Source organism: Amblyraja radiata, chromosome 4, assembly GCF_010909765.2.
Source record: "Amblyraja radiata isolate CabotCenter1 chromosome 4, sAmbRad1.1.pri, whole genome shotgun sequence".
Lineage (NCBI taxonomy): Eukaryota > Metazoa > Chordata > Chondrichthyes > Rajiformes > Rajidae > Amblyraja > Amblyraja radiata.
The window spans coordinates 69,006,703-69,078,791 of NC_045959.1; the positions used below are offsets into that span (position 1 = coordinate 69,006,703).

Genomic DNA, 72,089 nt, shown 5'->3' on the forward strand with positions numbered 1-72,089 from the left:
CCCTCTTCGACCATAGATGAGGCTCTCACCAGGGTCTCTTCTATATCCCATAGCTCCGCTCTCACTCCCCATCCCCCCACTCGTAACAAGGACAGTGTCCCCCCTGTCTTCATCTTCCACCCTACCAGCCATCAGATACAACAGATAATCCTCTGACATTTTCGCCACCTCCAACGGGATCCCACCACTGGCCACATCTTCCCATCTCCTCCCCTTTCGGCTTTCTGCAGAGACCGCCCTCTCCGTAACTCCCTGGTCAATTCGACGCTTCCCACCCAAACCACCCCTCCCCTGGTATTTTTCCTTGCAACCGCAGGAAATGCTACACTTGTTGCTTTACCTCCCCCCTTGACTCCATTCAAGGACCCAAACAGTCTTTCCAGGTGACGCAGAGGTTCACCTGCACCTCCTCCAACCTCATCTATTGCATCCGCTGCTCTAGGTGTCAACTGCTCTACATGGGTGAGACCAAGCGCAGGCTTGGCGACAGCTTCGCCCAACACCTCCACACAGTCCGCATTAACTAACCCGATCTCCCAGTGGCTCAGCACTTCAACTCCCCCTCCAATTCCATATCCGACCTTTCTGGCCTGGGCCTCCTCCATGGACAGAGTGAGTCCCACCACAAATTGGAGGAGCAGCACCTCATATTTCGCCTGGGCAGTTTACACCAAAGATTATAGAGATAATCTTTGGTTTACACCCTAGCAGTATGAACATTGACCTCCAATTTCAGGTAATAATAATAATAATAATAAATTTTATTTAATGGGCGCCTTTCATACATCTCAAGGACACCTTACATAGTAATCGGAATAAAAACATATAATCGGAGTAAAACAAGTAATTAAAGACATCACAATGACACAAATTAAAAACAGAATTCAATCCAAAAACAGAAAATCAAAAACACAGTGTGAAGAGAGAGCAGCGGCAACCAAATCGTGCCAGCGTCCACTCTCTCTTCACGGCAGCCATCTTGGACACAGTCCTTGCTTCCTCCCCTATTCCTTTGCTCCATAGATGCTGCCTCATCTGCTGTGTTTCTCCAGCATTTTTATCTACCAGCACTTTTTGTCATATTTTAAGGAAAACAGAAAGGCAATTTATTTTGGTTAGAGGTTAATTAGCATTCAACAGTTTAACAATATCTTCAGAGAAAGGAGACAAATAGTTATGTGTAAAGGACAATTTAGTTGCAGTGAAAAATTGAAATGCAGACCAATAACTTTTAAGGTTAAATTGAACAAATGCATGGAGAGGAAGATATGTGCCTGTCACAAAAGAGCAAAGCAGTCGGGTTCACTGTTAATGGTATAGCAGGCATGTGGTGCAATTCTTTCTCTTTTTGCCTTAAATTTCCGTGTTTTGAAATATAGTTCAGTAAGATTTGGCCCACGGATAACAGGAAGAAATTTCTAGGTATATAGATGGAGAGGTTCAAGGGTATTCCAAATATATTTGAAATAAATTAAATATTCCATTGAATATTTCCTATTCTCTGGTCTATGAGTCCTTAAAGTAGAGAATGAGCACCTGAAATAGTACTGAGAACTTCAAGTCCACAAGTGGGGAGCACATGGATGTTCATCGCAAATAGTAGAAAAAAGTCCATTACCTCACAACCACCTACCTACCCATCTAGCGACGTTCTTGTTACCCTAACAGAGGAGGAGATTATGTGCCAAATATTGACCCGTCCATTTTGTCAGAACTGAAGTGGAAGCAAGTCATTGAATCTGGGAGTTTGCCTGAGAAGAAAGAAGGAAGATTCTTCTTCATTTTCTTTCCTTTTTTCCATTTAAAATATGGCTTGGGTTTTGCTGCAATTAGTGGTCTCTGATGCCAGATTCAATTGATCACAGATATTCATCAATCTATCAACCAATATGGGATCAGTTTGAGAGTGATTGACAAAAGAACCAGTGGATGAAACATTCCAAGTGAAGAAGTTAATATTTGACAAATGTGTAGTGCAGGCAGTACGGTGGCACAGCGGTAGAGCTGCTGCCTTACAGCGACAGAGACTCAGACACTAACTATAGGTGCTGTCTGTATGGAGTTTATACATTCTCCCTGTGACCACGTAGGTTTTCTCTGGGTGCTCCAGTTTCTTGGCTAAGGTTAAAGTAGGTTAAATGGCTACAGTAAATATTGTAAATTGTCCCCAGTGTGTAGGATAGTGCTAGTGTACGGGGTGATCGCAGGGCGGCACAGACTCAATGTTAACTAAACTTAACTAAACTCTGCAAATTAGGGTGGTGCGTCACGTGCTGTTTGCTAGGATGAGTGAAAGTGAAAGTCAGCTCTAATTGGTCTTGACCTGAAATGTGAAGTGATTTTCCCTCCACAGATGTTGCCTGGCCTGCTGAGTTCTTCCAAAACATTGTTTTTTAGTTCACTTACTGTATTGCTCTGTCTCAATACTTCAGGACCAGCCCACCTACCTGCTGCAGTTCACAGGCCATTATGAATGTTGCAGAATGGATAGTTCAGTTTGTGGGTTTGAGTGGACTTCAGGAACAGTAGCAGCGGGCGGCTCTTAACCTCTCCACAACTGTGTACAAGAAATAAACAATAGACAATAGGTGCAGGAGCAGGCCATTCGGCCCTTCGAGCCAGCACCGCTATTTAATGTGATCATGGCTGATCATCCCCAATCAGTACCCCGTTCCTGCCTTTTCCCCATATCCCCTGACCGCTATTTTTAAAAGCCCTATCTATAGGTATGTTGCAAAGCCTACCTGAAGCGTCGCTGAAAATCTGTCGCTGCGGGTGTGCGCGATTTTGGCGCCGTTTAGAGGGGGGCGGGTTTAAAATGCGATTTTCTCTAGGCTGTTCAAATCGAAGATGTTCAGCCTAGTTAATTATTAACGAAAAATCGCTGGAAGACCCCGTCGCAAAAGCTATTATTTGTTTTAAAGGCCTCGTATAATAGTTATAGTAGTTTAAAAATCAATCTCTAAACCCGCGACCACCGGCAGCTGTCAGGGTCGCATAGAGCAAATAATAGAAGGTAGGCTGCTTATTTTTACATTAAAAAGGGCTTCTTAAGATCCCTTTATACAAAGTTTAATATTGCGAGAAGCTCATTTTGGCCCCATTATATCCCGCAGTATTTTTCTGGGCATTTGAGGGCACAAATCTACCGCAATGTGAACGTTCTAAACCAGCGCGTTCACAGGATCCCACTAGAAAGGATCCCACTAGATTTAAAATGGACTTTAATTTACAGCAATTGAACACTAAATTCCTTCCATTTGGCCTATAAATTAATGTAAATGAGATTTAAAAATCATGTTTTATTGTGAATTATTTATGAATATTATTTGGACACTTAGGCTATTTAAAAATGTTAATCATTTATTAAGAAACGGATAGATGTTTAGATCTAGTAATTGAAGTTTGAAATTAGCTACACTGGGTAACTAACTAATTATATGCTTTAATTTCAGGTCATCCAAGTAAGATTATTTTATATTTGTTTCAGAATGGTTCAATCTACGATAACTGAAAATTTCATTCAGTTCTTTTAATTTTTAAGAAGGTTATGGGCTTTTGACTGCACACGATCACAGCTTTTTTGTTATGTCCATAGAAAATCAATAGGGAACAAGATGCTAATTTCAGAGTATGAAAGTGGCCATAACTTTTTAAATACTTGAGATATGAAAGTGAATTAGGTGTCAAATTAAACTTCTTTTTATGCTTTATCTGATGGGATAAATTACAGACTTGATTTTTTAAATCTCAAAATTTTGTAACATTGCTACTATCTAGCTCTCTCTTGAAAGCATCCAGAGAACCTGCCTCCACCACCCTCTGAGGCAGGGCCGGATTAAGATGAAGAGAGGCCCTAAGCTCTTCCACTTTGAGGCCTCCTCCGCGTTGGTTTTCAGCGCTGGCGGCGAGGCCGCGACTGGACAGCCATGGCGGCCAAATCTCCCACAATTCAAAGCGAGGGAGAAAGTGCCCAGCGCCGACCAGTTGCCGTTGCAGTGCGCATGCGCAGGGCGGCCGATGATGTGCTGGCCGTGGTTGTGCGCATGTGCAGGGGGGAGAACGTGCAGGCCGCAGCAATGCGCATGTGCAAGGCGGCCTGCCGAGCCGGCGGATGAGGAGCGAGCGGAGCCAGGCGGCCCGGACACGGATAGCGGGGGGAGATGGAGAGAGAGAGAGAGAGAGAGAGATAGAGAGGGGGGCCTGCCCAGAGTTGAACGGTAGGTGTCCTGCCTTGGCCGGAGGCCCCCCTAGACCTCGAGGCCCTAAGCTTAAGCTTGTCTAGCTTATAGGGAGGTTTCACGGCAGTCGGGTCACGACCCATGACCCGTACTGTCGCTACGCTACTCCAAATGGATTACACGCGATGAACTGCAGGTAAGCACTTACCATTGTTTTCAGCGTAGTGGGCCCGTTAAAACCCGCTGAAATTGTCAATTTTTGCGCTGTAAATAATTATGGAAATCGGGATAAGCGTGTGAGACATTTAGCATACTTCAGAATTCCAAAAGTGAGGAGAAATGACGGTAGATAAAAAGGAGAGCTGAAGGGACAACAACAGCCAAAGTGCTTGGCGAACATTGGCCGTTGGCTCACTGTATTTCATCACCTATGGCATTATTTGTGTTTTTTCTTGATTCCTTTGGCATCTAAAAAGTTTCAGAAGTGATAAATCTGGCTGTAATTTTTGTAAATCACCCATGGTTCTCGTGGGTTTTTACATACAAAATGAAAACGCGTCTGAAGAAAAATTTACAGACAGATTTATCACTTCTGAGAATTTTTAGATACCAAAGGAATCAAGAAAAAACACAAATAATGTCTTACTTGATGAAATGCAGTGAGCAAACGCGATAATTCCCAATATTTTCAATGTTTACCAAGCACTTTAGCTGCTGTAGTCCCTTCAGTTCTCGCTTCTCTATACCTTCATTTCACTTCACGTTTGGAATTCTAAAGTTGGATACATGTCTCTCACACTTACCCCGACTTCCACAATTTTTTTCAGCGCAAAAATTCAACATTTTGGCGGATTTTAACAGGTAGGAAAGTACGCGTTTCTAGCATTAATAACATATACCGGAAGTGACGGATGTCTTCCAGTTGGATTTAGCGGCTCCGTGCGTCGAGCCCTGTGAGTTGCCCCAGTGACCTTTCGTGCAACCCCCCTATAGGTAAATCCGGCCCTGCTCTGAGGCAGTGAAATAGGAAATAGTACAAGAAATCATTGGGAGCATCTAAATTATCAATTGACTGTGTGAACTGATCAGATCTATCTATCTATTTCTTTGAGCCATAGCTTCTCAGCTGGACCATACTTGCCTTTGTGGAACCTGCTTAAAATGTAAAGCACAATGCTACAAACAGGCAGCATGTCTGATAGAAAGAAGCTGAGAACAGCCACGAGGGCACTAGTGTTGAGATTTACGAGATTTTGAGCAATTAAATAAACCGCTGGAGGAACACAGCAGATCAGACAACATCCATGGAGGAAAATGAACAGTACACATCCCTTGTAGACAAAAATGCTGGAGCAACTCAGCGGGTGAGGCAGCATCTATGGAGCGGAGGAAATAGGCGGCGTTTCGGGTCAAGACTCTTCTTCAGATTGAAGAAGGGTCTCGACCCAAAACGTCGCCTATTTCCTTCGCTCCATAGATGCTGCCTTACCCGCTGAGTTTCTCCAGCATTTTGTCTACCTTCGATTTTCCAGCATCTGCAGTTCCTTCTTAAACAGTACACATCCCTTCCATTGTTTCCTGCGACAGTAAATATAATAAATATTCCAGGAAAGTTTCCTGGAATGATTGAGCAGACTTTGTCTTCATCCACCAGTTGTGAGTCAGTGGTGTGAAGGGCTATTGAAAACACTTATGGTCGCGGTTGCAGGAAACAAAGAAACACTCTTACATCCTCTTTGCTACAGTAAACCCCTGGCAACATCCACACCCCACATCACGCCGCACTATGCCATGCCACACCCAGCTTCAGTCCCAAGAAGTTCTCTCCTTCAATGATAAAAAATCTCCCTTTACACAGTAAACCTACAAACCTGTATGTTTTTGGAGTGTGGAAGGAAACCGGAGCACCTAGTGAAAACCCACACGGTCACAGGCAGAACGTACAAACTCTGTACTGACAGCACCGGTAGTCAGGATCAAACCTGGGTCTCTGGCGTGTATGGCAGCAACTCACTCGCTGCGCCACTGTGCTGACCTATTGAGTTCCTCCAGCCCCTTTGCTCCTGATTCAGCCACCTGTGGTAAATCTCTGTGCCACACAGTGAAAATTCCTTCTTGTGTGGTCAACTTGGAGGACTGAGTTCTGACAAACTACATTGCAGTAAATATATACAATCATTAAAAAGGGTTCAGAGCATTCCTAAATGAATGTCCACAGTGGTACTTATTACCTGTGCAGGGAGGTCAATGTCTGGTGGCTATCAATTTAAGGTAATGGCAGATGGTATCCCACTGGTACTCCACCATGCTGTAGACCATCTGGATAACAGGAACAGAAACATCAGGTTGCTTCTCATCTATACTCACCCTCCTAGAGTGGAAGGAGTCAGACGGTGGGCTGGTAAGCAGACCAGAACTGCCTCGATGATGGAGTGGGCCGCTGGAGGCCCTGCACCAACTGGGGGCTCGGCTGGACCGGGTGTCACTAGAAGAAGCTGAGTGGACCACATGTGGCCTACAGCAGGGGAGCAGTGGCGGAGGACACCACGGCTACACTTACCCAGATCAACCTTTTAGCGCTGCCAGGACAACGAGCCTTCAGGATCAGGCAGAGAACCCTGCACTTACAACAACTGGGACTTGAAAATGGCGCCAAACTGGCGACACTGTGTAATGTCTCAAGGTACTACTGCTATAGTTTAGTTTAGTTTAGTGATACCGTGCGGAAACAGGCCCTTTGGCCCACTGGGAATGCGCGGACCAGCGATCCCTGCATATTAACACTAACCTGCACACAATAGGGACAATTTTTACATTTACCTAGCCAATTAACCTACATACCTGTACGTCTTTGGAGTGTGGGAGGAAACCGAAGATCTCGGAGAAAACCCACGCAAGTCACGGGAGAATGTACAAACTCCGTACAGACAGCACACGTAGTCGGGATTGAACCCAGGTCTCTGGCACTGCATTTGCTTTAAGGCAGCAACTCTACTGCTGCGCCACCATGCTACCCTGTGTACATGTGTACTCGTATAGAGATGCTTATGTAAGATGCGTATGTATAGAAACACAGAAACATAGAAAATATGTGCAGGAGTAGGCCTTTCGGCCCTTCGAGCCAGCACTGCCATTCAACGCGATCATGGTTGATCATCCAAAATAGTAAGATTAAACGAGAACTTACCAGTTTGAAGTTTGATCTTGATTTTATGAGGAGTTACGATGAGCGATTACGTGAAGAAGGCCGTCATCCCACTTGGCGCGTCATACTTCAAAGCAGTGGTGTGGAATCACAGGAACAAGTAGTTGACCATGAACATAGTAAGATTTTGAGAACTGGAATTACCATATGACCTTGATAATATGAGGGTGGGAGCGGTGAGCACATAATCGCTCATCGTAACTCCTCATAAAATCAAGATCAAACTTCAAACTGGTAAGTTCTCGTTTAATCTTACTATTTTACTTCGGAGTCACGTGAGTGACTACGTGAAGATTTCAAAGCTCTGTGATTTCACGCCGGAACCGAATCCATGCGTAACACATTGCTTGAAGTGACCATGGATGAGTGAAAAAAGATTCATGCATTCAGACATGACTTGGTTTGTTATGCTGGTGCTTGATCATCCAATGAAAATAATAGCGACCCCTTTCATCCAGAGGAAACTATTAACAGAGTCAAAAAATGGAGTTGACAAATACCCCCGATTTGGCAACGGGTTGTATTAAAATTTGGTAAAGTATGTTCGTTTGACCATCCTGCTGCTGCTGCTAGGATGTGGTCCAAATTAACGTACATAATCCTATGAGCTGATGTGGTAGCAGACCCGGTGGAGTGCGTGTTAAAATATTAGTATTGACTCCTGCATTCACCAAACTCCCGTTTTACCACATTGTTTCATTTGGGGCCTTAAGGCTCTAAGTGATCTAGACGTGTTGTTGTGAATGTGTGACCACACATTCCCGAAGGTCCATCGGGTATACCATGAAACTGTATGTACCTCACGCCTGGTTAGCTCTGGTTTATTAAATTAAACATAATATATTTTGTTATTAACACATGTAACCACCCTGTCCAGTCGTAATGTATGTCATGACAGGACCCGTTGCTCTGAGGCCAGTGCCATGAGGATTATAACCATTTGAGAGCCGGCTTGAGATAAGGATGTAGCTGGACCCCCTGCTGAAGTAGTGTTAACATTACGTCATGTCCCATACTCCCATGTTCCTGGGCCTGGGAGAACTGTGTTTAAGATATCCTATATAATTCTGGATATCAGAGGGCGAGGTCCGACAGAGTGGGTTCCACTTGTTGCAGCAAATATGGTGATAAGAACGTTAGCACCGTTTAATGGTACTGTAACTGAGTATTGTCAAAAACGCATATGAAATGAACTCTAGGACATCAGTTATTTGTGCTGTATAGCATGTAACATGTGTATTCAGCTAAAACCGTTCCCCATCTGCTGAAGTCGAGATGTCCTACCTCTTTTTTGGTGCTATCCTGCATTCTGCAGTGAGCACTCCACGGATTGTCTGACAACCCACAGCGCAGGAAATCATCTCAAAGTCTTCAAGTCAATGACTTGATGTATCATGCAGACGCTGGTCTCCCGAGTCTTAGGCTGTACCAGCAGGTTTTATGCTTTGTATAACCATATAGGTTCTGTATAATTCCCTATATTAGCGGGAACCATGGCTGCATATGTCAGTCAGGCAGATTGAGGCCTGAAGCGGTGTCTTGCTGGATAAATTGCAACCCCCATAAATATATCGATATTCGATGTTCCATCGAGCCAAAATGACATTAAATACTTGGTAGTCCAACATCCATCCTGTGTTTCATAAATTTCACATGGGATAGTAGTTTCAAATAAGATTAGGTAAATATCACAGGATATTTAAACTTCATAGCACCCATGTGATTAACATATGCCACCCCCAAAGTGTATCAACTTGGAGTTGAGCATGCAGATTGTGCACATTCTTACAATAACCTTTAACGTGTAGAATGCACCGAGTTATAGGTAGTTGATACCAATACTGAAAATTGGTACTTATGCAACCCGTATCCGCCTCCGGAACTGGAGATGGCATACCATACTTCTCATCTTTGAGCACTAGTATCAATTGTAATTCTAAGTATACCCGGCCAAAAATACTGGAGCAATGCTGAATACTGCCACCATAGTGATTTCGGTAGCTTCAGCTGAGAATAGCATAGGTTTATTTGTAATGACCTATATGGTACTAGAGATGTTAATTCTTTGCTTGTTTTAACTTCAGGAAAAGCAAAGCCCAATTTGTACCGTTGATACACAGCTGCTATATTGTCAACTACATCTTGATGAAATATAAAGCTGCTTAATAACCAACGAGGTTGTTGCAGGCTTCTGTTAATTGCATCTCTTGCTCCAGGGTTAGTTGATAGTTAAATGTTAAATGTTAAACTATCCCTTGTTAGTTGATAGTTAAATGTTAATCCCAATAATCAGTGGTTCTGATTGGTATCAACTTAAAATTTAATTAGATGGGTGGGACCCTGATTCTTCAAATATAGTTTGGGCCTATAACAGTTAATTTTAGCAAAACCCAGCATTTAACATCATTCCAGATAAATGATAACTAATGTTCTTGAGCTCTGAGCAGCCCAAGCTCCGTTTGGAAATTTGATAAATAAAACCTGGGAACTGTAGTTAGCCTATTTTGCAATGCTTTAACTGTTATTATAGCCCCATCCAGGTAAATTTCAATATCTCTGGCTATTCCAGTGAATGGGAACTGCATAGCATGCATCTTTAAGCTTGATGCTTGCCATATAGCTCCGATAAAGCAGTTGTTAGACCGTAACAAAATTCACTATAATGAAAGTCTGTACTGCACATATGAGTTAAACCTGGATGAAGTGACATCATCCATCTGTCACCTGTCCTGAAAGGCAATCATTCCCATCATACTGGGCTTGCCTCGAAGCCAACTCCGGTCCCAATTCCAAGTCTGCTTGGAAGCTATGTATGTTGTGCAGTAAAAGTAATCACATGTTGTTATCTGGGTTTTTTTTAAACCAGATCTGAAACTCATGTTGTTTTCCATTGTCATTTTGAACAAAAAACACAAGAGTAAAAATTACCAACATGTAACTGGTCCACAATCCCTTGGTTCGGTAAACCCAGACCCACCTACCTCCATGGCTACCGGTGGTCTTGTGGTAAGCCCAAAGGCCGCTGATGCGGGTTCCTTTTCTCTCCTTGATTGGGGAGTAGGACTGGTAGGGAGTGTGGATTCCATGTTTCTCCTGACCTCTGCTTGGGTCTTGGTCTGAGAACCTCATCATACTGAGCCTGCCTTGTAAGACAATTCTGGCCATAACTCTGAGTCTGCCTTGAAAGACGACTGATCATATTTCCGTGCCCAGCTTTCAAGCTACCACCGGCTTCAGTGAACCGCTTACCCCCTATGGAGGTGTGGGGTGTGTTGTCGCCTACTGATGTAGCTTTGCTTGTCGTTGGTACCTTGATTAGTCCCACAGCTTTTGCTTCCTTCTTCTGGTCTTACCTGAAGAGAGGATCCGGCGGCTGGTTTCTCCAATGTCACCCTGATAGCGCTGTTCCCTTGCCGGCACTTGTAGCGTGAGAACTCTGGCCCCTTCCGGGTATTCTGCCAACGGCTGGAGACCAACTCTTCCTGTAGCAAAACCTTTGTTTGCAAGTACTCTTGAGGCCATATGCATGTGCTTCAGTATGTTCATACTTTGAATTCGAGATCAGTTCCCTACTGATCACTCGCACTACTCTCCACAAAGAGTGAGATTTGTAGGCAGCCCTGAAAACAGGTGCTGCCGCAGGCCCCTGAGGATACCTGTGCTGACATGGCCCCTCCAGCGGACCTATGTCAGGTTCTTGCTTTGGGTCAGACTGAAACTGACCATGGATGCTCCTCTCCTCAGAGCAGGAGACATTTGTGCAGCCCTGAAACAGGTGCCGCTGCCTGCGGGTTCTCCATAATACCCGGGCTGATAACTCCTCCTTTGGAGTATATCATTGTGGAGCTCCTCTCCATCAGGTGCTCCATGTGGGTTCGAACGTTTCATCATGTTACCCATGTAGGAGGTAATCCTCTCCATCCGGAATCCTCCAGGCCCGACTTGTTTGCGGGCTTTCTCCTTGCGTTCCCTTCCTCAGAGCGAGAGATCAAATTGTGGCTAACCCTCCAATTGGGTTTGCCTAGGTACTCCTGGCCCGTTTTGTTTTAATGGATGGCCTCTTCCCTGCTCTCCTCTCTGCAGAGAGGAGATGTAATTTAAATGGCTAACCCTGCAAATGGGTTTGCCTGGGTACTCCTGGCCCGTATGTTTAAATGTATGGGCCTCTTCCCTGCTCTCCCCTCCGCAGAGCGGGAGATACAATTTTCGTGACTAACCTCCAATGGCTGTCTTGGTGCTGTCGGCATCAGTCCGACGCTGCTGGCTCCACTGCCAGCAATTCGAGAGGCGAATTTCGACCGGCACCTGCACTACTGTAGCGGGTGTCGTGGTCTATGCAGTAGGTGCCGTGGTCTCTGGAGCGGGTCCCGCGGTCGTTTCGGGGTATCCCCGAGGTCATGATCGGGATTCCCTATACGTGAATGGGGTTCCCGCGGTCCATACTTTTACCTGCGGCCCGTCCCGACTTCGCCCCCAATTCAGCAGGCAAACTCTGTAATGAGTTTCCTGCAAAACAAAAACCAATTCCAGAGGTAAGTGTAAAAACTTACCTTGTAGGTTAAACTTACCGCTGGACAGCGCGAATGCTGCCGCCAGTCGGCTCGTTTGCGCAAAGCGAGTCAACATAATGACGCGCCAAGTGGGATGACGGCCTTCTTCACGTCACGTGACTACGAAGTAAAATCAGTTACCCGTTCCAGCTTTTTCCCCATATCCCTTGATTCCTTTAGACCTATGAGCTAAATCTAACTCTCTTAAAAACATCCAGTGAATTGGCTTCCACTGCCTTCTGTGGCAGAGAATTTCACAGATTCACAACTTTCTGGGTGAAACAGTTTTTCCTCATCTCAGTCCTAAATGGCCTACCCCTTATTCTTAAACTGTGACCCCTGGTTCTGGACTCCCCCAACATCTGGAACATTTTTCCTGCATCTACTGTATCCAATCCTCTATGAATTTTATATGTTTCTATAAGATCTCCTCTCATCTAAATTCCAACCAATACAAGCCTAGTTGATCCATTCTTTCATCATATGTCAGTCCCGCCACTCGAATTAACCTGGTGAACTCCCATAATAGCAATAATGTCCTTCCTCAAATTAGAAGACAAAAATTGCACGCAATACACCAGGTGCGGTCTCACCAGGGCCTTGCACAACTGCAGTAGGACCTCCTTGCTCCTAAACTCAAATCCTCTCGCAATGAAGGCCAACATGCCATTAGCATTCTTCACTGCCTGCTGTACCTGCATGCTTATTTTCAGTGGCTGATGTACAAGCATACCCAGGTCTCGTTGCACCTCTCCTTCTTCTAATCTAACACCATTCAGATAATAATCTGCCTTCCTCTTTGTCACTGAAGTGGATATCCTCACATTTATCCGCATTATACTGCATCTGCCATGCTTCTGCTCACTCAACCAACCTATCCAAGTAACCCTGCAGCCTCATAGCATCCTCATCGCAGCTCACACTGCCACTCAGCTTTGTGTAATCTGCAAACTTAGAGATGTAACATTTAATTCCCTCATCTAAATCGTTAATAAATATTGTAGACAACTGGGGTCCTAGCACCGTGTCTTGCGGCACCCCACTAGTCAATGCTAGCCATTCTGAGAAGGACCCATTAATTCCTACTCTTTGCTTCCTGTCTGCCAACCAGTTCTCTATCCATGTCAATACCCTACCCATTACCATGTGCTCTAATTTTGCACACTGATCTCTTGTGTGGGACCTTGTCAAAGGCTTTTTGAAAGTCCAGATACACCACATCCACTGGCTCTCCCTTATCCATTCTACTTGTTACATCCTCAAAAAATTCCAGAAGATTAGTGAAGCATGATTTACCTTTCATAAATCTATGCTGACTTTGACCGATCCTATCACTGCTTTCCAAATATGCTGCTCATTATAATAATCGACTCCTGCATCTTCCCCACTACCGATGTAAGGCTAACTGGTCTATAATTCCCCGTTTTTACTCTCCCTCCTTTCTTAAAATGTGGAGTTGGCTACCCTCCAGTCCACAGGAACTGATCCAGATTCGAGAGAACATTAAAAAATGATCACCAATGCATCCACGATTTCTAGGGCCACCTCCTTGAGTACTCTGGAATGCAGACCATCAGGCCCTAGGGATGTATCTATCATCAGTCCCGACAGTTTTACTAATACCATTTTGTGACTAATGAGGATTCCCTTCAGTTCCTCCCTCCCACTAGATCCTCGGTCCCCTAATATTTCTGGAAGATTGTGTGTGTCTTCCTTAGTGAAGACAGATCCAAAGTACTCGTCTATCTGTTCTGCCATTTCCTTTTTTCCTATTATAAATTCACCTGTCTCTGACTGTAAGGGACCTACATTTGTCTTTACCAATCTTTTCGTTTTTACATATCTAAAGAAGCATTTAGAGTCAGTTTTATATTCCCTGCAAGCTTTCTGTCATACTCTTTTTCCCCCCTCTTAATTAACCCCTTCGTCCTCCTCTGTTGAGTTCTAAATTTCTCCCAGTCCTCTGGTTTGCCGCTTCTTCTGGCCAATTTATATGCCTCTTCCTTGGCTTTAACTCTATCTTTGACGTCCCTCGTCAGCCACGGTTCAGCTGCCTTCCCAGTTTTATTTTTTCGCCAGACAGGGATGAACAATTTCTGGAGTTCATCCATGCATGTCTTTAAATCTTCGCTATTGCATCTCCGCTGTCAACCCTTTAAGTATAATTTGCCAGTCTATTCTAGCCAATTCGTCTCATACCTTCAAAGTCTTTATTCAAATTCAGGACCCTTGTATCTGAATTAATCGTGTCACTCTCCATCCTAATGCAGAATTCCTCCATATTATGGTCACTGTTGCCCAAGGGGCCTTGCTCAACTCGATCGCTAAGTACTTGTACTGAGCTGTATACAAAAACAAATTTCACTGTACCTCGGTACGTGACAAATAAAGTACCATACCATACCATTGACTACAGTTTGGCATTCAACACTATTATTCTTTCCAAGCACACCACAAAGTTTCAAGATCTTGGCCACTCTATCTCTCTTTGCAATTGAATCCTTGACTTACCCATTGGCAGACTTCAATCAATATGGATCACGAACAACATCTCCACCTCAGTGACCATTAGCACAGTTGAACCTTAAGTCTGTAGCCCTCTGCTCCACTCTCTCTACATCCAAGACTGTGTGGCTAAGCACAGCCACAGGGACTTCTGTAAATTTGCCAATTATACCACTTTGGTGGACGAATTCACGGGTGATGATGCGTTAGTGTACAGGATATAAACAGAACAGCTGCTTGAGTGATGCTGCAATAACAACCTCTCCCTCAACGTCACCATGAACAAGCAACAGATCGTTGACTTCAAAAAGGGGAAGTAGGGAGACCATGTGCCAGTTTTCATTGGTGGGTCGTTGGTGGGGAAAGTCACAGCTTAAATTTCTTGGCGTTGACATCTTGGATGACCTGTTCTGCGCCTAACAAAAAGATGGAATCAATAATGAACAAGGTGCGCCAGTGCCTGTATCTTCTTTGAAGTCTGAAGAGATTTGGTATATCACCAAATGCATACATAACTGTAGATTGGCTTATGCATGACAACCAATCATAATAGGTTAGCATCACTAACCCCACCTTACTGTGCCATTTATATTAGCACCCACTTCCTACTGCTCAGTTCTGGAAGCAGTCAGGATGCTCTGACAACTAACAATCTACTGTACTGCTATAGTTTACATATCGATTAAAGATGATCTTGGATTACATATGAATATCTTGTTTACATGGTATCAGCCAGTTTGGGTTAACCCACTGCCTCTGTATATTGGGTTTTATTTCCTTTTGTGAGTTTTATTTCCATTTTGTGATGGCTTCATCTTGCCGAAAGCCTGCACAGCTTATCTTCGATTCGGACATCGGTGAGCGTTGGGCTACTTTTGAGATTGATTGGCGCTTCAAAATGGCGGCGCGCACGGTCACAGCGGCTCACGGCTCTCCGTCACGGTGCTCTTTCTTGTTGTTCGTGTACGTTTTATTGTCCGTGTACGTCTTCACTATCGGTTCTGCGAACATCCGCTACACCCGACAGAACCTCATGGACATCAGTGACCAGCATCAGACATCTGTTTCGAATGTCTTTCATCACACGCATAACACTCCACACGACATAGCGAGACCATCGGGCTCCCCGTGGATTGTTGTCGGGTCTAGGAGGCGGCGCAGACGGAGGAGGGAGAGGAAGCAGAAGCGAGGCCGCAGGTCCGGTGTTTTGCTAAGGCTAAGAAAACAACCACATAAGCTACCTCTACCGAGCCTGTATCTCTCCAATGCCAGATCCCTGGTTCATAAAATGGATGACCTGGAATTACAACTCGCTGGAAATCGATATGTTCGTGACTGCTGTATTTTGATTATCACCAAAACCTGGTTTCACCCGGGGATACCTGATGCTAGCATGCAGCTAGCAGGACGCTTTCTGCTCCGCGGGGACAGGACTATGGACTCCGGTAAGAGTAGGGGAGGGGGCCTCTGTATCTACGCGCATGAGAACTGGTGCAACAACGGGACAATCATAGACAAACATTGTTCCCCTGACCTTGAGTACATGTCTGTAAGATACCGGCCTTTTTTTCGACCGAGAGAACTAACAGTAGTGATTGTCACGGCTGGGTATATTCCACCCGACGCCAATGTAAACACGGCGCTCTCTCTCCTGCTGAACACCATTAACGAACAGCAGCGGGCCCACCCCGAAGGTGTTCACATAATTGCAGGGGACTTTAATAAGGCCAACTTGAAGACTGTACTGCCGAAATTTTATCAACATGTCAAGTGTTCTACTAGAGGGGAGAACACGCTGGATCATGTCTACACCAATATCAAGCATGCGTATAGAGCCATTCCCCTCCCCCAACTCGGCCAGTCAGATCATCTCTCCCTCCTGCTCTCCCCAGCCTACACCCCCCTCAGACGCAGTGCCAGGCCCACCATAAAGTCTGTTACAACCTGGCCGGAAAATGCACTCTCCAAACTACAGGACTGCTTCATACAGACAAACTGGGGCATATTCGAACACCAGGATCTGGAAACTTTCAAAGGAACGGTACTGGACTATATCAAGTTCTGCATCGGAAACGTGACTGTGGACAAAAACATTTGGGTTTTCCCAAACCAGAAACCCTGGATGTCCAGCCAGGTCCGCACACACCTCAGAGCCCACGATGCTGCCTTCAGGTCAGGTGACAGAGCTCTGTACAGGGCTGCTCGAGCCGATCTGGAAAGTGGAATTAAAAAAGCCAAGGCGGACCATAAGAGGAGCATAGAGTCCCACCTGTCCAGCAATAGTACACGGGAGGTATGGCGGGGCATACAAGACATCACAAACTACAGAGGCTGTGCCACAACGACAGAAGACCTGAGTGCGCCGCTGGCAGAGAAGCTAAATTGCTTCTTTTCCCGCTTTGAAACATCACAACAGCAGCACTCACCTGCTACAGCCCTGCTCCCACCCTCACCTGGCTCCTGTACTACTCCACTCACTGTAAGGGAGAACGATGTCAGACGGGTGCTCCTGGCAGTGAACCCCAAGAAGGCTGCTGGCCCGGATGGAGTGCCTGGTAGGGTGCTTAAAGCGTGTGCCCACCAGCTCACCGACATCTTCACCAGAATCTTCAACCTCTCCCTGGACCAGGCAGTTATCCCGTCCTGCCTAAAATCAGCCACAATCGTCCCAGTGCCGAAGAAGTCTCCCATCACCAGCCTAAATGATTACCGTCCCGTGGCCCTCACTCCGGTAATCACAAAGTGCTTCGAGAGATTGGTCCTCCAGCACATCAAGGACTATCTCCCTCCAGACTTCGACCCCCACCAATTCGCCTATCGCCCAAACAGATCCACAGAAGACGCCATCACCGTAGCTCTCCACTCTGCTGAGCCACCTGGAGCAGGGGCAGAGCTACGTCCGGATGCTCTTTGTGGATTACAGCTCAGCTTTCAATACTATCATTCCGGACATTCTCATCGCCCCACTTGGCCGCCCCACTCTCACATGTGGCTGGATAAAGGACTTCCTCACCAACCGGCCCCAGATTGTGAGACTCGGCCCCCACCTCTCCTCCACTCGCATGTTGAGTACCGGCTCCCCACAGGGCTGTGTGCTAAGCCCCCTCCTATACTGTCTCTACACCTACGACTGTAGTCCGGCCCACAACAACAACCGCATCGTCAAGTTTGCTGACGACACTACAGTAGTCGGACTCATCTCAAGGGGAGACGAGGCAGCCTATAGAGAGGAAGTCCTGAAGTTGACAGCCTGGTGCTCAGAAAACAACTTGGCTCTGAACAGCAAGAAAACAAAAGAGCTCTTTGTCGACTTCAAGAGGCACAGCACCGACTTAGCCCCCCTATACATCAATGGCGAGTGTATGGAGAGGGTCTACACCTTCCAGTTTCTCGGCGTCCTCATCTCCGCTGACATCTCCTGGACAGACAACATCACAGAGGTCATCAAGAAGGCTCAGCAGCGGCTGCACTTCCTGAGGGTCCTCAGGAAGCACAACCTGGACTCCAACCTGCTGCTGACCTTCTACCGCTCGTCCATTGAGAGCCTGCTGACATACTGCATTACAGCATGGTACGGCAGCTGCACCATGGCAGACAGGGAGAGGCTTCAGAGGGTAGTTAGGGCAGCACAGAAGATCATTGGCTGCCCTCTCCCCTCCCTGATGGACATTTACACTTCCCGCTGCCTCAGCAGGGCGAAGAACATCATCAAGGACAGCTCCCATCCTGCATTTGGCCTGTTCGACCTGCTGCCCTCAGGGAGGCGCTATAGGTGCATCAGAACAAGGACAAATAGACTCAAGAACACTCTCCTCCGACACTCTCCTCTGCTTAGCGGAGTTGGTCCTCACCCTCAACACGGCCACTGACACTCTCCTCCGCTTAGCGGAGTTGGTCCTCACCCTCAACAACTTTACATTTGACTCCTCCCATTTATTCCAAACACAAGGCGTAGCTATGGGCACACGCATGGGCCCCAGCTACGCCTGCCTCTTTGTCGGGTACGTTGAACAATCCTTGTTCGAGACGTACCAGGGCCCCATCCCCGACCTCTACCTCCGTTACATTGACGACTGCTTTGGGGCCACCTCCTGCACCTACACACAACTGACTGACTTCATCCAATTCACCACCAACTTCCATCCGACACTCCAATACACGATTTCCGACACTTCCCTACCATTCCTTGACCTCACCATCTCCATCGCAGGGGACAGACTCCTGACCGACATACATTACAAACCCACTGACTCACATGGCTATCTGGACTACACGTCTTCCCACCCTGCCCCCTGTAAAGACTCCATCCCCTACTCCCAATTCCTCCGCCTACGCCGCATCTGTTCCCAGGATGAGACATTCCATACCAGGGCATCGGAAATGTCCTCGTTCTTCAGGGAACGGGGATTCCCCTCCGCCACCATAGATGAGGCTCACACCAGGGTCTCATCCATACCCCGTAACACTGCTCTCTCTCCCCATCCCCGCACTCGCAACAAGGGCAGAGTCCCTCTGGTCCTCACCTTTCACCCCACCAGCCGGCAAATACAACACATAATCCTCCGCCATTTCCGCCACCTCCAACGTGACCCCACCACTCGCCACATCTTCCCATCTCCCCCCATGTCTGCCTTCCGCAAAGACCGCTCCCTCCGCAACTCCCTCGTCAATTCTTCCCTTCCCTCCCGCACCACCCCCTCCCCGGGCACTTTCCGTTGCAACCGCAAGAAATGCAACACCTGTCCCTTCACCTCCCCCCTCGACTCCATTCAAGGACCCAAGCAGTCGTTCCAGGTGCGACAAAGGTTCACCTGTATCTCCTCCAACCTCATCTACTGCATCCGCTGCTCTAGATGTCAGCTGATTTACATCGGGGAGACCAAGCGTAGGTTGGGCGATCGTTTCGCCGAACACCTCCGCTCAGTCCGCAATAACCTACCTGAACTCCTGGTGGCTCAGCACTTCAACTCCCCCTCCCATTCCCAATCCGACCTCTCTGTCCTGGGTCTCCTCCATTGCCAGAGTGAGCAACAGCGGAAATTGGAAGAACAGCACCTCATATTCCGTCTGGGGACCTTGCGTCCGTATGGCATTAACATTGAATTCTCCCAATTTTGCTAGCCCTTGCTGTCTCCTCCCCTTCCTTGACCCTCTAGCTGTCTCCTCCCACCCTCCCATCCGCCCGCCCTCGGGCTCCTCCTCCCCCTCCCCTTTTCCTTCTTTCTCCCCCCCCCACCCCCCATCAGTCTGAAGAAGGGTTTCGGCCCGAAACGTCGCCTATTTCCTTCGCTCCATAGATGCTGCTGCACCCGCTGAGTTTCCCCAGCAATTTTGTGTACCTTAGACTCAAGAACAGTTCCTTTCCAAAAGCCATAACCTCTCTGAACTCACACATGCACTGACTTCACAGCCTAACCCCCGGACTTCCATCTATCCACCTACTGTAATTTGTACTGTAACTGTAATTTTTTAATATGTGCAATAACCCATACTGTATATAGGAATCCTATTTATTCACTCTATTCACCCATTGTCTTTTTATAGATATGTATATAGCGCCGCAGAGCTGTGCACCTTATCCCCCCCCCCCCCCCCGCCCTTTTGTTTTGTTTTTTGTTTTTTGAACTAATTACAAGTCATCACTGAGTACGAGCTGCTTTTAATCTCATTGTATATGTGTATAGTGACAATAAAATGGCATTCTATTCATTCTATTGCCGAAAGCCTGCACAGCTTATCTTCGATTCGGACATCGGTGAGCGTTGGGCTACTTTTGAGATTGATTATCAACACTACATGAACATTGTGCACCAAAATGATCCAGACACTGTTAAAGCTTCCCTTCTACTTAACCTCGTGGGTCCAGATGCTATGAGGAGAGCCAGGACATTCCGATACGCCCCTGCAGTCCTCGACGTCAACAATCAGGTAGTTACACCAGCAGAATCTGCTAACAATCCCATTGTTTTGCTATGTAAATTTAGTGAGATCTGTGATCTGCCGTCTAATCACATTTTGGAAAGAGCAAGATTCTTTGCTAGGCGACAGCTTCCCGATGAACCAGTTGAGACGTTTATCTCCGATTTGAAATATATGGCCTACTCAACCATGGTTTCCATTGTAAATAGGTCTGCTGAAAGAAGCTCCTATATTTGCTCACAGACACGAGCAATGGTTAGTTCAACCTATCACTGCACGGTTGTATGGAAAAGTTTTGTGAAGAGACACATGTGAGCTACTTTTAAACAGAAGTAGCAGAGGTTTATGGGTTTCTTTCAGTTTGGGTTTATGAGAAGCGACTATGTTATAGCGCAATTAACACTATATTGCTCATAGTGCTTTGTTATCGTATCTAGTACGAGAAGTGGGACAATAAACGATTGCCTCTCACACACTGGTGACAAAGGTTATGGAAGGTGTCTTTAATATGAACCCTCTAAAGCCTAGATACAAAGTAGTGTGGAATGTGAAATCAGTATAATTTTTTAACGCAAATTAACATCAGCTGTATCCCTAACGTTGGAGCAGTTACTCTTAAGTTAGTCATGCTTATGACACTGATTTCAGCACGAAGAGCACAGTCTTTATGCAATCTCCGTCTGGATACGCGGTCATATCTGACAAGAGGGTCGCATTTTATGTGAATGAACTCATAAAGCAGAGCAGGCACGGTTGGGTACAAGTTGGAGTTGACAGCATATCCACCAGATCGGAGATTGTGGGTGTTTATTATGTGAAAAAGTACATTGAGGTTACTAACCATATAACCATATAACAATTACAGCACGGAAACAGGCCATCGCGGCCCTTCTAGTCCGTGCCGAACATGTATTCTCCCCTAGTCCCATCTACCTGCACTCAGACCATAACCCTTTCCCGTCCATATAACTATCCAATTTATTTTTAAATGATAAAATCGAACCTGCCTCCACCACCTTCACTGGAAGCTCATTCCACACAGCTACCACTCTCTGAGTAAAGAAGTTCCCCCTCATGTTACCCCTAAACTTCTGTCCCTTAATTCTCAAGTCATGTCCTCTTGTTTGAATCTTCCCTACTCTCAGTGGGAAAAGCTTATCCATGTCAACTCTGTCTATCCCTCTCAGCATTTTAAAGACCTCTATCAAGTCCCCCCTTAACCTTCTGCGCTCCAAATAATAAAGACCTAACTTGTTCAACCTTTCTCTGTAACTTAGTTGCTGAAACCCAGGCAACATTCTAGTAAATCTCCTCTGTACTCTCTCTATTTTGTTGACATCCTTCCTATAATTAGGCGACCAAAATTGTACACCATACTCCAGAATTAGCCTCACCAATGCCTTGTACAATTTTAACATTACATCCCAACTTCTATACTCAATGCTCTGATTTATAAAGGCCAGCACACCAAACGCTTTCTTTACCACCCTATCTACATGAGATTCCACCTTCAGGGAACTGTGCACAGTTATTCCTAGATCCCTCTGTTCAACTGCATTCCTCAATTCGCTACCATTTACCATGTACGTCCTATTTTGATTTGTCCTGCCAAGATGTAGCACCTCACACTTATCAGCATTAAACTCCATCTGCCATCTTTCAGCCCACTCTTCCAACTGGCATAAATCTCTCGGTAGACTTTGAAAATCTATTTCATTATCCACAACACCACCTATCTTCGTATCATCTGCATACTTACTAATCCAATTTACCACACCATCATCCAGCTCATTGATGTACATGACAAACAACAGTGGACCCAACACAGATCCCTGTGGCACCCCACTAGTCACTGGCCTCCAACCTGACAAACAGCCATCCACCATTACTCTCTGGCATCTCCCATTCAGCCACTGTTGAATCCATCTTGCTACTCCACCATTAATACCCAACAATTGAACCTTCTTAACCAACCTTCCATGAGGAACCTTGTCAAAGGCCTTACTGAAGTCCATATATACAACATCCACTGCTTTACCCTCATCAATTTCCCGAGTAACCTCTTCAAAAAAGTCAAGAAGATTAGTCAAACATGACCTTCCAGGCACAAATCCATGTTGACTGTTCCTAATCAGACCCTGTTTATCCAGATGCTTACTAAGAACCTATGAGATGAAGGAAAAGTTTCTTCATAGTTATAAAATAGTCTCACAAAAGATTGTTGGTGCAGGCTATTTCAAGATGGATAGAGTGTACGCAGCTGAAAGTGGGAGTGAATACAAATAATTTAAAGTCACACTCTACCAGGGCTGCTGGCACGTCAGCGGCAATTAGAATGGATGTTCCCCATTGATCACATTCTTGCAACAGCAGGAGACTCAGATGAACGCACTTTTGGAAGTTATAAAATATCGTTGAACATGTCTGGATGATTGCAGATAGAATTCTGGACAGTGCTACATGAGCTGGTGTCTAACTCAAAGGCAGTTGGGACTGTGGTCCAATTAAGGTGATGTACATGCATGTAAAGTTAGCATCGTGTTGTTAATGGCCCATGTCTTTTCTACCATTTATGATTGGTCTGTGTAGTGTGTTCACATACAGATTGGTTTACTGCATGAAACCACAGAGCTTCAAAGGCTTCACGTCGTCTCATCACAAAACTTCGAAATAAAATAGGAAGAATAAACGAGAACTTACCGTTTGAAGTTTGATCTTGATTTTATGAGAAGTTGGAGTGAGAGACTATGTGCCCTCCACTCCCAACACTGAATCTCATAAATTTCATTTGGTAAGTCAAGGGTTATTAATCTTTCTATAGCTTGATTCTGGTTTAAGTGGCTCTGAAGATTGATGTGCTTGCAGGCTGATGGGTTCTTCACGTAGTCTCTCACTCCAACCTCATAAAATCAAGATCAAACTTGACCATCGAGTGTGGCAGCCTCGCCTGCAGCAGTCCGTCCTTTCACCCTTTTTGTTATTTTTAGTGTGTCTAAAAGTATGTTTTTAAAGGTTTCTAAGTCTTGTTTATGTGGGGGATGGGGGGGGGGGGGGTAATAGGGGGAAACTGTTTGAGACTACCGAGAAGCGCAAGATTGAAATAAAGCAGTGGGCTAAAACAATTGCTTATGTAAGGGCAGATTTACATAAGTCACCTATTACATAAGTCGGGAGTGCCTGCATAGAAAACTTACCCACCTAGCCTGGTTCAGTCAAACACCGAATACGAGCACTGGAAATCCAACTCTCCTTATTGTAAACAATACCAATATAATACCAATACCACGGGACTGAACGTTGTCTCTACAACCCAATGTGCTCCCCACTCTTTTATACCCCAACAGACCCATGGCGCGAAAATACATCGGGGGGGGCAACCCTTACAAGCCAATTACCAATATGGGCTGCAAAGTACATTGAATGACAGTTCCCTAACCCAATCATACAATAGCACATAACATTGTTTCAACACGATGCACTTCTCCAGCATTTTTGTCTACCTTCGATTTTCCAGCATCTGCAGTTCCTTCTTAAACATTTCCCCAACCAATCCTATGCATGCTTTTGCAACAGGACCTAGCTCCTTCTGCAAAACCTTGTACATATTAACAACCTGCAGGCCATCTGGACAGCAACCTCTATACAACCCCTTCCCAGGCCACAGACTTTCTGGAGTCATCCATGTCACATGGTCCTGCAGCTTTTTGCAAAAGATGTCAAACAGGTTTTGCAGATCTTTTAAACAGGCATCCTCCATTTTCCCAAGTACCCAACATTTCTGATATTTAGTTTAGTTTAGAGATACAGCATGGAAACAGGCCGTTTGGCCCACCTCGCCAACCAGCAATCCCCGCACACGAACACAATCCTTCACCCACTAGGGACAATTTTTATACAATACAATACAATACAATACAATACAATTCAATTTATTGTCATTTGGACCCCTTGAGGTCCAAACGAAATGTCGTTTCTGCAGCCATACATTACAAAACAAAAAGACCCGAGACACAACACAGTTTACACAAACATCCATCACATCGTTGTGATGGAAGGCAAAAAAAAACTTATCTCTCCACTGCACTCTCCCCCCCCGATGTCAGAGTCAGAGTCAAAGTCAAAGCCCCCGGCTGGCGATGGCGATTGTCCCGCGGCCATTAAAGCCACGCCGGGTGATGCAAGGTCGCGCACCGGGTCTTGGTGTTAGAGCCCCCGGCGTGCGCTCGCAAAGTCCCGCGGCCATTCCAAGCCGCGCGGGGCGATGGTGTAAGGCCCCGCTCAGGTGCTCTTCAACCCCGCAACTCGGGCGGGAGAAGTCGCCGTTGCAGAAGCCCCGAAAAGCGGTCACCCAGCAGGGACCCGCGGGCTCCCGGTGCCGCCGTCCGCCAAACCCGCAGTTGCAGCCTCCGAAACTCTGGAGGTCGGGTGGCAGCAGCGCTCCACCACAGCTCCACCCGCTCCGGACTCGGCCAGCTCCGTGACGGTGAGTAGTCGGCAGCTCCGCAGCTGGAACCCCAGGTCGTTCCTGTTGGAGGCCGCTCCACGTTGCAGCCCCAACGACAACGGAGACCCGACAAAGAAAAGGTCGGGTCTCCCGTGCAGGGGAAAGATTTTAAAGTTACCCCCTCCCCCCCATCCCCCCACACACATACCCCAACAAAAAAAAATAACAAAAACTACATAAAAATGAGACAAAAAATAATAAAACACAGATGGACTGCAGAGGCCGCTGCTGACGAGAGTCGCGCCGCCCACCGATTGTATTGTATTGTATTGTACATATATATTTATCAAGCCAATTAACCTACAAACCTGTACGTCTTTGGAGTGTGGGGGGAAACCCAAAGATCTCGGAGAAAACCTACGCAGGTCAATAAGGGAGTACGTACAAACTCCCTACAGACAGCACCCATAGTCGGATCGAACCCAGGTCTCCAGCGCTGCATTCGCTGTAAGGCAGCAACGCTACCGCTGCGCCACCGTGACTGCACTTTATTAACACCTGTATGTGTCCCCGTGTCAAAAGATGCCAGATTAGTTTTTAGTTTAGAGAAACAGTGCGGAAAAAGGCCCTTCGGCCCACCGAGTCCATGCCGATCAACGATCCCCGCACACTAATACTATCCTACACATACTAGGGAAAATTTACAGTTTTACTGAAGCCAACAAACCTACAAACCTGTACCTCTTTGGAAGGAAATGGAGCACCTGGAGAAATTTCGCGCAGGTCACAGGGAGTACATACAAACTTCGTACAGACAGCACCTGTAGTCAGGATTGAACACGGGTCTCTGGCGCTGTAAGGCAGCAACTCTACCGCTACTCCACCGTACTCAACCGTTGCGCCACCGTACGAGAGGAGCAGTAGCTGATATTCTGCCTGGGTTATCTATAACCCAATTGCATGAACGTTGGTGATGCCTCTTCTACCCTACCCTTAAATTCACTGAGACCATTTCCAACACCTCTCCCCACTTTCTTGATCTCTTAGTCTCCATATCAGGAGACAAACTATCCACTGATATCGATTATAACCCCACTGACTCCCACAACTAACTGGACTAAATCTCCTCCCATTCTGTCTCTTGTATGAAAACCATCGTTTCCTCACAGGTAGAATAGGGATTTCCCTTCCTTCTTACCTTTCACCGCACCAGCCTCTGCATCAACATATCGTTCTTCGGCATCTCTGCCGTCTAAAACAAGTTCTCACCACCAGTCGCATCTTCCCCTCCCCGTCCGTTTCTGTTTTCCGCAGAGATCACTGTCTCTGTGACTCCCTGGTTTGCTCATCCATCCTCCCCCCTCCGTCCCCCCCAGGTACTTTCCTCTCCCAATTGTAGGAGGTGTAACACCTGTCCCTCCATCCAGGTATACTGGCCACTTAATATCTACACATTCAGATAGGCATCAAACCGAAACATCAACAGTCCATTTCCCTCCACAAATACTGCCTGATGTGTTGAGTTCCTCCAGCAGCTCTTCTGCTTTTGCATCTACAGTACAGTCCTTGTGACTCCAGTGTTTTATTTCTTCCTTTCTCACTTGATATACCTTGTTCATAATGTGGGCTTCTCTTGGGAAATCTAGCGCAGAGTACACCTGCTCAGTCTGCAACTACTAGTTGCTTGGTATTTTAATCCTACATCATTCTCATTTTGATTATTCAGCCGTCTCAAACCAATTCATCTTTTTTATTAACCATTTTATCACCTGTCAGCCTCAACATTGATCTGCAGTTACCGAGAATGATTCTTCATTACATTTACATTTTGAATTGATACAGCATGCAAACAGGCACTTCGACCCACCGAGCCCACACGCCCATCGATCACCCATTCAAACGAGTTCGATGTTATCCCTCTTTCGCATCCACTCCCTGCACACTAGGGGCAATTTACAGAGGGCCAATTAACCTACAAATCTGCATGTCTTTGTGATGTGGGAGGAAACAGGAGCACCTGGAGTTAACACATGTGGTCACAGGGTGAATGTGCAAACTCCACAAAGAAAGTACCTGAGGTTAGAATCGAACCTGGATCTCTGGCGCTATCGGGCAGCAGCTCCACCAACTGTGACACGGTGCCGATTTCTGGACAAATCTTTTTTCTTAACTTGCCCCATTATCACAATGTTTTCCTTGTTTTATCATCTCTTAATCACATCAATTTATAATCAGCATTCCCTGTTGCTCTCCCCCTCTCTGCAAATTAAATCACTTTTATATCTAACTTTTGACGGTTCCGATTGAAGTTCATTAATCAGAAACTTTTACTTTCTCCGCAAATGCTACTTGGTTTAGAATATGATCAGCACGTGGAACCTTTTTTGGACATAGCCACTGGAATTTGCCTTGACGTGAAGACCAACTAATCCTTTGGTTAGGTAAGCGAATTACAGTAACCAGGTGAGTCACTGATCTATTATACATAATAGATCAATGACTCACCTGCTTACTGTAATTTGTGCTTACCTAACCAAAGGATTAGTTGATCTTCAGTTCTATCAGTTGGAGATAGTTCTATTAGTTGAGTCTGCAGTTGGCTTTGTAACACATTTGCATTTCTAAAAGCTTGTTTGCCGAGTTTATGGTAAATTTACAAAACAGAAAATACTGGAAATGGAGAGGATGTTTCCACTAGTGGGAGAGTCTGGGACTAGAGGTCATAGCCTCAGAATTAAAGCACATTCTTTTAGAAAGGAGATGAGGAGAAATGTATTTTGTGGTGAATCTGTGGAATTCTTTGCCACATAAGGCTGTGAAGGCCGTCAGTGGATATTTTGAAGGCAACGATAGATAGATTCTTGATTAGTACAGGTGTCAGAGGTTATGGGGAGAAGGCAGGAGAATGGAGTTAGGAGGGAGAGATAGATCAGCCATGATTGAATGGCGGAGTAGTCTTGATGGGCCGAATGGCCTAATTCTACTCCTATTCCTTATGACCTTATGAACTTTCATACTCAGCAGATAAGGCTATATCTGTCAGAAGAGAAACAGCTAACATTTCAGGTCGAAGGCCCTTAATTGCAAATGGGAGGCGTAAGCAGAAACGATGGGGTAGGGGGTTGTCTCGGTTAGGGTAAAAACGCACGAACCGTGGAGATAACTATCAATAAGATTATCTCTGAATAGTGAGTGAAAGGGTGCAGTTAGAGGGTGAGAACATAGTCAAAAGAACACGGATTAAAAAGCTGTAGGAATTGCGAAATACAGAGCAGGAAATCACAGCTCAGTCTGGACATGTCCTCGGCATCCAGAGGAAACAAAGAGAAAATAGGAAATAACGAGCAATAAACAAACCAAGCCTAAAAGATTGGCTTAAGGAGATTTAAAAAAAAATCACATTAACAGAATAGGTAATCTGAAAAGTATTATCAGATCACATACATACAAACCGAGATGAGAAGAACTTTTTTCACACAGAGAGTGGTGAATCTCTGGAACTCCCTGCCACAGAGGGTAGTCGAGGCCAGTTCATTGGCTATATTTAAGAGGGAGTTAGATGTGGCCCTTGTGGCTAAGGGGATCAGAGGGTATGGAGAGAAGGCAGGTACGGGATACTGAGTTGGATGATCAGCCATGATCATATTGAATGGCGGTGCAGGCTTGAAGGGCCGAATGGCCTACTCCTGCACCTAATTTCTATGTTTCTATGTTTCTATCAGTCTGAATGCTGGAGCAACTCCACGGGTCGGACAGCATCACTGGAGAAAAGGAACAGGTGACATTTTGGGTCAAGATCCTTCTTCAGACTGAGAGACGGACCTGAAACGTTGTCAATCCAATTCGTCCATAGATGCATAGATCCCTGCAGCTCCGCCCTTGCTCCCCCTCCCCCTAGTAGCAACAGAGACAGTGTCCCCCTGGTCATTACCTTTCACCTCCTCAGCCGTCGCATACAACACATAATCCTTTGACATTTTCACCACTTCCAACGGGATCCCACCACTAGTTACATCCTCCCATCTCCACCCCATTCCCCCTTCTGCAGAGACTGTTCCCTCCGCAACTCCCTGGTTAACTCATCCCTTCCCACCCAAACCACCCCTCCCCAGGTACCTTCCCCTGCAACTGCAGGAGATGCAACACCTATACCTCCCCCCTTGACACTATCCAAGGACCCCAACAGTCCTTTCACGTTAGGCAGAGGGTCACTTGCACCTCCTCCAATCTCAACTACTGTATCTGTTGTTCAAGATGTGGACTCTTATACATTAGCGAGACCAAACGTAGACTGGGCGATCATTTCACTGAACACCTTCGGTCAGTCCGCCTGGATCTACCTGATCTCCCGGTTGCTAAACACTTTAATTCTCCTTCCCATTCCCACACTGACCTTTCTGTCCTTGTTCTCCTCCAATGTCAGAGTGAGGCTAAATGCAAATTGGAGGAACAGCATCTCATATTTCGCTAGGGCAGCTTACAGCCCAGGGGTATAATATTGATTTTTCTAACTTCAAGTAACCCCGGCATTCCCTCTCTCCATCCCTCCCCCACCTAAGTCGTACCAGCTTCTCATTTTCACGCAACAGCTACCAATGGCCTTTTTCTTTCATCGTTACTTTTCTTCCACCCTATTTGTTTAACCAGTTCCACAGTTCTCCACATTGTATCCGTCTTGAGATCACACCTTCCCTAGCCAACAATGGGCCTACCAGGACACAAAAGATGATACAAAAGTTAGTGGTTTTGCAGATAGTGAAGATGGTTGTGAACGAATGCAGCAGGATCTGGATCGATTGGCCAGGTGGGCAGGGGAATGGTTGATGGAATTTAATGCAGAGAAGTGTGAGGTGTTGCATTTTGGGATGTCAAACTAGGACAGGACCTACACAGTAAATGGTAGGCCTCTGAGTAGTGTTGGAGAGCAGAGGGATCTAGAAGTACAGGAGCATAGTTCCATGAAGGTCGAGTCGCAGATAGATAAGGTGGTCAAAAAGGCTTTTTGAACTTTGGCCTTCATTAGTCTGACTACTGTGTATAGAAGTTAGAAGGTCATGTTGCAGTTGTATAAGACGTTGGTGAGGCCGCATTCAGAATATTGTGTTCAGTTCTGTGCACCATGTTATCGGAAAGACATTGTCAAGCCTGAAATGGTTCAGAAATGATTTACGAGGACGTTGCCAGGACTAGAGGGTGTGAGCTATAGGGAGAGGCTGAGTAGGCTGGGTCTCTATTCCATGGAGCGCAGGAGAATAAGTGGCGATCTTATAGAAGTGTACGAAATCATTAGAGGACTAATCAGGTAGATGCATAGAGTCTTTAATCCAGAGTAGGGGAATCGAGGACCAGAGGACATAGATTCAAGGTGAAGGGGAAAGGATGTAATAAGAATCCGAGGGTAACTTTTTCATACAAAGGGTGGTATGGTGGGTATTTGTAACAACTGCCAGAGGAGGTAGTTGAGGCTGGGACTATCCCATTGTTGAAGAAACAGTTAGACAGTTACCATGGAAAGGACAGGTTTGGAGGGATGTGGACCAAGTGCAGGCACGTGCGAATAGTGTAGCTGGGAAATTGTTGGCCGATGTGGGCGAGTTGGGCCGAAGGGCCTGGCTCCACACTGTATCACTCTATGACTCAATGACTACCCTGCCTGAGGTGATTTTTTGGACGCTGCTGTTTGGTCCTGGCCTTTTCTCACCTCCAGCTCTTCCCCTTCACCCTCTCCTTACTTTCAGACTGAATAAGGGACCGGACCCACCTAAGGGGTGCTTTCTATACGGAGTTTGTACATTCTACCCATGCCTGCATGGGTTTTCCCTGAGATCTTCGGTTTCCTCTCACACTCCAAAGTCGTACAGTTTGTAGGCTAATTGGCTTGGTGTATGGATGAATTGTCCCTAGTGTGTGTAGGATAGTGTTAGGCCTCTGAGTAGTGGAGGTGCAGAGATCGCTGGTCAGTGTGTACTCGGTGGGCCGAAGCTCCTGTTTCCATGCTGTATCTCTAAACTAATCTAAGCTAAACTAAATACGTCATCTAGCCTTTTTCTCCATTGATGCTGCCTGACCCACTGAGTTACACCAGCACTTTGGCATAAACCAGCATCTGCAGTTCATTGTTTCAGCGCTCTGACCTTGATATGACTATAGTGCAGATGAGACAATGTCCATCTCTTTATGGACACTTCATTTTCCAAGAAAGCCCAGAAAAGGTACATGTGTCTTTGTTGAGTTTCATCTGAGCAGCTGTGTAACAGAGGATACTCTTAGTAGGCTGGGTCTCTATTCCATGGAGCACAGGAGGATGTTTTTGGAGACTCATATCAAGAAAACATAACCCGCTGCTGGAAGATCAACAGTGAAAGACGCACTTTGGTCTGAAACATGTTGGTCTTCAAGAGGAACAAGTGAATCGTGCAGACAGATGCATTCCAGGATGCAGGAGAACCTGCTGAGGGATGCAATGAAGCTCTGTGTAACCCACACAAAGGCTTTGTGCAGATACACCATAGTCTATGGTCCTATCACTACTGGACACTAAAGAGCTGGGTCCTGTGTTGCCACTTTTCTTTAGACTTCAGACTTTAGACATACAGCTTCTGTCGCCATCTCCACTCATCTACCAATCAACTCCCCTTCCTCACCTGTGTTCATCTTTAGGCTTTAGAGATACAACACGGAAACATGCCCTTTGGCCCACCAAGTCTGTGACGACCAGCGATCATCCCACACATTAGCATCATCCTACAAACTAGGGACAATTTACAATTTTACCGAAGCCAATTAACCTACAAACCTGTACGCCTTTGGAGTGTGGGAGGAAACTGGAGCACCCAGAGAAAACCCACGCAGTCACAGGAAGAATGTACAAACTCCATACAGATAGCACCCGTAGTCAGGATTGAACCCAGGTCTCTGGCGTGGTAAGGCAGCAACATTACCGCCATGCCATCATGCTACCCAACTACTTTCAATCACTTCATGGGTATATTTTTGAAAGAAACAGGCCCTTTCTAAGAGTATGTACTGATTTGATGGCACTATTGATGTATTTGTTTGATGGCACAGCAAATATATAGAAAGACGTACATTGTTAAAGCCCTGTCCCACTGTATGAGTTCATTCAAGAGCTCTCCCGAGTTTAAAAAATAACCAAACTCGTGGTAAGCACATAGAATGTACGTAGCGGGTACGCCGGAGCTCAGGGACGTTTCTTAGTGGCTCGTAACGCTAACGGCAGGTACTCGGGAAACACGGTAAGCTCGGGAAGACTCATGAAGATTTTTCAACATGTTGAAAAATGTCCACGAGAGCCCCGAGTACCTACGAGTGGCCATTACCGTAAATCTCCGAGTTCGAATCAGGGCAAACTCGGGCGAATTCTTGAATGAACTCGTACAGTGGGACAAGTTAGTTTTGCATTTCATGTTTATATTTTTATGAATAAAATTTAGCTTTGAAATGTTAAAATAAAGAACACCTGTGACCTGCTGGAAGGGACAGAAAGGAACTTGAAAATAAGTCCTGGTCAGGAACCAGCCAGGGAATGAAGTAGTTGTGAAGACCAGGACCACTGACTGAGATCAAAAGCAGTCCCTGGATGAAGCGCTAAGGAAGAACCAGGCTACAATACAAAACAATACGGTTTTATTCGTCACATTGCACATAAAGTGCAAGTTAAATGAATTTGTCAGCAGCGATACAATGATAAAGAACGCACAATACACAATAACAATTTAACACAAACATCCACCACAGCATTCATCACTGTGGTGGAAGGCACAACATTTTGCCAGTCCTCCTCCATATTCCCCCGTGGTCGTCCTCCGCTAGTCTCTCTCAGCTGTGCCAGCAGCCTCCCCACAGTGGCACTCACCCAACGAGGGAGATCAAAGCCTGTCCTTCCGCCCTCAGTTAGTGCAGCAGTAAAGATAAACCTTGGCCATACTGACAAAGAACAATTGACTCTCGAAATGTAACTTTGGACTATGGATTTAAAGATCACAGCAATTAGCATGTGCATGTTGGAAAGTACTGCACTGTGTGTTTGCAATGTTGGGGTCAAGGTTTACAGGAGTGCAGTTTGTTGAACCTCAGCAACCATCAGCAGTGGCTGTGTAGATGTGGTCCCACAGGCCATTGATATGCCAGGGGCATCTCCTCCAACCTGGATATTCACTTCACCATTACTGAAATCAAAGAGGTGGCTGCAACTAAGTCTTTGTTAATCTGGAGGAAGAAGAGACACATCTTATAGATCTTTGGATCTTATAGAGGTGTGTAAAATCATGAGAGGAATAGATCGGGTAGGTGCACAGATTTTCTTGCCAGAGTAGGGTATCGAGAACCAGAGGACATAGGTTTAGGGTGAGGGGGGAAAGGTTTTATAGAAACATAGAAAAATAGGTATAGGAGTAGGCCATTTGGCCTTTCGAGCCAGCATCACCATTCAATATAATCATGGCTGATCATCTAAAACCTGTTCCTGCTTTTTCCCCATATCCCTTGATTCCTTTAGCCCGAAGAGCTAAATCTAATTCTCTCTTGAAAACATCCAGTGAATTGGCCTCCACTGCCTTCTGTGGCAGAGAATTAATATATACTAGACTAAATGGGACCCGTTGGGTCCCATGTTCACATGGGAGGGCTGGCCCCCCGACGCAATATTCCACCTCTCCACCAATTTCAATATTGGTGGCCAGTGAGGGGGGGGGGGGGGGGGCTTTCTGGAGCACTGGTATGGGTGTTGTTGGCTGCAGGGACTACTGGTCTCCAGAGGGCTAGTATGGACATTGTGGGCCAAATGGATTCTTGGGGTGGCAGCTCAGTCCCTCAAGCCTGATGTGCTGGCAGCTCACTCACGGCTGGTGGGCTGGTAGTTGACTCCCGGCTATTCCTTGAAATTCCATTTCACGCAGAGTGCAAGGCTACCAAATTCAAATCTATTTTCCTACCATTTCAAGCAGGGTGCAAGGCCACAAAATTCAAGTGCAGTTTCCTACCACTTCAAGCAGGGTGCAAGGCCACCAAATTCAGGTTCAGTTTCCTACCACTTCAAGCAGAGTGGAAGGCCACCGAATTCAAGTGCAGTTTCCAACCACTTCAAGTATGGTGCAAGGCCACCAAATTCAAGTGCAGTTTCATACCACTTCAAGCAGGGTGCAAGGCCACCAAATTCAAGTGCAGTTTCATACCATTTCAAGGAGGGTGCAAGGCCACCAAATTCAAATGCAGTTTCATACCATTTCATGCAGGGTGCAACAACACCACATTCAAATGCAGTTTCATACCATTTCAAGCAGGGTGCAAGGCCACCACATTCAAATGCAGTTTCACAACATTTCAAGCAGGGTGAAACCACCATAAATCCACACAAAACACCACACTCACAGTTCAGTAGACATTCAGTGTGTTCAGTTGATTCACAGCTCAGACAGAGTTGTGACCTCTCCCTCCCCCATCATGCAGAGACTGAGCCACACCCACACTTCCGGGTTTTATAATCCCTCCCCCTCCCACCAGAAAAGGTGTAGCATTTGTGGCGTGATTGACAGGAGTGAGATTCTCAACAATTTTTGAACAATAATAATACTTTTACTTTCAAAACCCCCAAACAACCCTTTGCAGTGCCTTTTTACTTCAACCCAAAACCCCCAAACAACCCTTTGCAGTGCCTTTTACTTCAACCCCAAACACCCAAACAACCATTTGCAGTGCCTTTTTACTTCAACCCAAACCTCCCAAACAACCATTTGCAGTGCCTTTTACTTCAACCCAAACCCCCCAAACAAACATTTGCAGTGCTTTTTACTTCAACCCAAACCCCCAAACAACCATTTGCAGTGCCTTTTTACTTCAAACCAACCATATTTTCATTTTCAAACCACATTAAGGGTACTCACAGTTGAGTAGACATGTGGACAGTGTTATTCAGAGCTCCGAGAGACGTGACCCTCTCGCCTCCTCCATCTTGCAGCCGTAAAAATGACGGCCGTAATTTGCGGCATTCTCTCGGAAATCACATCGCCATGAGTCAAAAGCGGTCAAGATCTTATAGTAATATAGATGGGCCAAACGCAGGTAAGTGGGACCAGTTGGCCAATGTGGGTAAGCTAGGCCGAAGGGCCTGTTTCCACACTGTATAACTCTATGACTATGTAGCACCTTCAACAGCATAGGATATACAATGCTCTGAAGTATATCCACAATAGGGTGACTGAAATCAGCAAAAGGATAAAATGTACTCGAGCAGGTCTCCAACAGCAGTTTGGTTTTTTGCTTAAGATTCCGGCATCTGCAATCTCCTTTGCCTCCATTGCACAACTATTTTTTTTTTCCGAGAGTTTTCAAGAGAGATAAACTATCCAGAATGCCTACATGTCATGCTGAATTAAGACCTTTTACATTTACAGTGCCAAATTTTGTGTGGCTTATTCAGGGTTACAACATACAGATTCACAGGAAGCCCACTCATCAATGCCATGAAATTAACTATCAAAACTAACATTATCAAACAGGATGTAGCATAGAGTCATTTAAGGAACTATTAAGGCATATGAAAAAAAATGTCAAAAGGATCTTAATGAGACGAATTAGGGTGGAGATTCTAGAGAATAATTAGCACTGCTAGAATTATTAACATCAAAGATCCATAGTAGAATTTGAGATCTCAGAAGATGTTGGGTTGCAGGGACGCAAGGGCAAGAAAAGGTTGGATATGAGAATCAGAATTTCACCCTCTTAAAAAGTACGGAATGAGGCAGATATAGAGTGAGAACACAAAGGAACGTAAGAGTTATGAAATGCAGGCTGCAGGACTTGTCAAACAGGTCAGGCTGTGCTAATGGAAAAACTGAGCCAAGGCCTCAGATGAATGAGCAAAACACAAAGTGCTAGAGGAACTCAATGGATCAGGCAGTACCTGTGGTGGGAAATGGACAGACAATGTTTCAGGTCGGATGCTTCTTCAGACTGGCATGGGACGGGGATTGGATGTTATGAGCAGCCAGTTAACACAAACCCACATTTGTCCTAAAAAAAACCTATTCCAGTGTAACATCTGATGATACTTTAAGGGTCTGAAGAAGGGTCTCAACCCGAAACATCAGCCTGCAGAAGGGTCCTAACCCAAAACGTCACCAGCCCATGCCCTCAATATGCTGTCTGACCTGCTGAATTACTTCAGCACTTTGTGCATTTTTTTGTAGATCAGCATCTGTAGTTCCTTGTGTCTCTATACTTTAAGGGCACTGAATGTGAGACATTCTGATTCTGTAACTATTCAGGGGAAGATACAACTGAATATTTATATTAATCAGCTCTCTTTGAAACTTAATTTTTACTCAGGATTCATAGTCATAGTGATACAGAGTGGAAACAGGCCCTTCGGAGCAACCTGTCCACACCGGTCAACATATCCCAGCGACACTAGTCTCAACTGCCCACATTTGGTCCATATCCCTCCAAACCTGTCCTATCCATATACCTGTCAAACTGTTTCTTAAACGTTGGTATAATCCCAGCCTCAACTACCTCCTCTGGCAGCTTGTTCCACACACCAACACCCTTTGTGTGAAAATGTTACCCCTCAGATTCCTATTCAATATTTTCCCCTTCACCTCAAACCTATGTCCTCTGGTCCTTGATTCTGCATACTGTCTCACTGTGCTACTGCTATACACTTGGACTTTACCTGAAATGTTTATCAAAGATGTATCCAAGTACTCATATATAGTGTAGGAAAGAACTGAAGATGATGGTTTAAACTGAAGATAAACCCAAGAATCCGGAGTAACTCAGCGGGATATGCAGCTTCTCTGGAGAGAATGAATGGGTGACATTTCGGGTCGAGACGAAGGGTCTGAAGAATAGTCTCGACCCGAAACATCACCCATTCCTTCTCTCCAGAGATGCTGCCTATCCCGCTGAGTTACTCCAGCTTTTTGTGCTTATATGTAGTGATACTTGCACTGAACTATATACAAAAATTGAATTTCACTGTACCTCAGTGCACATGAGGAGAGTCCTGGTCCTCGGTCAAGGAGGGAGAGGGGCAGTGGGGGGAGAGGGGTGGTGGGGGAGGGGGGGGACAGGGGAGGAGGGGTGTGTGTGGTAGGCGGGAGGGGTGTTTATGGTACGGGGGAGGAATGTGTGTGGGAGGGGGGGAGTATGGGAGTATTTGGGGGAGTGGAGGGTGGGGGAGGGGAGGGTATAGGGGAGGGGGTGTAGGGGAGGAGGGCTTAGAGGTGGGGGTGTGTAGGGGAGGGGTGGTGTAGGGGAGGGGGGTGTAGGGGGGCTGTAGGGGAGGGTGGGTGTAGGGGAGGGGTGGTGTGGGGGGGAGGGGGTGGTGTGGGATGGAAGGGGTTGGTGTGGGGGGAGGGGGTGATGTGGGGGGGAGGTGCGGTGTGGGGGGAGAGGAGGGGTGTGTGGGCTCAGTGGCTCCCGGCCCTAGTTCCGACCGCACTCACCGGCTCTGGATTCACTCACCGGCTCTCGTCCCCGGCTGCACCCAACAGCACCCGGCTCGTCGTGGTCGCTGCCGCCCCCACTCGCAGGGCACGGCCCCCGCTCGTAGTCCGCTCCTTCAGCTTTATTCTCCCCGCCGGTGATTGACAACAGGTGACGAAAGGGGCTTCGCTGTCCTGGCGAATAACATACCAATAACAGACCAATAACATTTGTAATATTTCACCAATCGGAATAAAACTTGATGCACTTGCAGCACGGGAGAATGGCGAGTAAAACGGAGAAGAATCGTAGCGTTATCGCGTGCAGTTTTTGCGTAAATTTTAAAACCACACAAACCGGAAGTGGACAAGATGAGATTTTTATATAAGTATATAGATTCATTTAGGAAGGAGATAAGGAGGAATTTCTTTAGTCAGAGGGTGGTGAATCTGTGGAATTCATTGCCACAGAAAGCTATGGAGGTAGGTCAATGGATATTTTTAAGGCAGAGATAGATTCTTGTTTAACACGAGTGTCAGGGATTTTAGGGAGAAGGAAGAATAGGGTTGAGAGGGAAAGATAGATCAGCCATGATTGAGTGGCGGAGTAGACTTGATGGGCCGAATGGCCTAATTCTGCTCTGCTCCTATCACTTATGAAATTTGCTCCTGTCACATCTCCATGGATTGTCACCTTGTCGTGGTGGAGAAGATTGCGTGGACCTGAGATCCTGACAACAATGCCATCTGGAGCTATGCTCTTGGTAGGGCCACCCATGGCGGTACGGTCGAGGGGGAGGTCTCTGACAAAGAGCAATCCAACCAAGACCTCAACGGTGGAACTGCTCTACAACACAACCCAGAGGTCTACCATTTACTGTGTAGGCCCTGCCCTTGTCCAACATCCCAAAATGCAACACCTCGCACTTCTCTGTATTAAATTCCATCAACCATTCCTCCGCCCACCTGGCCAGTTGATCCTGATCCTGCTACAATCATTCATAACCATCTTTACTATCTGCAAAACCACTAACTTTTGTATCATCAGCAAATTTGCTAAACTTGCCCTGTATGTCTCATCCAAATCATTGATGTAGATGACAAACAGTAACGGGCTCAGCTCCGAACCCTGGGCACACGACTAGTCACAGGCCTCCATTTTGAGAAGTAACCTTCCACCATCACCCTCTGCTTCCTTCCATGGAGCCAATTTGCGATCCATTCAGTAATCTCTCCTTAGTTCCCATGAGATCTAACCTTCCAGAGCCGCCTACCATGTGGCACCTTGTCGAATGTCTTACTAAAGTCTATGTACGCAACATCTACAGCTCTGCCTTCATCAACCTTTTTGCTCACGTCTTCAAAAAATCAATCAGATTTGTGAGACACGACTTCCCACGTACAAACTCATGTTGACTGTTCCTAATCACCCCTTGCACACCCAATGCCAGTATATCCTATCCCTCAGAATACTCCCCAGTAACTTACCAACTACAGATGTTAAGCTCACCGGCCTATAGGTCACAGCATTTTCCCTGCAGCCCTTCTTGAAAAGAGGCACAACATTTGCCACCCTCCAATCCTCGGGCACCTCTCCTGTATTTAAAGACGACTCATAAATTTCAACCAGGGCTCCCGCAATTTCCTCTGATATATCTGATCAGGCCCTGGGGATTTGTCTACCTTCAAACACAACAGTACCTTCAGTACTTCCTCGACGGTAATCCTGGCTGCTCTCATGACACTTACAGCTACTTCTCCAATTTCCTCCGTCCTACTATCTTTCTCCTCGGTAAATACTGAGGAGAAATACTCATTGAGGACCTTGCCCATCTCCTGTGGCTCCACACAGAGGTGACCACTTTTATTTCTAAGAGGTCCCACTCACTCTCTAGTTACCCTATTCCCCCTTAAGCATTTTGCTTTTTGCCCTTCTGATCTTTTTTAAGTTTGCTCCTTAGTTCCCGAAACTCCTCCAGGGATGCACTTGATCCCAGCTGCCTCTGCCTGTCCCATGCATCATTCTTGTTTATGATTAGCGTCTGAATTTCCCTCGTCAGCCAAGTTTCCTTACGTTTGCCTGCTTTGCCTTTCACTCTAATAGGGGCCCCTTGATTACATGATTACAATGATTGTAATCATATATTGTCTTTCCGCTGACATGTTAGCAAGCAGCAAAAGTATTTTTCACCGTACATCGGTACACGTGAGAATAACCTAAACTAAACAAACTGAGCGAGTCAGGCAGCATATCTGGGGAAAAGGAATAGGTGACGTTTCGAGTCGAAACCTATCTTCAGACGGAGTCAGGGGAGAGGGAAACTAGAGGTATGAAAATCTACAGTTCAAAGACCCTCAGACTGGAGTCTGGAGTGTCCAAATTACATTGTGCTGACACAATTTGTTGTTTAGTTTATTTGTGAGCCAGAACTGCCAGCGACATAAAATATCTCAACAATCAGCAGTTTGTTACTTGTCCATCTACGTTACTGCTGTGCGGTTGCAAGATGATTGCATCTTCCAACAGAAATAGTCACTCGAAATGCCGAGTTGCCCTGTGGATCATTGTCACGTTTCGCTCACAACCACCCCCTCCCCTCCCCAGCTGTGAACAACACAGTTCCCACCCTTGTACATTAAACAAAAAGGCTGATGGGTCTTCATGCCGCTGTCCTTTCTTTCTCTGTCATCACTAGAGACACCCGTGGGAGGGAACGTGTGTTGTGTGCTGAAAAAAAGGACGGGCGGGGAAGTGACTCGGCAGATGACTAAACAACCTGTTCAGTTCTGACGTGCACGTTGTTCCCTCGCCGCCGGCTCGGACTCATTGCACTTTCCTGCTTGGTTGCAGTCCCACATCTTGCTATTTCTGGTCTGAACTGGTTGTTTCAGTGCGCTCTCAGCCGGTTGAAGTCCCAGCAGAGGCAACGTGCCACACAGCACATAGTCCACAGCGATAGGGACTGCCTCCCTGACAAAAGCAGCGCCCCGTCCAGACGTTACATACTCTTCCACCGACGATTGTCACAACAACACTGACTTTTCTTTGTCGTTATCTCTTGGGGTAGGTTTGGATCGTCACTCGAGTCTGCATTTCAGCAGCGCTTGTGTATTTTGTTGCTCTCCTGCTATTTTATAAAATAACATGTTTTATATTTTATTTTCAAGATAATCTCAGGAGAAAATCCTCCTTCCATCATCACCATGGCATCAGTTCCTTCGGCTGTTTGTTTGCTTGCAGCACGGAGTCCTTATTATAGAAGTAAGTTTTTTTGTTTTGTTTTAAATAACGCAGCAACAAACTAACGTTTTATTAAATCTGATTATTGTTATTTTTTGTATTAAATCAATATTCATGTAAACCTGGGTGAATGTGCATCATTTCATTGCTTGCTGGAAATGAACGTGTTTCTTTTTGTAGAAGACAAGGCTAGCATAAAGTTGAATGTTGGACTATTATTTATGATTGTAATCTACCTAGACTGTATTTGTTAATTGTATGTTTGAAACGTTACAATTATATAGGTACAACGACATTTCCAGTTTAGTGTTATCAACTATGCGATGCTTGAGAACTTTGAAATTGTAAATCAGTTCCCGCTACGTTAATTCTACATGATTACCACGAGTTTGATTTCTTTTAAACTCGGGATCACTCGTGGATGGACTCGCACCGTGAGACATGGGGTTTATTCTCATATATCAGCAGCGTTATTCAAGATGCACGGATATATACTGTATATGGTATGAAAAAAGCGATAACCCTGAAGACCACAATTTATGAGGATGTTGCCAGTACAAGAGGGTCTGAGCTATAGGGAGAGGCTGAGTAGGCTGGGTCTCTATTCCTCTGAGCACAGGAGGATGAGGGGTTGATCTTATAGAGGTGTATATAATCATGAGAATAATAGATCGGGTATATGGACAGAAACACTTGCCCAGAGTAGGGGAATCGAGGACCAGAGGACATAGGTTTAAGGTGGTGGAAAAGATTTAATAGGAGTTTGAGGGGTAACCTTTTCACACAAAGGGTGGTGGGTGTATGGAACAAGCTGTCAGAGGAGATAGTTGAAGCTGGGACTATCCCAACGTTTAAAAAACAGATAGACAGGTAAATGGATAGGGCAGGTTTGGAGGGATATGGTCCAAGTGCAGGCAGATGGGACAAGTGTAGCTGGGACATGTTGGCCAGTGTGTGCAAATTGGGCCGAAGGGTCTGTTTCCACACTGTATCACTCGATAACCGCAAATTACCAAAGGAACTAGACTAACTTCCAAGTTGCCTGGCATGGGGATGTGTTGTCAGCATTGTGACAGAGCATATACATTTTTTTTATTTCCCCCCCATTACAATATTAAAATTAAAAGCAATTTCCCCAGTTAGTTTGTGCATTACAAGACTAGTAATTTGAAAGACTCGCCCTGGTAACGTTACCAACTGTTGCATCAGAGGCTGTGAGTGTAAATTACTATTGTGTGGGAAAGAACTGCAGATGTTGGCAGACACCCAAGACAGACAGAAAATGCTGGAGTAACACAGCGGGTCAGGCAGCATCTCTAGAGAAAAGGAATGGTGATGCTTCCGGTGGAGACTCTCATTCAAACCCGTAATGTCACCTATTCCTTTGGATACTGCCTGACCTGCTGAGTTACTCCAGGTTTTTGTGTCTATCTTTGGTGTAAATTACTATACAAAGCACTCAAATCTAAACACCCTGGTGCAAAAATTATTGGACGTTGAACTAGGAACTCTCTAAGACTCATGAGCAATATTTTGCAAAAAGCTAGGAGAATTATGTCCTGGCCAGTATTCATCCCCAAACCATTGTTACCGACCAATAAACAGAATATCTGGTCATTATTACATTGCTCTTTGTCAGAGGAGTTCTGTACAACTTGGCTACTATGTTTCTCGATTTGATACTTGAGTAAATACTTAACTGCATACACCTCTTATATATCTTAAAATGTCTGGAATATGCCAGGTAATTGCAAGTTTTTTAAATTCTTTATCGTGGGTAACTATCAGAATGACTTGGTGGTACTATTGAATTGCCAACAGCTCCTGTAGGAGCTGAAGGGTATGAAGCAATGTTCCGACCTGAAGCATCACATATTCCCTTTCTCCAGAGATGCTGCCTGGCCCGCTGAGTTACTCCAGCATTTTATGTCTATCCTGGTATCTTAATTGCTTGCGTGTCCAGATGCTAACTAAACCTGACTAAACTATGTAGGTTCGTAAATGAGATAGGAGAAGGCATTTTCAGATTTGTAATAATAGGATCATTAATAATGAAAATGAATTGAATTATTTTAATAAATGGAAGGGGAAACTGAGGAGATTTAAGCACAAGGCACCTATCAGACTTGGGGACTTTTGACATATTTGTAAATCCTATATTTTAGCACGTAATCTTATGTCATAGGAAAGTCGAAGTTTTACCTTGCAACTTCTATTTTTTGCAGGCCGACTTAACTCCACAACAGGTATGGTGTCCAATGGGCCATGCAGTTTAGAGAATGCCACGGAGCATGAAAAATCCCACCAAGGTAACAGCAAAAGGTGTTAAGACCAAATTGTGCCTGGCCCCTTCTCCTGATTCCTAGTTCATAATCTCTTTATCTTTCGATGCTCAGGATTTCTTCTTACACTGGAGAAGTGTTGGTTGATAAAGAACTTTCTGAGTAGCGAGACTCCTCAACACCCTATAAACACTGAACTACCTGCCAGAAGGTAATACGTTCTTCATAAATTGTAATCAGTATCTGTGGTGCACCTTGTCTTTTGTTGATGTTATTGAAATTGGTCAATATGTAAATTGAGATAAATGCATGGATTGAACTGTCAAAATTGTAGGAAAAATTAATTGCACAGAGTTTACCCAGATGAACTTCATTGAAGAGGCATAAATAGCAACAATGCATGCATAAATTGTGATCTTTCAGTAATCCATGGATTTTAAAGTATTCCTCATGAATACTACCCCAGTGAATGTTGGAACAAAAATATAGGTCTGCAATTATAAAGCACCTTTCATGTCCCTTTCAAAATGCCCGTAGAGTTTTCAACAATATTTGGGAAATCCCGAAAGGGATTTATAAGATGTTCTATCGCTATAAGTGTTTCGGCCATTTGCAATCTGGGTTTTAATTTTGGGAGCTGATACTGTGAGATAAACATGGATTAAAACTTGTGCTTTTCTAGTTGTACATGGTATCCATTGTTTATTTGTATCTTATCATGGCCATTGGTGCAGATGGGAATGGGATAATATTTTAGCATGGATCAAGGAGTGCTTAATGTATTTGAAATGAAATAAAAGATACATTTTATCACTTGGCAAAGATCAGAGTTAGGACCTCTGCTTAGTTTAGTTTTATTTAGAGATACAGCGTGGAAACAGGCCCTTCAGCTCACCAAGTCCATGCCAGCCAACCATCACCCCTACTCCAGTTCTATCCGACACACTCCAGACAGTTTACAGAAGCCAATTAACCTACAAACCTGCACGTCTTTTGGATGTGGAAGTAAACTAGCGCACCCTTGAGAAAACCCACGCAGTCACAGGGAGAATTTAAAAATGTTGTACAGAGAGCACGTAGTCGGGATCGAACTCTGGTCTCTGGCACTGTAAGGCAGCTACTCTATCGCTGCGTCATTTTGCTGCCCACAAGCTCTTTACTATCTTTAGTTTCATAAATGGTCCAAGGGTAATGCACTCCCATTTGATGGCATTATTAAAGTAGTTGATAAGACAAGTTCAGAGATAGACGTTAATGGACCGTACAGTAATTCCAATTACAGTTTAGGTTACTGAGCATGTGGGTGGCACATTGGCTCAGCAATAGTACGACAACTCTGCAGCTTCACTGACACGGGTTCAATCCTGACCTCGGGTGCAGTCCGTGTGAAGTTTGCATATTCTTCCAGTGATCATGTTTCCCCTATTTATTCTAATTTCTTCCCACATCCCAAAGATGTTCATTGACTGCTATGATGTAGCCCGAGAGTAGATTGGTGATGAGTGTCTTGAAGAGAATTGGTTATAGGGAAAGTAAATGGGAGAAGATGTGAATGATTGAATTGCCATGAGAATTGGCAGGGATGATGGGCAGAATATTTCCTTATAATATAAAATTGTCCCCTTTTATTGTCACAGGAAATATGGAAAATTGAATATTTTGGAAAAATAATCAATTTTCTACTTTGGTGAGAAAAATAGTTTGTGTAAGGGAAGAGACTATGACATCCTTGTCTTTAGACCATAGACAATAAACAATAGGTGCAGGGGTAGGCCATTCGGCCCTTCGAGCCAGTACTGCTATTCAATGTGATCATGGCTGATCATCCACAATCAGTACTCCATACCTGCCTTCTCTCCATATTCCCTGACTCCACTATCTTTAAGAGCTCTATCTAACTCTCTTGAAACTAGGTCTGCTTATACATGGATCACAGTAAATTATCACTATTCTACAGGCTTCATTAATGAAAGCTAATTCTGTGATTGCTTTATTGCCCAAGGACTGGGATAGAAATGCCATTGTCTTATTTGTGGTTATATGGGGCCTTGGTGAGATGATGTCTGGATCTCCTGGTACTATATTCTGTTCCCTATATAAGGAAGGATAGCTTTACTATAGTGGAAATGTGACAGAGATTCACTGATTTGATTTCTGGGATAAGGATTGTTCTATGGAAAGAGGGCCTGGCTCATACACTTTGAAGCAGGGGTCGGCAACCTTGTTCTGCATAGGGGCCAGGACCCATGTCTGAGCGGATGGTGGGCCACATCTTGTCCGCTCCAAAGCGCTGGAAGGAACTCCGGGGCTGCAGTGTTTAAAGATCGGTGGAAGGAGAGATTGTGCGAGGCGCTCACTGGCTTTGCGGTGTGGAGTGGAGCAGGATAGAGTCGAGTCTGTGCTGGTGCCAAGCCCGTCCTTCTCTGGGCTGTGCCTCCAGTATCCCGCCGGGGGATCGGCGCGGCAGCTGACAGAAAGCTGAGAAGCAGGGGAGGGTGAAGATGTTCTTTCAAACAAATTCCCCCTCCTTCCCCACCTCGCCCCGATCTAACAGGAGAAGCCGGAGACTCCCGCCTGGAGATGCGAGTGATTGATAGCAACCCTCCGGCCACCGTGCAAATCCCGCAACCGCTGTTGCCCTCGGTGTCTCACACACTCACACCTCAATACACAGACACACATGCTACACGCACAGGGCTGGCTTCAGCTGCCCGAAGCAGGAGCCCACCTCCCAGGATAAGTGTTTGCTGTGATTCCCGAGGCAAATCCCCTCGGGTAGACTGAACTCCCTCAGGTTTTATGTTTGGATTGTAATTCTCTCAGATAAATATTTCTGTATACAAAGGATTTGAAAATAATCAGATGTTTTATTTTTCAATTATGTTTTATTATATTTCAGTGTCGATCATCATCTCCTATTATATTTCAGTCTTTATTTAATATTCTGTAATACATTTAACGTGTTAGAAGAAGATTGTTCATTTTACTGTGCAATTTGTTTTCTTTGTGAATGCGTCAACATAATTTGCGTGCTCAGGTAGCTTGGTGACCTTGGTATTATTGTATTCCGGGATCCCTTTGAATTGAGACTTCGTTACAATCAGCTTTGGAAAAGAGTTACAAATATTGGTGTCACAGAGATTGTTAGATCGTTGTAGGAGGCTCTTTCAGTGAATGCAGCGATTCTCTAACTAACTGCAATCCAATACATTTGTCATTCATACATATATATATTATATATAAATTATGGAAAAGAACATGGAGCATGTGAACATAGCGTACAGTACTGAACATGATGCCAAGATAAACTAATCTCATCTGCGTGTACATGATCCATATCACTCTCTTCCTTACACTTCCATCTGCCTATTTAAAAACTTCTTAAATGCCAGTATTGTATTTGCCTCTGCCAGCACCCGTGGCAATGGGGTGCAGGCCCCCATTACTCTCTGTGTAAAAAAACTTGCCCCATTAAACTTTCTCTCTCTCACCTTATAATTATGCCCTCTAGTGTTGGACATTTCCACCCTGTGGAAAAAGGTTCTGACTCTACTTTACTTACCTTATCATTTTATATACTCTCATCATTTTATATATGACGAAATTAGATCATGCAGGACTGGTGGCAAGAAAATACTCCCCATAAAGTTTTTATTCTCTGATTATTTCCTCATTGTTGCACTAGAGAAGGCTACACAATGTTGAATTATTGTGATATAGTTTTTAACGGAATGATTTCACATAAAAAAATTGAATTGTTTTTTTTTGACAGTCACCATTGATCAAAGATGAAATATGGACAATTGCCTTCTGTGGATTAAAGTTTAGTCTGCAATATCCTGTAGCATGATGCTTCCGGCTCAGGGAACTGGTTGGAATTGACAGTGTCCCAACTTTGATCTACCATGAAGTAGGTGATGGCCACTTCAAGAAGCAAGTGGGGTTTCCTTCACCAGCATTGCCATTTAATCATTCTTTAGTTGGTCAAGATTATTTACCAGGAGCACCTCTACGTGCAAAATAAAAATATTTAGATTTTGCAAGTATTATGGAAACTAATGTCAAAATCTATTTAATTTGTGTTGTGTTTTCTGTCTTTGTCTCAGTGCTGGATAATTATTTAATAGAGAGGAGACAAATGTTGATCTGAATGAAGCACTGGATGTTTTGTGCGTCTCTTTTGCAGTGTGCTAACATATCACTTGTATCGGATGTTATATTTGCGTCTAATATGCTCATTGGTGTTTATATATTGAATATTAAATCCATTCTTTAATTTCCCAGTAAGCGGTATTTCCATCAGGTATAGGAAATCCTTTACTTTTAGTATGAATGGAAACATTGAGCATAATGACATAATTTTGATGACATATGTCACTAACAGTTTACAATTTTTTCTGTTAATTTTAATAAAATTTTAGATATGTATATGGTGCAAAATTCTGTTTTGTACATGGATTTTCTTAAGTGGGAGCAATTTCAACTCCTCAGAAATGCCTACAGTTGCATTGATGGGCTAAATTTTATAATTCTGTATTTGATAGCCTAACACAACTACTTGTCTTTCTTTCATGATTTTATTCCCATTTTGAAGACTAGATGTATATGTGTATACCTTGAATGTAACTTTCGGGCTTGGAGATGAGAAATTAGGATTGTTGAAGCAAATGCGACAAAATTGGATGATCGACCATGATCATATTGAACGTCGATGCTGGCACGAAGGGCCGAATGGCCTACTCCTACACCTATTTTCTCTGTTTCCAATTGGGGATATATGTGATAGGCATTTAATTTTATTCAGCATGTTCCCAATGAAACTATACTTTGGTTTCTGAGGATTTAAGATCAATGCCAACTGTATGTCAATTGCTTCAGAAATTGGTTACATGTAGTAGATAGAAGGAGAAACTTAATGATGTTGAAATAATCTTGAGCTCTGGACCAAGTATGTCAAATCGTGTAATTTCCTTAATGGCAGTTTTCTCAACTGAAATAATTGTGCAACTTTTAGTGTTTTTTTAATAATAAAAGAACTTTACAAAAACTTCTGTTGTATTGTTGAATGTTTTATCATTACCTATATGAAGAAGATAGTTTCAGTTGAAGAGTCCATCAGTAATTGTGCAGTGGATTCTTTTGAATGGCCTTTAAATTATCCACGTCTGTTTCAGAGCACTGCTGCAGTATGATAAGATGGTAAAATCGGATTCAGACCATCGAGTGTGCATTAATTCCTTCTTCCCATCAGCCTACTTTTTCTACTTCTCACTCACTGTAACTGCAATATTATTTGAAAAGTTAATATAAAAACTGCAGAGGTCGAAAAACCTAAAGCAAGAAAACAGAAAATATTACAACTATTCAATGGGTCAAGCAGTATCTGTGGAGGAAGAGGGCTAATGTTTAAGGTTGATTACCTTTCTACAGCTGGGAAAAGTTAGAATACAACAATATTGCAGAGTGAGGGAAGGGGTGTTGAAAACAAAGGGAAAGTTTGTGATTAGACAGAGACCATGAGAAACAATGCCATAGAAAGTGATGATACCAATCAAGAGGCTTTTAGAAACAAACTTGCAGCTCAAGCAGCACCAGTGGAGGGAGTAGAACTGTGATAATGCTACAGTTTCAGCTGATACAAACTGGAAGTCTTGATCTTGATGTTGAGTCCTGGGGCCTGTGCCTTTCATGGATGGAAGTTGAGAAGTTACTCGTTGATGGTGGGTTTCACTGAAACAGTGTAAGAAGCCATAGACAGAGATTCATTTGTTCATATAGAAAAGAATAAAAATGTTTTTCCTCAGAATCTATATTACTAAAAGTAAGAATTTGACCACTTCCTGTTTTTCTGTTTCATGATTTTTGAAAAACGCTGCCACTTATGGCTGTGATTTTTGGCCATCTTACTCAGAGTCCCCCTCCACTGCCCAGGTCAAGAGGATTTTTCCCATCGGTGAAAAATAAAATAATTATTAATGTTTAAAAAATGTTGACATTCTCTCAGCTGCCCCTGCTGGTGGGAGGGGGGAGGGACTATAAAACCCGGAAATGTTGTGCCTCACTCAGTCTCTCTGAGCTGTGAATAACACTGAACACATGTCTACTCAACTGTGAGTGCCCTTAATGTGGTTTGAAAATGAAAATGTGGTTGCTTTGAAATGCTGCACTGCAAATGGTTGTTGGTGGTGGTCACTGCTTTGAAATGCCGCACTGCAAATGGTTGTTGGTGGTGGTCACTGCTTTGAAATGCCGCACTGCAAATGGTTGTTGGTGGTGGTCACTGCTTTGAAATGCTGCACTGCAAATGGTTGTTGGTGGTGGTCACTGCGTTGAAATGCTGCACTGCAAATGGTTGTTGGTGGTGGTCACTGCTTTGAAATGCCTCACTGCTAATGGTTGTTGGTGGTGGTAACTGCTTTGAAATGCTGCACTGCAAATGGTTGTTGGTGGTGGTAACTGCTTTGAAATGCTGCACTGCAAATGGTTGTTGGTGGTGATAACTGGACAACTTCCTGTTTGCACTTTATATTGATTTTAGATAAAATGCTACCACTTACGGCTGTGATTTTTGGCCATCTTACTCAGACCCCTCCGCTCATCAGGTGCAGAGGATTCTTCCCATCAATGAAAAATAAAAGTGTTATTAGTGTTTAAAAAAATGTTGAAAATCTCTCTCCTGTCAATCACACCATGAAAGCCACGCCCCTTCCGGTGGGAGGGGGAGGGATTATAAAACCCGGAAGTGTGGGTGTGGCTCAGTCTCTGCAAGATGGGGGAGGGAGAGGTCATGACTCTGTCTGAGCTGTGAATTAACTGAACACATTGAATGTCTTCTGAACTGTGAATGTGGTGTTTTGTGTGGTTTTATGGTGGTTTCACCTTGCTTGAAATGGTAGGAAACGGCATTTGAATGTGGTGGCCTTGCACCCTGCATGAAATGGTATGAAACTGCATTTGAAGTTGGTGGCTTTGCACCCTGCATGAAATGGCATGAAACTGCATTTGAATTTGGTGGCCCTGCACCCTGCTTGAAGTGATAGGAAACTGCACTTGAGTTTGGTGGCCCTGCACCCTGCTTGAAGTGGTATGAAACTGCACTTGAATTCGGTGGTCTTGCACCCTGCTTGATGTGGTAGGAAACTGCACCTGAATTTGGTGGCCTTGCACCCTGCTTGAAGTGGTAAGAAACTGCACTTGAATTTGGTGGCCTTGCATCCTGCTTGAAATGGTAGGAAACTGCATCTGAATTTGGTGGTCTTGCACCCTGCTTGAAATGGAATTTCAAGGAATAGCCGTGAGTCAACTGCTCGCCCACCAGCCCTGAGTGAGGTGCCAGCACATCAGGCTTGAGTGACTGAGCTGTCACCCCAAAAATCCATTTGGCCCACAATGTCCATACTAACCCCTTTGGAAACCAGTCCCTTCAGCCCACAATACCCATACTAGTGCTCCAGAAAGCCCCCCCCCCCCCCCCCCACTGCCCACCAATATTGGAATTGGTGGAGAGGTGGAATATTGCGTTGGGGAACCAGGCCTAGTAATTTAATATATTTTTGTAGCAGGACCCTCTCCAAAGTCAGCACATCCTTCCTCAAATATGGGGCCCAATACTGCTCCCAAATGCCAAATGTGGCCTCACCAGCACATAATAAAGCCTTACAATTACATCCTTTTTAAAATTCTCTAGACCCCTTGAAATCATTACTAACATTGCATTTGCCTTATTACCGCCAATTCATCCTGCAAATTAACCTTTTGGCAATCCTGTACCAGTATTCACAAGTCCCTCTGCACCTCCAATTTCTGAATCTTCTCCCTACTTATAAAGTAGCCTATGCCTTTATTCATTCTACAGAATTGCATGACTGTATGCTTTGCTATGCTGAATTCCATTTGGTACAGTTGGTTGAAAATGAAGGTATTGGAAAAAAAAACTACTTCTAAAATCTCACAAAAGAAGAAACGGCAAGGCTCTCTCTTCAAAAGATGATGAAGGAGATTCAATCCTTGGTGGGCTAAATGGCCCAGAATAAATGTTCTCATGATTAGATGATGTCCTCCCAAGATTTTGAGCCTCTGACAAAGACAAAGTCACGTGAATATGCAATTAAAACCTGAGCACGAAAAGTTGGGGTTTTAATCTTAAAAACATAGCTGAAACTGAAGCTAAGGTGACATATTCGCTGAAATGATGCACAGATATTTTCATTTCTGGTTTTAACAGATGTTTTTGCATACTTGGCTTTAGCCAATTTAAATTACAAAAAAATTAACAATTTGAATTTGTAAACTGCATTGGTGCAATGCAAATGGCACAATGAATGTACTGAAGCCACTCTACATGTTAAGAAAAATATACTGATTATGTTGCATTATCAGTCTGGATTTTTGAGAACAGAGTTTATTTTTGAAATAAAAAAACAACTTGAATTTAGGTAACACCATTAATATGAAAAAACACCCAAGAAGGATCCTGACCTGAAACATCACCTGTCCATGTCATCCAGGGAGGCTGCCTGACCCACTGAGTTACACCTGTACTTTTTTTTTTGTAAAGCACCATCTGCATTTCCATGTGTCTACATCCCAAGATGTCTTGCAGAAATATGATCAAATGAAATGTCCCATTCTTCTCAGTGACATTAGGGCAGATGACCAAATGCATGGCCTTGGGCAAATTATTAAAGGAGGAAACAGAAGTTGAGTAGGTGAGATGTTTATGCAGAGATATTCAGAACTTGGGCCCTAAGGAGCTGGAGAATTGTTGCTCTGTATGGAGTGATTAAATTTAGGCACGATTAGCAGTAAAATTGTATGGGAGAAAAAAATCTTGCTGGCTTCTTCCAGGAGAAGTAACAGAAAGAGTAGTTTAGTTTAGTGTGGCGGTACCTGGTGGCCAGCCACGGGTAGCGAACCCTCGGCTCAGGAGGGAGGAGTTGAGCATCTCGGAGTGGGAGGCGTTGGGTCATGGGGTCCGACCCGGGGTATTTAAGGTCGGGTCATGCCCGGTCACGTTGTCAGAGTTCGAAGCAGCACAGTGCAGTAATAAAGATCATTTCATTCACACAACTCGTTTTCGCCTCATTCTTGGATGGACTCCTGGAGTCCCCGCTACATTAGTTTAGTTTAGAGATACAGCGGACAAACAGGCCCTTTTGACCCACTGAGTGCAAGCCAACCAGCGATTCCCTTACACTAACACTATCCTACCCACACATTAGGGACCAATTATTTTTTTTTTACTGAAGCCAATTAACATACAAACCTGCACATCTTTGGAGTGTGCAAAGAAACTGGACCGCCCCGAGAAAACCCATGCAGGTCATCAGGAGAATGTACAAACTCTGTACAGACAGCACCCGGAGATGGCATTGAACCGGATCCCTGGCGCTATAAGGCAGCTCCAAGCAGAAAGAACAGTGAGGGGTGAGACCACAGGGAGATTTGAATACAAGGGTGAGAATTTAAAATTGAAATATCCAGCAGGACAATATATGTCAGCTTGTGAAGCATTACTGGATAGAAAGGACCCCAGGTTGCAAGTTAAGACCCGAGTTGCAAAATTGTGGATACATTTGAAGAAACGTGGCCATATATGTTAGTCAAGGTTAGAAATAACAAAATCTTAGGTGTGGTTTAGAAACAGATCTGTTGAGGCAAGAGTGGAATCTGCAATGTCACTGTGGTGAAGATAGACGGTGATGGTGTGTCACAAGATCAGAAGTTCCTCTTGGGCTCAACCATTGCTAATTTGCAGTCTGATTCATTTTCAGAGAGAAGCCAGGAAGAAATATGGACTCATGAAAAAGAGAGTGAGTTGGATGCCCAACACTGTAACTTCATGTTTCACAATTTAGAGTCTGTTAGAAATGGAAGCAGCAGTAGGCCACTCAACTCTGTAGAAGAAGAACTCTAGTATTCAGTAAGATTGGGATGGAACCTTTGTATCAACCCCAGTTTTGAAATTGATCCCCACGTTTGTTGATTCTGCGAATGTCCAAATTTCCTTTGATTACGTTTTTGATTATATTTGAGTGCTCACCCATGGCCTTCCACCAAAATTCCAAAAATTCCAAACCCACTTGATAAAGATTTAATCTCAGACTTAAATGATCATTGTCCTGAGGCTAAGACCCCTGATTCTAAACTTTTGTGCCAGGATGCATAGTCTCTTACCGTGTATCCTGTGTTCAATTCTTGAACAATCTTATGCAATTCAATGAGATTAAAAATGGATCAAATCTTAACTGAAGAAGAATGCTGAAAATTACAAGGTTCGAACGATAATGACAAAGTATAATACAGGGCAGCAATGCAAACAAGGTATTTCTGCATGTCGTGTGCCTGCTTTGGAGAGTTTAGCATCTTCATGTACCATTTGTACAGTGATAACAACATAATGTTGATATCAATTGTTGAATTGTAGAGAATCAGTGTAGTTTGCTGGAGGTAGAAATACTGTCTACATTCACCATTCACTTGAAAGAACCAGCACATACACACAATTGTTATTGGTCCTAGATCATAAATTCATGTTTTGTTTGTTCTCTAAACTCTGTTCCACACTATAAGTCAAGTACCCATGAGTTATAAATCAATTACTATTTCTAAACCCACCATATTTTGGATTCCAAGTATATGAATGTTTCATTATACATTTGCACCTGATTAATGTTCAGGAAGGAAACCAGTGTATGTGAAAATTTGTCAATTTTAAGTTCTATGAAGTTTTCAAGTTAGTTTATTGCAGTAAAGTACAGCACGTTAATGCCACCTTCAAAAGTGTAATAAATATTGTGGTTGCAAGATAAGTAATGTAAGTATTTCTTCAAGCAGTTTAAAAGCTTTGATGGACATTAGCACCAAAGATGTTGCTAATAGGTTAACTGACTATTATAAGGTACTGGTCAGTGTAGAAAGGGGCAAAATAATCAAAGGGTAATTGATGGGAATTTAAGAGAAAATAAATTGGGGATTTGGGAGAACAAGGAGAGGGGAAATGATAATGATAGAATTGATCAGCTGGGAGCCAGCAAGGACTCAACGGGCCGAATGGTCATCTTCCACGTACTAATAAGTAAGTTATTCAAGGAAGAAGATCTGTATCAAATGCATATAGTCGTGACTCATTGTCATTCCATCTTAAATGTCGTGCAGGAAATTTAGGGACTTCTGTTCAGAGTAAACAACACGGTATGTAGGTTTGCCTAGTTTGAGAATAAACAATATGAGCATCCTACATTAAGTAACAGGCGTAAAATTGTAGCCCGTTTCACAAATGCTTGATTCTGTGAAGCATGATTGTGGTTCAGAGAGAATCTGCAATCATGGAACATAGAACGTAGAATAACACAACACAGGAACCTTTGGTATGTTGCAAGCCTTCTTTACCACTCTACTTACTTGTGTTGCCACTTTTAAGGTGCAGTGGACTTTCACGCCAAGAAACCTCTGCTAAATTTGTTGCAGCAATATTTTTTTTAAAGACCTTTTCAAATTTTTATTTTATTTTTAACGTTGTATGTTTCATGTGAACGTTTTTAGCTAAGAACTTTGACCAAAAGCTGATTAGGTAACAAGAGTTTTTTGGCTACAAAAGAGATTTCATTATCTGAGCAATTTAAACATAGCAAAGTACACATAACAAGTGTACTTTAGGGGGTGAGCAAATAGTCCAGAAATAGAGGCTTAGTTGATTTAGTGCAGTTAGATAGGTTCACAGAACCCAAACCCAATCTCTTCTGATTGTTGTTGTTTAGCACACAATGTCAGGAGTTATTTTAGCTGCAGTGACTACGTTTTACATCATGTTACAGTATTTACCAAGGGGAATCATACAATAGCAAGAATGTGAAAACAGTTTACCAGAAGACTACAGTCTCCAGATTCCAGTATCTGGAAGAAGAAACATGGTGTCTGCTCATGATAAACTCTTCGCAATGCTTGGATATTGGGGTCTTGTCCAACTCCTGCTCCCCAACCTGGAACATCCAGCAGTGAAGTGTCATCTCTTCTACCTCCCAAGGTGATCCAGCTCCATTACCAAGACTACAGTTAACTTCCAGGTAGATGTTTGGCTTGCACTGGAGAGGCAACACACCATTGTTAACAGGCAACAGAGGGCGTAGTCCAAGGACTTTCTCCATCATAACTGAAAACTTCAATATGACTCACTTGAAGATGATATTTTCAAACTATCATCAGCATGTTTCCTGCAGTTCTTGAGGAATTCATTTGACCACTGCTACCACACCATCAGATAAGCTTTTGCACCCTCACTCTCTCCCTCACATTTTGGATAATTGCACGTCTGTTTTCCTTCTTACAGTGTATTAGCAGTGATGGAAGAGCATAGCTCTCATTGAGAGGTGCCAGAACAACATTCTTGCTCTCAACATTAGTAAACCAAGGAGCTGATTGTTGACTTCAGGAATGGAGAGCCAAGGAACCATGTACATGTTATCATTGGTGGATAGCAGTGGACAATGTCAACAGCTTTAAGTTCCTGGGCGCACTAATTTCTTATCATCTTTCCTGAGCCCAGCATATCGATACAATTAAAAAAGAAAACTCTCCAACATCTCTACTACCTCAGTAGTTTGAGGAAATTTGGCATGTCACCGAATACTCAATCAAACTTCTACATGTACACTGTGGAGAGCATCCTTAGTAGTTGCATCAGCCTGCCTTTTTGTTGGATAGGTCAAACAATTATTGTTCCAAATTTACACTAGCACCATCCCCCAACTCTTTCTCCGTTACATTGATGTCTGCATCAGAGCTGCATCCTGCCTTTTTGTTGGATAGGTCAAACAATTCTTGTTCCAAATTTACACTAGCACCATCCCCCAACTCTTTCTCCATTACATTGATGTCTGCATCAGAGCTGCATCCTGGTGCAGAACTCATTAATTTCAATACCACTAACTTCTACCCTACCCTAAAATTAACTTGGACTATTATGACACCTTTCCCCAATTTATTGATCACCCTTCATCACATGATACAGACTATCCATTGGCGTTTGCTACAAAGCAAACTGCTTATACACTGCTTATACACTCCAGTTGAGTATAGGAGCAAAGAGGTCCTCCTGCAGTTGTACAGGGCCCTAGTGAGACCACATCTGGTGTATTGTTTGCAGTTTTGGTCTCCAAACTTGAGGAAGGACATTCTTGCTATTGAGGGAGTGCAGCATAGGTTCACAAGGTTAATTCCCGGGATGGCGGGACTGTTATATGTCGATAGATTGGAGTGGCTGGGCTTGTATACTCTGGCATTTAGGATGAGAGGGAATCTTATTGAAACATATAAGATTACTAGACTAAGTGGGACCCGTTGGGTCCCAGCATCACACGGGAGGGCTGGTCCCCCAATGCAATATTCCACCTCTCCACTAATTCCAATATTGGTGGCCAGTGTGGGGGGGGGGGGGTGCTTTCTGGAGCGCTAGTATGGGTGTTGTGCGCGGAAGGGACTGATTTCCAGATGGCTAGTATGGACATTGTGGGCCGAATGGATTCTTGGGCTGGCGTCTCAGTCACTCAAGCCTGTTGTGCTGGCAGCTCACTCACGGCTGGTGGGCTCGCAGTTGACTCACGGCTATTCCTTGAAATTCCATTTCAAGCAGGGTCCAAGGGCACCAAATTCAAGTGCAGTTTCATACCATTTCAAGCAGGGTGCAAGGCCACTAAAGAGAGCGAGTTGTGACCTCTCCCTCCCCCATCTTGCAGAGATGCAAAAGTGTGTTTTGGTTTGAAAGTGCTAAAGCTGTGTTGTCTTTGGTTTTGAAAGAACTTAAAGCTGTTGACACTGTCCACTGCCATCCACCAATGATAATATGTGCATGGTTCATTTCACTTTCAAAACCAAAGGCAAGGCAGCTCGCTTTAGCACTTTCAAAACCAAAGGCAAAGCAGCTCGCTTCAGCATTTCAAAACCAAAGGCAAGGCAGCTCGCTTTAGCACTTTCAAAACCAAAGGCAAGGCAGCTTGCTTCAGCACTTTCAAAACCAAAGGCAAGGCAGCTTGCTTTAGCACTTTCAAAACCAAAGGCAAGGCAGCTCGCTTTAGCACTTTCAAAACCAAAGGCAGCTTGCTTTAGCACTTGCCAAAACAAAGGCAACACAGCTTTAGCACTTTCAAACCAAAACACACTTTTGCATTTTCAAACTACATTTTCAAACCACATTAAGGGCACCGACAGGTCAATAAAACCACTCACAGTTTAGTAGACATGTGTTCAGTATTATTCACATCTCAGACTGAGAATTGCGACTCTCACTCCCCCTTCTTGCAGAGAACTGAGGCACCTCCACACTTCCGGGTTTTATAGTCCCTCCGGAAGGGGTGTGGCCTTCAGGAGAGAGAATTTCAACATTTTTTAAACACTAATAACTCTTTTAATTTTCATTGATGGGAAATATCCTCGGCACCTGATGAGCGGAGGGGACTCCGACAAAGATGGCCAAAAATCACAGCCGTATGTGGCAGCGTTTTTTCTAAAATCAATATAAAGCGCAAACAGGAAGTGGTCAAGATTAAACTTTTAATTATATAGAAAGCAAGGCAGCTCTAATTTGGCAAGGCAGCACTAATTAGGCAAGGCAGCTCTAATTGGGCAAGGCAGCTTGCTTTAGCACTTTCAAAACCAAAGGCAAGGCAGCTTGCTTTAGCACTTTCAAAACCAAAGGCAAGGCAGCTTGCTTTAGCACTTTCAAAATCAAAGGCAAGGCAGCTTGCTTTAGTACTTTCAAAACCAAAGGCAAGGTAGCTTGCTTTAGCACTTTCAAAACCAAAGGCAACGCAGCTTGCTTTAGCACTTTCAAAACCAAAGGCAACACAGCTTTAACACTTTCAAACCAAAACACACTTTTGCATTTTCAAACTACATTTTCAAACCACATTAAGGGCACTGACAGGTCAGTGAAACCACTCACATGTTTAGAAGACATGTGTTCAGTGTTATTCACAACTCAGACTGAGAATTGTGACCTCTCAATCCCCCATCTTGCAGGGAACTGAGGCACCTCCACACATCCGGGTGTTATAGTCCCTCCAGAACGGGTGTGGCCTTCAGCAGAGAGAAACTCAACATTTTTTAAACACTAATAACTCTTTTATTTTTCATCGATGGGAAAAATCCTCTTGTCCTGAGCAGAGAGGGACTCTGAGTAAGATGGCCAAAAATCACAGCAGTAAGTGGCAGCGTTTTTTCTAAAATCAATATACAGAACAACAGGAAGTGGTCAAGATCAGACTTTTAGTAATAGAGATTAATGGTTTGGACACCCTAGAGGCAGGAAACATGTTCCCAATTTTGGGGGAGTCCAGAACTAGGGGCCATAGTTTAAGAATAAGTGGTAAGCCATTTAGAACAGAGATGAGGAAACACTTTTTCACACAGAGAGTTGTGAGTCTGTGGAATTCTCTGCCTCAAAGGGCAGTGGAGACCGGTTCTCTGGATACTTTCAAGAGAGAGTTACTGCATTTGGTATTCCCAACGTGGCCTCTATTTCACATCGCAAGACCAAATCTAGATTTGGCAACCATTTCGCTGAACACTTGCTCTTAGTCCACCAAGGCCAGCAGGATCTCCTGGTTACTAACAGTTTTACCTCCCCTTCCCATTCTGACCTTTCTGTCCTGGGCCTCCTCCATTGCCAAAGTCAAGCCACATGCAAACTGGAGGAACAGCACTTCATATTCCACTTGGGTAACTTACAACCTAACAGTATTAAAATTGAATTATCAAATTTTAGGTAAGAAATCTACAAACACCCACCCCCCCATCTATATGGCAATCCTATACATGGCAGAGATGGGATGGAACGAGTAGTTGTCAGGAATACAAATCTTGTACCTTCAGAGTTTCCTTTACCTAGCAGCAATGATTTGGGTAACATCCCAGGAATATAAAATCAAAAGCTTCTTTTAAAATGCTGTTATAGTGTGATGCAGCACCTAAACAAGCTACTTGAACCAACTCATCCATGTCGACCACGGTGCTCAACCTAAGCTAGTTCCCATGCTAAAGAGAGAGGCCCAGGGAGCCGTTGGTGCGAGGGGAGGAGTACCTGCGCTGTAAGTATAAAATACATCGCGGAGTTTGCTTTCACAGAGGCCCAGGGAGCCGTCGGTGCGAGGGGAGGAGTACCTGCGCTGTAAGTATAAAATACATCGCGGAGTTTGCTTTCACAGAGGCCCAGGGACCTGACACCAAAATCGGCAACGTTCCAGAGAAGGAGTCTGGTGGAAGCCTCTGATTGGTGGAAGAGGACCGGGTTTACATTTTTTCATTTCTGCCTTCAGGTTAAGGATTCTGGGAGTTAAGGATTCTGGGAGTTGAGTGAACAGTATTTATTAGTATTTATTAGTAAAGTTTAAAGGATAAAGTTTTGTGTTTTTTAATATTTAATATAGAGTTAATTTGGGAGTAAGATATGTCAGTGGAGATTGGCCCCGTGGTTTGCTCAGCCTGCAACATGTGGGAGATCAGGGATATGGTCGGTGTCCCTGGTGACTACGTTTGCAGGAAGTGTGTCCAGCTGCAGCTCCTGGCAGACCGCATTGAACGATTGGAACTGCGGCTGGATTCATACTGGAGCATCCACGATGCTGAGAAAGTCGTGGATAGCACGTACAGCGAGTTGGTCACACCGCAGGTAAAAGGTAAGAGGACAGAAAGGGAACGGGTGGCCAATAGCCAGCAAAGCAGTAGGCAGGTAGTGCAGGAGTCCCCTGCGGTCATCTCCCTCCTAAACAGGTATACCATTTTGGATACTGTTGAGGGAGATGGCTCATCAGGGGAATGCAGCAGCAGCCAAGTTCATGGCACCATGGGTGGCTCTGCGGCACATGAGGGGGGGAAAAAGAGTGGAAGGGCAATAGTAATAGGGGATTCAATTGTCAGGGGAATAAATAGGCGTTTCTGCGGCCGCAAACGAGACTCCAGGATGGTATGTTGCCTCCCTGGTGCAAGGGTCAGGGATGTCACTGAACGGCTGCAGAACATTCTGGAGGGGGAGGGTGAACAGCCAGTTGTCGTGGTGCATATTAGCACCAACGATATAGGTAAAAAAAGGGATGAGGTCCTACAAGATGAATTTAGGGAGCTAGGAGATAAACTTAAAAGTAGGACCTCAAAGGTAATAATCTGAATTACTACCAGTACCACGGGCCAGTCAGAGTAGAAATAGGAGGATATTGCAGATGAATATGTGGCTTGAAAAATGGTGCAAGGGGGAGGGATTCAAATTTTTAGGGCATTGGAACCAGTTCTGGGGGAGGTGGGACCAGTACAAACAGGACGGTCTGCACCTGGGCTGGAATGGAACCAATGTCCTTGGGGGAGTGTTTGCTAGTGCTGTCGAGGAGGATTTAAACTAATGTGGCAGGGGGATGGGTACAAGAGCAGAGAGGCAGGGGGGTGTAAAATGAGGGTAGAAGCAATAGGTAGCAAGGTGAAAAGTAAAAGTGGCAGGCAGACAAAACCAGGGCAAAAATAAAAAAGGCCCACTTTTCAACATAATTGTATAAGGACTAAGAGCGTTGTAAAAACAAGCCTGAAGGCTTTGTGTCTCAATGCAAGGAGTATTCGTAATAAGGTGGATGAGTTGAACGTGCAGATAGCCATTAATGATTATGATATAGTTGGGATCACGGAGACATGGCTCCAGGGTGACCAAGGCTGGGAGCTGAACATCCAGGGATATTCAATATTCAGGGGGGATAGACAGAAAGGAAAAGGAGGTGGGGTAGCGTTGCTGGTTAGAGAGGAGATTAACGCAATGGAAAGGAAGGGCATTAGTTTGGAGGATGTGGAATCGGTATGGGTAGAGCTGCGAAACACTAAGGGGCAGAAAACGCTGGTGGGTGTTGTGTACAGGCCACCTATCACTTGTAGTGAAGTTGGAGATGGTATCAAACAGGAAATTAGAAATGCGTGCGACAAAGGCAAAACAGTTATAATGGGTGACTTCAATCTACATATAGATTGGGTGTATCAAATTGGCAGGGGTGCTGAGGAAGAGGATTTCTTGGAATGTATGCGGGATAGTTATCTAAATCAACATGTAGAGGAACCAACGAGAGAGCAGGCTATTTTAGACTGGGTATTGAGTAATGAAAAAGGGTTAGTTAGCAGTCTTGTTATACGTGCCCCCTTGGGCAAGAGTGACCATAATATGGTTGAGTTCTTCATTAGGATGGAGAGTGACATTGTTAATTCAGAAACAATGGTTCTGAACTTAAAGAAAGGTAACTTTGAGGGTATGAGAAGTGAATTGGCCAAGATTGACTGGCAATTAATTCTAAAAGGGTTGGCGGTGGATATGCAATGGAAGACATTTAAAGACTGCATGGATGAACTACAAAAATTGTTCATCCCAGTTTGGCAAAAGAATAAATCAGGGAAGGTAGTGCATCCGTGGATAACAAGGGAAATCAGGGATAGTATCAAAGCGAAGGATGATGCGTACAAATTAGCCAGAAAAAGCAGCATACAAGAGAACTGGGAGAAATTCAGAGACCAGCAGAGGAGGACAAAGGACTTAATTAGGAAAGGAAAAATAGATTATGAAAGAAAACTGGCAGGGAACATAAAAACTGACTGCAAAAGATTTTATAGATATGTGAAAAGAAAGAGATTAGTTAAAACAAATGTAGGTCCCTTGCAGTCAGAAACAGGTGAGTTGATCATGGGGAACAAGGATATGGCGGACCAATTGAATAACTACTTTGGTTCCGTCTTCACTAAGGAAGACATAAATAATCTGCCGGAAATAGCAGGGGACCGCGGGTCAAAGGAGTTGGAGGAATTGAGTGAAATCCACCTTAGTCGGGAAGTGGTGTTGGGTAAATTGAATGGATTAAAGGCCGATAAATCCCCAGGGCCAGATAGGCTGCATCCCAGAGTACTTAAGGAAGTAGCTCCAGAAATAGTGGATGCATTAGTAATAATCTTTCAAAACTCTTTAGATTCTGGAGTAGTTCCTGAGGATTGGCGGGTAGCAAACGTAACCCCACTTTTTAAGAAGGGAGGGAGAGAGAAAGAAAACGGGGAATTACAGACCAGTTAGTTAAACATCGGTAGTGGGGAAACTGCTAGAGTCAGTTATTAAAGATGGGATAGCAGCACATTTGGAAAGTGGTGAAATCATTGGACAAAGTCAGCATGGATTTACGAAAGGTAAATCATGTCTGACGAATCTTATAGAATTTTTCGAGGATGTAACTTGTAGCGTGGATAGGGGAGAACCAGTGGATGTGGTGTATCTGGACTTCCAGAAGGCTTTCGACAAGGTCCCACATAAGAGATTAGTATACAAACTTAAAGCACACGGCATTGGGGGTTCAGTATTGATGTGGATAGAGAACTGGCTGGCAAACAGGAAGCAAAGAGTAGGAGTAAACGGGTCCTTTTCACAATGGCGGGCAGTGACTAGTGGGGTACCGCAAGGCTCAGTGCTGGGACCCCAGCTATTTACAATATATATTAATGATCTGGATGAGGGAATTGAAGGCAACATCTCCAAGTTTGTGGATGACACTAAGCTGGGGGGCAGTGTTAGCTGTGAGGAGGATGCTAGGAGACTGCAAGGTGACTTGGATAGGCTGGGTGAGTGGGCAAATGTTTGGCAGATGCAGTATAATGTGGATAAATGTGAGGTTATCCATTTTGGTGGCAAAAACAGGAAAGCAGACTATTATCTTTGGTGGCAGATTAGGAAAAGGGGAGATGCAGCGAGACCTGAGTGTCATGGTACACCAGTCATTGAAAGTAGGCATGCAGGTGCAGCAGGCAGTGAAGAAAGCGAATGGTATGTTAGCTTTCATAGCAAAAGGATTTGAGTATAGGAGCAGGGAGGTTCTACTGCAGTTGTACAGGGTCTTGGTGAGACCACACCTGGAGTATTGCATACAGTTTTGGTCTCCAAATCTGAGGAAGGACATTATTGCCATAGAGGGAGTGCAGAGAAGGTTCACCAGACTGATTCCTGGGATGCCAGGACTGTCTTATGAAGAAAGACTGGATAGACTTGGTTTATACTCTCTAGAATTTAGGAGATTGGGAGGGGATCTTATAGAAACTTACAAAATTCTTAAGGGGTTGGACAGGCTAGATGCAGGAAGATTGTTCCCGATGTTGGGGAAGTCCAGGACAAGGGGTCACAGCTTAAGGATAAGGGGGAAATCCTTTAAAACAGAGATGAGAAAAACTTTTTTCACACAGAGAGTGGTGAATCTCTGGAACTCTCTGCCACAGAGGGTAGTTGAGGCCAGTTCATTGGCTATATTTAAGAGGGAGTTAGATGTGGCCCTTGTGGCTAAGAGGATCAGAGGGTATGGAGAGAAGGCAGGTACGGGATACTGAGTTGGATGATCAGCCATGATCATATTGAATGGCGGTGCAGGCTCGAAGGGCCGAATGGCCTACTCCTGCACCTAATTTCTATGTTTCTATGTTTCTATGTTTCTAAACAAAAGGAGAAAGTTGACAACAGTGAGCAAATGGTCCAAAATGTATTACCTCATGGGATGAGTTTGGAATGATATTGAAACTAAAAACATTATGTTCTTTAGCGTGGCTGTTATCAGTTTGTAGCAGCTGGTGGAATGTGAAGGGAGGCAGTATAGGCCTGCAGGAACGAGCTGTGCTGCAGAGCACTGTGGAGTAGGTGGCACTGGCAGCTATTTGCAGGGGAGCTCCAAAACATGATGGGATGGTACAACACAACACTATCACTGTACCGGTGACACCAAATTAAATCCAAGTAATTGCAATTAACTGACATTTACATTGATAAAATTGAAATATTGGAAATATTCAGCAGGTTAATTTATGATCTGTAAAGTTGAAAAATTGGTATTCAGGTTTTGACCTTTTGTCAGAAGTGGGAGTTCTGTGACTTCATGAATATTGTGACTCTTAAAAATGAAATGTAAATTGCCTAGAGCAAAGATTTTACAACTGAGTTCTCTGGACCAGCCAACTCATTTTCAGTTGCAATGATGGCAAAGCTATCATTTCATGTATCACTCTGTCAAATCATTTAAACCCCACAGCTCCAGGGACCCACGTTCCATCCGGTCAAGGGTGCAGTTTAGTTTGGTTTAGTTTAGAGATACAGCCCTTCGGCGCACCGAGACCGCGCCAAACCAGCGATTCCCGCACACTAACACTAATCTTACACACACTACGGACCATTTACAATTGTACCATTAACCTACAAACATGTACGTCTTTGGAGTGTGGGAGGAAACCGGAGCTTCCTGGAGAAAACCCACACAATTCACGTACGCACTCGTACAGACAGCACCCGTGGTCAGGATTGAACCCAGGTCTCTGGCATTGTAAGGCAGTGACTCTACCACTGTGCCACTGTGCAGTCTGTGTGAGATTTTCCTGTGAATGTGTGGAATACAACTCAAAGGCATGCTAATAGGTGTATGCAAATTATCCCTCAGTGTAGGTAAATGGCAAAAGAATCAAGGATGATTTTGTGAGTGTGGGAGAGAATAATTTGCATGGTTATAAACGATTAAGAAATAGGGAAAACTGCAATAAACTGTGAAAATGATAGCAGCTTCAGGAATCTTAATAAATGGGAGAATTCACTTTCTGCATAAATTCTACAACCTAGGTTCCTGTGGACAGATAAACACATACAAAGGATTAGTGAAGACTATGAATTGTCTTGTAGATGGAATCTATTTTGAAGATCTATTTTGACAAGATCTTCAATATTTTATGCATTACCCATTCTATAAAAATCTTTGAAGCACCACAGCTCCAGAAACCTAGGTTCCATCCTGATCTAGGGTGCTACCTGTGTGAGATTTCCTTGTGATTGAGTGAAATTTTCCTGGCTGTCTTAGTTTTCCCATGCAATCCAAAGCATGCTAATAATGTAAAGTACTCCTTAAATAGATCTTCACCGGGATGTTAGACACATGTTATTGCAGATGCTTGTTTACAAAATAAGACACAGAGTGCTGGAGCAGCTCAGCAAGTTATGCCCCTGTCCCACTTAGGAAACCTAAACGGAAACCTCTAGAGACTTTGCGCCCCACCCAAGGTTTCCGTGCGGTTCCTGGAGGTTGCAAGGTGGTTGCCGGACCTGCAACCTCCGGCAACCTCCGGCAACCACCTTCAACTAGCATCACAACCGGCTTCGACTAAAAAATTGCCGATTTTAAAAACGGCTACCTATTTTTAGTCGCGGCCGGTTTTGAATTTTTTGAAATAATCGCCGGAACATAGAAGAAGCGTAAACCACTTTCGACCATTAGGGAGACTGACAAAAACCTCCGGGAACCGCACGGAAACCTTGGGTGGGGCACAAAGTCTCCTGAGGTTCCGTTCAGGTTTCCTAAGTGGGACAGGGACATTAGGCAGCATCTCAGGAGAACCTGGATGGATGATGTTTTGGGTTGTGATCTTCTTCTGTCTGCTGAAAACAAGACACAATGTGCTGTAGTAGCTCAGCAGGCAAGGCAGCATTTCAGTCTAAAGAAGTGTCTCAAACTAAAATATCGCCTATCCATGATCTCCTGAGATGCGGCCTGACCTGCTGAGCTACTACAGCACTTTGCTCCTTATATTCACTGGGATGTTACTTGGAACATAGGAGGCTGAGGTGTACAGGATTATGGGGGGTGTGATATAGTGCACACTCAGTCTTTTTCCTTGGGTAGAGGATTCTAAAACTAAAGGGCATTGACAAAGTGAGAGGGGAGAGATTTGAGAGAGACAATAGACAATAGACAATAGGTGTAGGAGTAGGCCATTCGGCCCTTTGAGCCAGCACCGTCATTCAATGTGATCATGGCTGATCATCCCCAATCAGTCCCCCATTCCTGCCTTCTCCCCATATCCCCTGACTCCGCTATCTTTAAGAGCCCTATCTAGCTCGCTCTTGAAAGTATCCAGAGAACCAGCCACAACCACCCTCTGAGGCAGAGAATTCCACAGACTCACAACTCTCTGTGAGAAAAAGTGTTTCCTCGTCTCCATTCTAAATGGCTTACCCCTTATTCTTAAACTGTGGCCCCTGGTTCTGGACTCCCCCGACATCGGGAACATGTTTCCTGCCTCTAGCGTGTCCAAACCCTTAACAATCTTATATGTTTCAATAAGATATCTTCTCATCCTTCTAAACTCCAGAGTGTACAAGCCCAGCCGTTCCATTCTCTCAACATATGACAGTCCCGCCATCCCGAGAATTAACCTTGTAAACCTACGCTGCACTCCCTCAATAGCAAGAATGTCCCTCCTCAAATAAGGGGACCAAAACTGCACACAATACTCCAGGTCTCACTCGGGCCCTGTACAGCTGCAGAAGGACCTCTTTGCTCCTATACTCGAGTCCTCTTGTTATGAAGGACAACATGCCATTTGCTTTCTTCACTGCCTGCTATACCTGCATGCTTACTTTCAGAGACTCATGAACAAGGACCCCCAGATCCCGTTGTACCTCCCCTTTTCATAACTTAGGGGCAACTTTTTACTTGGAGGGAAAACAACTTAATATCTAGAATGAGCTGCCAGAGAAAGCTATAGAAGTGGATCCAATTTCAACTTTTAAGGTCCTTTGGATACATATATAGGTTAGGAGTGGTTTAGAGGGCATTTGCGCCAAATGCAGATAGAAGTGACTCACCCAGAATGCCAGAATGTATGGACAAGGTGGGCTGAAGGGACTCTTTCCATGCTGTTCAGCTCTATGATTCTATGACTCGCATGTAAATAAGTGATAAAAGGGTCAAGGAGGACTTGATGAGTTGTAGGAAAGAACAAATTGCAGGATTTTTGGGAAGTAAGGGAATGGGACTGATCCCAATAGATACGAGCGACTTTCATGTATGTTATGAAAAAGTGACAAAATGTTCAGATTTCTCAGATTTCTATATCAAGGAATAATGCCAAATTTTGTAAACTGTGGATTGATAAACACTGAGATTATACGTGCGTTTTGATCAAACTGTATCTAATGAAACATTCAGAACTGGTTCTTTGGGAAGCTGTTAATGGCAAAATGGTCGATTTTATTTTATGGATGTTTAAGAAACAGCATTTGCTTCTGCCTATAACTGTATAATGCACTTTTGTTTGTGTTACTTAATCTTGCATCCAAGTTTATTAATTGCACAGAAGCAGACTTGTAGATAAATAGAAGTTTGAAGATTTAGAGATGAATAAAGATGTCTAAATTAGTTTAGAGAGACAACGCGGAAACAGGCCCTTTGGCCCACCGAGTCCACACCGACCAGCAATCCCCGCACATTAACATTTTCCTACACACATTAGGGACAATTGTTTATTTATACCAAGCGAATTAACCTACAAACGTGTACGTCTTTGGAGTGTGGGAGGAAACCAAAGATCTCGGAGAAAACCCATGCATTCACGGGGAGAACGTACAAACTCCGTATGGACAGCACCCTTGGTCGGGATCAAGCCCAGGAAATAAGCCTAGGTACTGTAGGACAGCAACTCTACCGTTGTACACCATTTTAAAACTAAATTAGTTTCATACAAATATATAAAAATAAAAAATAAGAATCCTTCAAATGATGGAGGCATAAAAATCATGATTTTGGAACAAGGACTTATTTGTTTTCATTTTACATCTGGAAGTGTATAATCACTGAGAAATAGTCAGATCTAATCTCTGGCACCGTTTTGGAATTGTTCTCGGAATAACTTGAAATTTCCATTTCCAGTTATAGCCAGCGGGCATGATCAGTGCACAGAAGCTACCAGTGGCTGTCCGTACTCTTGCCATATTCCTAATGCTTTCTACCTCAATGCACTTAATGACTTTCCTCCTAAACTTTGACCAAACAGAAATTTCTAGGCTGCAGTATTGTTGAGAGATAATAGGAATCCACCTATGTAAGCAACAGCTGAACATGCCGATAAAAGGCAAAGACAATCTTTTAGAACTTTGCCCATAGAGAATCTGAATTTGTAAGCAAGGAGCTTATTGATTACTGATTCCAAAGTCTGTGAACTGGTATCGTGGTTCAATTTTTGCTAAGTGTACCATTTTTAAACATAGGTTACATTCTTTAGGCCATGTGGTTTGCAAGATTTGCATATCACCTGTCTGATTCTAACTGACGAGAAACAGATTACTGAGTTATCGGCTACCGGGCATTTTAGTGCAGCATTTAAAAGGCCAGGGATGATAGAAGATTTCAAAAGCATTGTTAACCTCTGGTATAATTCAATTGATTGGTATGCAGTTTCAATGGACAGATGTGGAATATTATGCCACAGAGGGGTCATTTGGCTCATTGTATCTGGATCAGATATTTGAAATTAGTTAAGAAACATAGAACATAGATCAGTACAGCACCAAATATGCCCTTCGGCCCACAATGTCTGTGTTGAACATAATGTTAAGACCAAATTTCATACAATGTATTTCTCGTCTTAACCATGCATATTGGTTTTTGTTTAAAAGACAAATCAAATATCTTTTCAAATATTCTTGAGGTATCTATGTCCACTCTTTTAGGAAGTGCATTCCAAATGTAACAATTCATTATTTTAAGACCATTACTTTAAGGCATGATATGGGAAATGGAAGTAAGTACTGCTACTCACATCTTCAGGGACTTGGGTTCAATCCTGGCCTCAGAGTTTATACATTCTTCTGTGATTGTGTGAGTTTCTTCCAGATGTTCCTGTTTCATCCCTGCATTCTTGCTATTGAGGGAGTGCAGCGCAGGTTCACCAGGTTAATTCCCGGGATGGCAGGACTGACATATGATGAAAGAATGGATCGACTGGGCTTGTGTTCACAGGAATTTAGAAGGATGAGAGGGATCTTATGAGAGGGGGGGTGGGGGGGGGGGTTCAGTTGAGACCCAGTGGAGGCCATGGTCCCGTCTCTCTCTCCCTCATCATTCACCCCTCTCCCCCGCACACCCTCTGCGGCAATGGCGGTCCCATGTACCCGTCCCTCGGGTCCGTCTCCACCGCCATTGCGGTAACTCACGGCCTTCTCGGAAGAGATCTTCTCCACCAGATCATCAAAACTCGTGGTGCGCACCGTGACGAACACCGACTCCATCCCCCAACCCCCCTCCCCGTGGGCAGTGGGAAAGGTCAGAAGGGATAGAGGGGGGTATAGGGGGAGGTGAGGAGTGGGGGATAGAGGGATAGGAGGGTGGTAGGGAAGGGAGAGGCGTCATGGAAGGAGGGAGGGAGTGACGGAGGGTAGGGGAAAGGAGAGGGAGGGAGAGGTGAGGGAGGGTTTGGGAAGGGGAGAATGAGGGGGAAATAAGAGGGAGGGTGAAGAGGAGGGGGAGGGAGTGCGGGGGGATGAGGGGAAATGAGCCATGTTTGTGCAGTTGGGGGCGATGCGCGAGTGGTGCAATACTGTGTTGTGGGACGGGTCGCATTGGGGGACCGGGTGAGTGGTGGAATATTGCACTGGGGAACGGGTTGCGGTGGGGGACCAGGTCTCCTGTGTGACAGGGACCCAACGGGTCTCACTTAGTCTAGTATCCCTCTAAACCTGCCTTTTCCATGCAATTGTCTAAATGTTTCTTTAACATTGCAATAGGACCTGCCTCAACTACCTCCTCTGGCAGCTTGTTCCATACAGCCACCACCCTTTGTGTAAAAAAGTTACCCCTCAGTTTCCCATCTTTCTCCTCACTTTATGGGCCTGTCCCACTTGGGTGACCTAATCCACAAGTTCTGGCGAGTTTGCCTCGACTCATACTCGCAGAATGGTCGACACGAGGTCGTAGGAGGCCTTCGTAACTCTCCTTCATGCTCGAGAGTGGTCTCCGCGTACTCGAGGCCTCAGCTAGGTCGCGGCGTTTTTTTGCAATATGTTAAAAAATGCCTGCGAGTAAAAAAAGGTCGTCATGGAAAAAATCAATACTTTTTTTACTCGTAGGTTTAGTCATAGTAGGTCGTAGTAGGTCGGCATGTTAATCGAGGGTAGTCGAAGGTAGCCGAAGGATAGTCTTCATCATAGTCGAAGGGAGGTCGAAGGGAGGTCGAAGGAGATTGTCTTCACTCTCCACTATTCGGCGTCCAATTTTCCCGAAGTTAGTCATAGATAGTCGTAGCTAGTAGAAGCTGGTCTTCAACATAGTCGAAGGAGGTTGAAGGAGGTCTTCTGCTTAGTCGAAGGAGGTTGAAGGAGGTCTTCTGCTTAGTCGAAGGAGGTCTTCAACATGTCATTTTTTCAAACTCTTCTAAACTTGCCAATCAGGTCGCCCAAGTGTGACAGCCCCTTTAAACCCATGTTCTCTGATTCCTGATTCCCCTACTCTGGAAATTTGCCCGGGCAATTCCTCTCAGTGCGTAATAATTCAGGGGTGCTTTTTACCAAATTTCAGCCCTTTGAGTCCTGCCCTGTACCAGTTGTTTAAGAGCCCTGGGTCTCTCTTTGCATCCTTTTGAAACATTACATTTTATTAGTGTCCTGAAATGTAGTCCAAAATTAGCTAAGTAAAAAGGAATTGTGGCATCTAGTTTTCAGCACTTGATGTGCTAGGAGCAAGAGAAAAGTTGGAAGTCTGATTTCTTGGCCCCTGCAAGTGTAACCGTTTGATCACATCAACACCCTCACATGTGGATCATTCTTTGCAGGCCAGTGGGAGGTTCAGCAATGCTTGCTTGGACCATAGGAAGTAAGAGACCATTCAATGTCCACACTAGTCTTTTTTGAAACACGTGCCAGAAGCAAAGAGCAAAGAGGTCCTCCTGCAGTTGTACAGGGCCCTAGTGAGACCGCACCTAGATTATTGTGTACAGTTTTGGTCTCCAAATTTGAGGAAGGACATTCTTGCTATTGAGGGAGTGCAGCATAGGTTCACAAGCTTAATTACCAGGATGGCGGGACTGTCATATGCTGAGGGAATGGAGCGGCTGGGCTTGTATGCTCTGGAGTTTAGAAGGATGAGAGGGAACACTTTTTCACACAGAGAGTTGCGAGTCTGTGGAATTTTCTGCCTCAGAGGGCGGCGGAGGCCGGTTCTCTGGATACTTTCAAGAGAGAGCTAGATAGATCTCCTAAAGATCGCAAAGTCAGGGGATATAGGGAGAGGGCAGGAACGGGGTACTGATTGTGGATGATCAGCCATAATCACATTGAAGGGCCGAATGACCTACTCCTGCACCTAGTGTCTATTGTCTATTGAAATTGGGAATGAGCAATTAGATTGGGTACCAACTTTACACTCTGTACCTTGGATGCTGCTCCAATCCCCATCACTGGCTGACAGGCCAGGAGAGGCCATCCCCAGGCCTCTCCTGGCCTATAAAAACCCAGGCATTCGAGCTTGTGCGGAGAAGGTGAGAGAAGAATGGTCAATAGTGTGTGTGTTTTTTTAATAAATTGTCACATACTTTAATTGTTAACACAGTGAAATCATTTTTTTACAAACAATCCAGTAGAGTATCACCATGCCCCTGATTAGCAAGTGTATAGAAATGATCTACTGAGCTGCATTCAGGTGCCATGTTTTTGGTGCCATGTTCAAAGTCTATGCTCTAGTTTGTATGAGCGGTGCCTGTATGAGGCAAGTCCCAGGATGTTGCTGGCCTCCAGCTGTCTTCTTCATTGGATGCCACGTTCCCCTCCTTACATGTCCTTTGTTCCCCAGTGTGCCTCCCGCAGCTGACCACTAGGGTGTGGTGGGCCAGACCTCGATCCCCTCTTTTCTCCTACTGGTCTTGCTCCAAAGTTGAAGAGAAAGGGGTAGTAAGTAGGACACCTCCCAGCTAGCCATTTTCCCCGTCGCAGACTGAATCACTGGGGCAAAGCCGAGACCCACCAACACCACCATGTGGTCAAACTAGGCTACTGGGAGGAAGCCGTAGAGAGCAAGTGCTTCTGCTGAGGCTGAAACTGAGTGGCCAGCACCTCCTCCTGCCCATGGACAATGTGAGACTGTGCTAATGCACGGAAGCAACAACTGAGCCACCAGGATCTCCAGAGACCACTAGCGCTGCCTCTTCAAGCACCAAAACTGAGCTGCCATGATAAACCTGAGCCTGCTCGCACCTCTTCTTGAGGCTAGGGTGAACTTGAGGGAGAAGCCTAAATGCCCTTGTCCCACTTAGGAAACCTGAAAGGAAACCTCTGGAGACTTTGCACCCTACCCAAGGTTTCCGTGTGGTTCCCGAAGGTTTTTGTCAGTCTCCCTACCTGCTTCCACTACCTGCAACCTCCGGCAACCACCTGCAACCTCCGGGAACCGCACGGAAACCTTGGGTGGGGCGCAAAGTCTCCAGAGGTTTCCGTTCAGGTTTCCTAAGTGGGACAGGGACATAAGATTACCA

At 44.6% G+C, this 72,089-nt stretch overlaps 1 long non-coding RNA gene across 1 annotated transcript; it reads right to left on the bottom strand.

Moving 5' to 3' along the window:
• Window positions 1–32,589: 32,589 nt before the first annotated feature.
• LOC116972244 lies at window positions 32,590–40,101 on the bottom strand. Its single transcript, XR_004411745.1, has 3 exons — window positions 40,028–40,101; window positions 37,291–37,445; window positions 32,590–33,033 (listed from the first exon to the last, which is right to left on the bottom strand). It is a non-coding gene; the product is annotated as an uncharacterized LOC116972244 (long non-coding RNA).
• Between the last annotated feature and the right edge of the window lie 31,988 nt (window positions 40,102–72,089).